Raw genomic sequence first — 72,089 nt, forward strand, 5'->3', positions numbered from 1 at the left:
ATTTTAACTTCCTGTTACTAAAAGAGGCACTGAAGAGATAGAATAAACAGTCCAGAATTACTGACGCCACCCCTCCTTGACCTCAGCAACAGTGTGGTCCAGAGAGCATCTCTGGGTGCTGGGGGAAGGAGAACACAGCAATTTTAATTGAACTTGGTGCTGTCCTGTTAGAGCAGAAACGCGAACAAATTTAGCTGACTCTGGCCCACCAAGGGAGCATTTAAACCAGCCCTAGTGAGAGGGGAGTTGCGGATCCCAGCGGTTTGAACTTGAGTTCCCACAAACCTTGCTACCAAGACCCAAAGTGCTCTTGGTCTCTAAGTAAACTTGAAAGGCAGTGTAGGCCATAAGAAATGCAATTCTTAGGCAAGTCCTAGGGCTGAACTAGGTGCAAAGACACTGGACTAGGGGGCAGGCGACATATTGAGACACCAGCCAAGAGAGTGCTAGCTTCACCCCTCCTCTAACCACAGGCTGCACAGCTCACACCTCCAAAAGACACTCTTTCCTTCTGCCTCAGGAGAGGAGAGGGAAGAGCAGGAGGACTTTGTCTTTCATCTAGGATACCAGCTCAGCCACAGCAGGACAGGACACCAGTCAGACTTGCAATGCCCCTGTTCCAGGCCTTAGCCCCCAGACATTTCTAGACACAGCCTGGGCCAGATTCTGTTGATTCAAGAGCATGGGAAGTTTTTCCATTTGTTTTTGTCATCTACAATTACTTTCATTGGTGTTTTACAGTTTTCATTGTAGAGGTCTTTCATCTCTTTGGTTAAATGTGTTCTGAAGTATCTTATTTTTTGTATTATAATGGGATTTTAAACAAGTGGGAGGACAAAGTTAAGGCATAGAATTTTGTTGGTTTCCTTTTTGCTTGTTCGTTTACGCAGTGTTAAGTTGTTATCAGGTTAAAGTCATGGGTTATAAGATAGTATTTGCAAGTTTCATGGTAACCTCAAACCAAAAAGCATACAATAGACACACAAGAAATAAAAGCAAGAAACTAAATCATATCACAAGGAAAATTATCTTCCCTAGAGGAAGACAGAAAGGAAAGAAAGAAGAAAGAGAAAATCACAAAACGATGAGAAAACAAATAACAACATGGCAAGAGTAAATTCTTACTTATCAATGATAACATTGAATATAAATGGATTAAACTCTCCAATCAAAATATGTAGACTGGCTTAATGGATGAAAAGACAAGACCCATTGATCTGTTGTCACAAGAAACACATTCCACCTATAAAGACATACACAGACTGAAAATAAAGGAATGGAAAAAGATATTTCATGCCAATGGAAACCAAAGAAGAGCAGGGGTCACTATACTTATGTCAGACAAAATAAATTTAAAGACAAAAAGTATAAGGAGAGAAAAGAAGGTCACTATATAATGATAAAAGGGTCAATTCAGCAAAAGGATGTATCAGTTTTAATTATATGCACCTCAATATATATATAAAATATTGTTAGAGCTAAAGAGAAAGATAGGCCCTGATACAATAATAGCTAAAGAGTTCAACAACCCATTATTAGCACTGGACCGATCTTCCTGACAGAAAATCTACAAAGAAACATCAAACTTAATCTTCACTATAGAATAAATGGACCTATTAGAAAGTTATAGAACATTTTATCCAGGAGATGCAGAATACAGATTCTTTTCCTCAGCCATGGATTATTCTCAAGAATAGACCATACGTTAGGTCACACAATATATTTTAAAACATGTTTAAAAATTGAAATAATATTAAGCATCTTCTCTGACCACAATGGAATAAAACTAGAAATCGATAACAAGAGGAATTTTGAAAACAATACAAATACATGAAAATTAAACAATATACTCCAGAATTACCAGTGAGTCAATGAAGAAATTGAGAATGAAATTGAAAAAATTCTTGAAACAAATGATAATGGAAACACAATATACCACAACGTATGACAGATAGCAAAAGCAGTAATAAGAGAGAAGTTTATAGCTATAAGCTGATTGTATTAGTCAGTTTTCACACTGCCATAAAGAACTACCTGAGACTGGGTAAATTATAAACAAAAGAGGTTTAATTGGTTCACAGTTCTGCATGACTAGGGAGGCCTCAGGAAACTTACAATCATGGTGGAAGGCAAAGGGAAAGCAAGGCACGTCTTATATGGCAGCAGGAGAGAGAGAGTGAAGGCGACATGCCATACTTTAAAACCATCAGCTCTTGTGAGAACTCACTCACTATCATGAGAGCAGCAAGGAAGAAATCTGCTTCCATGATCCAATCACCTTCACCAGGTCCCTCCCTTGGCACATGGGGATTACAATTCAAGATGAGATTTGGGTGGGGACACAGAACCAAACCATATCACTCATAATCAAATAAGAGGAAAAAACTTCAAATAAACAATCTAACAATGCATCTTAAAGAATTAGAAAAGCAAGAGCAAACACACCCAAAATTAGTAAAAGAAAAAAATAATAAAGTTCAGAGCTGAAATGAATGAAATTGAAATAAGATAGACAATACAAAAGATCAATGAAACAAAAAGTTGTTTTATTTAAAAAGATAGACAAAATTGAAAAACCTTTAGCCAGACTAACAAATCCAAAAGAGAGAAGATCCAAATAAATAAAATCAGAAATGAAGAAGACTTTTTGACTGATACTACAAAACTCGAAGGATCATCAGTGGCTACTATGAGCAACTATGTGTAAATATATTGGAAAGTCTAGAAGAAATGAACAAATTCCTACATATATACAACCTGCCAAGATTCAATAAGGAAGAAATCCAAAACCTGAACATGTCATTAACAAGTAATGGTATTGAAGTTGTAATAGAAATTCTCCTAGTAAAGATAAGCTCAAGACCTGATGGCTTCACTTCTGAATTCTACCAAACACTTAAAGAATAACTAACACCAATCTCACTCAAACTATTCTGAACAATAGAGGAGGGGGGAGTACTTCCAAACTCATTCTATGATGCCAGTATTAATTTGATACCAAAACCAAAGACACATCAAAAAAAGAAAATTACAGGCCAGTATCTCTGAAGAATATTGATGCAAAAATTCTCAACAACATACAAGCAAATCAAATTCAGCAATACATTAGAAAGATCATTCATCATGACCAAGTAGGATATATTCCTGGGACACAAGAATGTTTCAATATATGCAAATCAATCAATGTGGTATATCATTATCAACAGAATGAAGGATATAAACCATAGGATTATTTCAACTGAGGCTAAAAAAGGATTGGATAAAATTCAACATGCCTTCAGAATAAAAACCCACAAAAAACTGGGGATTGAAGGAACATACCTCGACATAGTAAAAGCCACATAGGATAGACCCACAACTAATATCAAACAGAAAGCCTTTCTCTAAGATCTGGAACATAACAAGGAGGCCCACTGTCCCAACTGTTATTTAACATAGTACTGGAAGTCTTACCTAGAGAAATCAGATAAGAGAATGATATAAATGGCATCTAAACTGGAAAAAAGAATTCCAAATATTCTTGTTTGCAGATGATATGATTTTATATTTGGAAAAACCTAAAGACTTCACAAGAAAACTATGAGAACCGATAAATTCATTAAGGTTGCAGGATATAAAATCAACATATGAAAAATCAGTAGCATTTCTATGTGCCATCAGTGAACATTGTAAAAAAGAAATTTAAAAAGCAATCCCATTTACAATAGCCACACATAAAATGAAATAACAATAATTAACCAAAACAGTGAAAGATATCAATAATAATTATAAAACATTGATGAAAGAAATAGGACATCAACAAAATATAAAAATATTCCATGTTGATGGATCAGAAGACTCAACATTATTAAAATAGCCAAACTACCCAAAGCAATCTACAACTTTAATGCAATCCCTATCAAAATACCAATGACATTCTTAACAGAAATAGAAAAAAAGAACTATCCTAAAATTTATATGGAACCACAAAAGACCCAGAATAACCAAAGCTACTTTAAGCAAAAAGAACAAAACTGGAGAAATCATATTACCTAATTTTAAATTATACCACAGAGCTATAGTAACCACAACAGAATGATACTGGCATAAAAACAGACAGATAGACCAATGGAACAGATTAGAGAATCAGAAAGAAATCCACACACCTACAGTGCACTCATGTTCGACAGAGGTTCTAAGAACATACACTGGGGAAAAGACACTCTTCAGTAAATAATGCTGGGAAAACTGGATAATCCGTATGAAGAAGAATGAAACTAGACACTTATCTCTCACCATATACAAAAATAAAATAAAAATGGATTAAAGTCTTAAATCTAAGACCTCAAACTGTGAAACTACTACAAGAAAACATTGGGGAAAATCTCAAGGACATTGGTCTGGGCAAAAATTACTTGAGTAATACCCAACAAGCTCAGGCTACCAAAGCAAAAATGGACAAATGGGATTACATCAAGTTAAAAAGTTTCTGCACAGCAAAGGAAACAAACAATAAAGAGACAACATAAAAAATAGTAGAAAATACTTGCAAGCTACCTATTTTACAAGGGTTTAAAAACTAAAATCTATAAGGAGCTCAAACAACAATACATGAAAAAATCTAATAATGTGATCAAAAAATGGGCAAACTATCTGAATAGACATTTCTCAAAAGAAGACATACAAATGGAAAATAGACATAAGAAAAGGTATTCAACATCACTGATCATCAGAAAAATGCAAATCAAAACTACAATGAGATGTCAGCTTACCCTAGTTAAAATGGCTTTTATCCAAAAGACAGGCAATAACAAATGCTAATAAGAATGTGAAGAAAAGGAAATGCCTGTACACTTTTCCTGGAAATGTAAAGTAATACAACCAATATGGAGAACAGTTTGGCAGTTTCCCAAAAAGCTAAAAATAGAGCTAATATATGATCATATGGAGATCATAGCAAACCCACTGTTGAGTATATACCAAAAAGAAAGTAAATCAGTATATGGAAGAGATAATCTGCACTCCTATGTTTGTTGCAGCACTGTTGACAATAGCTAAGATTTGGAAGCAACCCAACGGTCCATCAACAGATGAATGAATTAAAAAACTGTAGTACATATACACAGTAGAGTACTATTCAGGCATAAAAAAAAAGAGATCCAGTCATTTTCAACAACATGGGTGGAACTGAAGATCATTATGTTAAATGAAATAGGCCAGGTACAGAAAGGCAAACATTGAGTGTTCTCACTTATTTGTGGGATATAAAAATCCAAACAATGGAACTCATAGAGTAGAAGAATGGTTACCAGAGTCTGAGGAGGGTAGTGCAGGGCTAGCAGGGATGGGGGATGATGAACAGGCACAAAAAAATAGTTGGAAAGAATGAATAAGACCTACGATTTAATAGTACAACAGAATAGGGTCACTACAGTCAATAATAAGTTAATTGTACATTTTCAAATAACTTAAAGAGTGTGATTTAATTGTTTGTAACTCAAAGAATAAATGCTTGAGGGGATGGATACCTCATTCTGCAGGATGTGCTTTGCTTATTTCACATGGCATGCCTGTATCAAAATATCTCATGTACCTTATAAATATATATGCCTACTACATACCCCCCCAAAAAAAAGTAAAAAAAAAAGACTATAAAAAATTGTCACATAAATATCTACATTCCCACCTTGAGAAAGTAGAAAAAAATAAATAAGCCCAAAGCAATCATAAAGCAGAAAATAATAAAGGTAGGAGAAAAAAATCAATGAAATTGAAAAAAGATAATAATGGGAAAAATTGACATAACAAAAAGATTATTTTTAAAGAAATAATAAAATATAAACTTTAAGAAAAATGGACCAAAAAAATTCAAACTAGTGATTTCAAACTAGTGAATAAAACATTGTATTATACCTCATACAACTAGTAGAAGGACAACAACAGAATATTATGAACAACTACATGTTCATAAATACAACAACTTAGAATAAATGAACCAATTCCTCAAAAACCATAAATTAATAAAACTCAAACCAAAATACAATAGAAAACCTGAATAGTTTTATGCCCATCTAAGAAATTGATTTGAAATTTAAAGCTCCTTTTTAATAATAGCCATTCTGACTGGTACGAGATGGTATCTCGATGTGATTTTTTGATTTGCATTTCTCTAATGATTAGTGATGTTGAGCTTTTTCCCATATGTTTGTTGGCTGCATGTATGTCTTCTTTTGAGAAGTGTCTGTTCACGTCCTTTGCCCACTTTTTAATGGGGTTGTTTTTCTCTTGTAAATTTGTTTAAGTTCCTTATAGATGCTGGATATTAGACCTTTTTGAGATGCATAGTTTGCAAATATTTTCTCCCCTTTTGTAGGTTGTCTGTTTACATGTATCCCCAAACCTAAAACAAAAGTTAAAAAAAAGAAAGAAATTTAAAGCCCGTGAAAAAAAGTCTTTTGGCCAAGATGGTTTCCCAGAAGAATTTTACTAAAAATTTAAAGAAGAATTAATACCAGTTTCATACAATCACTTTCAGAAATAGAAGAGGAAGGCACACTTCTCAACACATTTCATAAGGCTCTCGATACTAGAATCAGACAAACACAATTACATCCCCCAAGAAAAAACAAAAAACAACAAACAACCAATCACTACTAGTCAATATTCTTCACAGATACAGAAATTCTCAGCAATATATTAGCAAATGCAATCCAGCAGAGTATAAAAAGATTTATGCATCATGAACAATTGGGATTTATTCTAGTTATGCTAGGTTGGGTTAACATTCAAACACCAACCAATGCCACTTGCTACATGAACAGGCTAAAGAAGAGAAATCATATGATGATATTAATTAACGCAGAAGTACTTTACAAAATCTAACACTCAGTCATCTGAAAACTCTCAGCAAACTAGGCATAAAAGGGAACTTTAACTTGATAAAAAGCATTTACAAAAAAAAGCCCTACAGTTAACATTATACTTAATGGTGAAAGCTTGAATACACTCTTACCACTTTTTCAACAAAATATGGAAGTTTTAGCCTAAAATAAAAGTTTAAAAAAGAAAGAAATTTAAAGCTCCTGAAATACATATATATATATCTATATATATATATATGTATGAATATGTGTATATATATATATGTATGTGTGTATATATAGATGTATGAGCCAAGATGGTTTCCAAGATTTAGACCAAGGCAAGGATATACTCTCAGAAACATGAGAGCATGATTGAAATATGTGAACACTCACAAAATATGGAAGTTTTAGCCACTGCAATAAGACAAGATCGATATAAAAAGAATGCAACTAGAAATAAGTAAAACTGCCCCTGTGTACAGATAATGTGATTTTTCATACAAAAATATAAAGGAGTTTGACATAAAAACTGAAAACCTTAGAGCTAGTAAGTGAGTTTAGTAAGGTCAATTGCTACGACCTTACTAATTAATTGTTTATTTGTTTGTATCTTTACTATATATGTCCATTGTTAGTATATAGAAATTCAATGAACATGTGAAAACCAAAATTAAAATATCATTTAGAATCACTCTAAAGAAAATTAAATAGTAAGACAAAATATTACATAATATTGTTGTAGTAGGATGTGGTGATAAAAAGATAACAGGAATCACCCTGGGGGTATTGAAACTGTTCTGTGTCTTGACGGTATCAGTGTCAATATATTGGTTGTGTTATTTTACTGTAGTTTTGCAAGATGTTACCAATGGGAGTTACTGGGTATATTAGTTTGCTAGGGCTGCCATAACAAAATACCAAACTGGGTGACTTAAACAACCGATATTTATTTTCTCATTGTTCTGTAGACTACAATGCCAAGATCAAAGTGTCAGCAACTTTGGTTTCATCTGAAGCTTCTCTCCATGTCTTTCAGATGATGACCTTCTCCTTCTGTCTCTTCTGTCTTTGTCTTTCCTCTGCATCTGTGTCTTTATCTCCTCTATAAGGACATGAGTCAGACTGGATTGTGGCCAGCCCTATGATTCATCACCTTAATTGCCTATTTAAAGGCTCTCTCTCCAAATACATTCACATTCTGAAGTGTGGAGGTCAGTACTTCAACATATGAAGTTTGGGGAGACATAATTCTGCCCATAACACTGGGTGAAGGGTACATGCTTTTTAATGAATTATTTCCTATATCATTTATTATGACTGCATGTGAATCTATAATCATCTTAAAATTATAAAGAATGGAACCATTTTTATCATCCTCACTGTCTTAAGAAAATAACTGAAACCCACAACATTACTGTTACTTGTAGGCATTGCAAGGTAGCAACAGAACTGGGCCAAAAATGAATTCGTTCTTTGCAATTGAGATATTTAATAAGCACCTAATAAGTATCTATTGTGTCAAGTGACACAATAGTTTTTAAAATATAGTTTTTAGTAAAATTTAAGTAGTTGTAATGGTTATTTTTATGCATCAGCTTGCTGGTTCATGGGTTTCCAGTTATTTAGTCAAACATTATTCTTAGTGTGTCTATAAGGGTGTTTTTAAGATGAGATAAACCTATAAATTGGTAAATGTATATGACTCTGAGTAGAGCAGACTGCTCTTCCTTATGTGGGAAGAGCTTATCCAATCAGTTGAAGGCCAGAATAGAACAAAAAGACTTACAATTCACTGAATAAAAGAGAATTCTTCCTGCCTGTTGGCCTTTGGCTTGGAACTACATTACCTCTCTCCTGGGTCTTCGGTTTGCCAACGCATTCTGCAGATCTTGGGACTTTGCATTCTCCATAATCATATGAGTCAATTTCTTACAATAATTTTTTATGTATTATATACATTTGCTAGATTTATAAAACAATCTATGTATCTATATAAAGACATACACGTATGTGTCTGTATTTATAATATAATATATATCCTATTGGTTCTATGTATCTAAATAATTCTCAGTAATACATACAGCACCCATAATGTTCTCTTCAAATCTGAGATATCCAGTGCTCCAGGGGCTATCCATGTATGCTGAAGCACATCTAGGCAGTTGAGCAATGTAAACATCTATAACAATGCTGTACATTTCCCAGAAGTGTTGGCTACCAGAGACAACTCGTTCTGCTCTTGCAGGCTCTGGGCACCTGAGGCCAACCTTTCTCTTGGCCTTGATGTCACTTGATAAGGTGTGCAGAACTTCCCCATAATGGGGCAATATACTTGCTATTTCCTGGAGTGCCTTTCTTCCTGGGTGGAGTGAACATGATCGAAAACAGGTGATTCCAAGCTAATTTTTCCCAGTCAGAATCTGGTTTGAACGAACTCCCTGAGAAAGGAATATAGTAAGTGTCTTCATGATGTATCAGCAGTACCTAGCATAAAGCATAGCATGTGTTTACATAGTTACTGGCTATATATATATATGTGTGTATATATGTATATATATATAAAACACTTGCTTGCCATCCATAGCCTGTTTTTGGATTACCTACTTCTACACAAGATTCAGTGTAACTCAAGAGCTTATTCCAATTGTAAATTTGTTTCTACAGAGGAAATAATGTGCTCATTCATTCAAATATATACACATATATGTATATGTGCAATGGTTCATTCTAGGTACTGGTGTCTATATACACACACACATATACATATGTATATACATACACATACGCGTATGTGTATATATCTATATACATACCTATATACATACATACGTGTATGTGTATATATCTATATACATACCTATATACATACACATATGCATATGTGTATATATCTATATACATGCACATACACATATGTGTATATATCTATATACATACACATACACATATGTGTATATATGTACATATGTATACAGACATATACATGTGTATATGTACATATGCTTATATATGTACATATGTGTATATACGTATATGTATATATGTGTATATACGTATATGTATATATGTGTATATGTATATATGTGTATATGTAGGTATGTACATACATATGTGTATATATTCACATATGTGTATATGTATGTATATATATGTATATGTGTGTATATGTGTGTGTGTGTGTGTGATATATATATATATAGCCACCAGTACCTAGAATAAAGCATGGCACGTATACATATATGTGTATGTATTTGAATGTATGTATTGGAATGAATGAGCACATTTTTTCCTCTGTAGAAAGAAATTTACAATTGGAATAAGCTCTTGAGTTACAATGAAGATTGTGTAGAAGTAGGTAATCCAAAAACAGGCTATGGATGGCAAGCGTTTCTTTTGCCATAGATGATGTTGTCAATAGGAGGTTCTAGAAGGATCTGTGATTGTACCTACACTTGAAGCCTTTCTTCTTGAGACACAGATATATGTTGGCTATGAAAACAGGACAATTGTCAGCCTCAAATAACTTTGATTCCATGTGACATGGCTGCCTTGATATTTATTAGATATTATTCTCCCTCAACTAAAGGGATCTTTTTCAAGTTAAGTTTTGCAGAAATGAGTTAGCAATATTCTCCAAAGATCTATGAGGAGCTAGGTAGAGACAACTGCAGACACCCATGATGGCATGACACTATAAAACCAAGCACTGCATATGAGCACCCAAGTGGCATTTGCACAGCACACTAACCCTTTCACGGTGGAGGGGTTGGGGTGGGGCTCAAAATTCCTTTTTCGAGTGAGCCTCTGAATAACCATGGGTAATGTCTTAACATCATCCCTCCAGCATTCTTCAAGTAGGAGGCACGCTAACTAGCTTGTTGGAGTTGTGACTGCTCTCTCTACTATTCAAGTACACAAGGCAGGGCAGCAGAGTTATTTGATTGGGCCGAGGGAATTGGTCTCTTTAGTATACATTTAATGAACCCAATCAACAATATCATTTAGGAGTCTCTGGAGGTAGACAAATAGTTGAGTAGATGATTCTTTGCTTTTCCCTTAGCAATCAAAATTGCCATCCTTCAAAGATTCCTGGCAGTAGGATGAGTGAATATTGATATTATTGTTTCTACAATGTCACTGTATTATTAATAAACTCTTCCTGTGCACTGGTCCTGGGCCAGGCATAAAGTCTATGAGTTGTTCTGATAGAGACACAAATTGGAGGTGAACGGGAGAGATGGGCATTTGCTTAGAAAGTGTGATTGTCCAGGGTTGAATCAGTAAATACTAGAGCAACTGATTAGGCTTCAGAAGACAGGAGTTATTGCAAAAGTAACTGTGGGAATAATCTCTCTCACCTCATGTTGTCTTCATTTTTCTCTTCTGTCAAAAAGGAATAATTCCTATAATTGCCTCCTACTTGATTGTTCTACTTTAAATTTCACTGTTCCAGCTGTAAGCTTAATCCACTTTCTGTGACTTCTATCAGACCACCAACAACAACAACAAATGGCAAATGATTTCAAACATATGATTACTAGAAATAATACCAGGCAGCTATAATACAGATTTTTATTTTGTCATATATAATACAGATTTTTATTTTAAAAAAGTATGCATTTGAAGTCCTCTCCCGTACTCTCTCAATTGCAATTTTCCCCTCATCTTTTCCATAGCTTGCTTCTGAAGTTAGCATGCATCATTTCCATGTATGTTTAAAAATTGTACTCCATATACAAGTTGGAAAAATCTATATATTATCATTTTGCAGGTTTTAAAGTTACAGAGATGGTCATTTTCTCCACATGTTCATCTGCATTTTCCTTTCTCTAATTTTTTTTCTTGACATTTGCATTTTTATCTTTCTAAAATGCTAGTCTTAGTATGTAAATCCATGGATAAAAGTATTCAATGTCTTCTTTCTCAAACATAAAGTTTCTCAAGAGCAGCAAAAAGTCCCTTGAATGGCCCCCTCCTTCTTGTCCACAGTTCACCCCTTGCTCCAAACCTGGGAGAAATAGTGAATTTGCCATGGTGTCTGAGACTTATCTTCTTTTATCCAGACCCCTCCTCTTCTTTCTCCTTTATTAGCTGCCTAACCCCCTTTGCCCTTCAAACACCCTTAGCAAGCTCATCTCTACAATTCTCCTTGACTTGCTCTGAGTCATGGAATCCTCCTTACTTTTGTCCAAGCCCTTGACTCACTGGACAATAATCATCAGATTTTGCCAACAAACTGTAAGCTTTATAAGGACAGATATCATGTGAATTCTATCTGCATTCTTTGACACTGGGGCAAAGAAAGTTTTGAAAAATATTTTGTAACTGGATAAATGGTCTTCCTTGCTCCACATATATGATTAAGCCAAAGAATAAAGGAAGCATGGAAATGGGATTGCTTTAAAGGGCACAGAGTTCAATACAAACACAAGGTCATGCTAATATTGCCGGTGGCCAAAATAATAATAATATTGTTGAAATAGTGTGTCTTTACTGCATTGTTTGGAAATTACTCCATACCTTTTTACCCTCTGCAACTCATAGTATTACATAAATATCCCAAGGATGAGTAGCATGTCTGCAGGGATGCTTCTTAGCTGCTCTGCAATATCACTCATGAACTCTCTAACTGTGAGGGTAATCCTGGGTATAGTTGGCACTATTGTCTTGTATTTTAAACTGAAACAGTATCTGATATCATGCAATTCTGATTATATACAAATATATGCAATGATGATCAATTATTATGTCTTTCTTCTGATTGGTTATAAATCCTGTGGTATTCTTATGCTATTTGCATTAACTACAAAAAAACCCCAAAATCTACAAAATCACATTATCATATGACTGATAAATTACAGTGGGATATTAACTATTTATTAAATATATACAATATAATAAAAATAAATATATACAATGAAAACTGATGTTACAATGTGTGCATACAATGTGAAATTATTAAATTAAGCTAATTAACATATCCATCACCTCAAATACTTTATAATTTTTGTGATGAGAACATTATAAGTTTATTCTTAGTAATATTGAAAGGTACAGAACTCAATTATGTTGTGCAATATTCTAAAAAGAAAAATAAAACTTATTCCTCCGGTCTAACTGAGGCTTTGTAGCCTTTAATTATCATCTCCCCATTCTTTCTATCTGCAGCCTCTGGTAACCACCATTCTAGTCTCTGCCCCTATGAATTCAATTGTTTTCGATTCCACATATAAGTGAAAACATGCAGTGTTTGTCTTTACGTGTTTGTCTTATTTCACTTAACATAATATTCTCCAGTTTCATCCATGTTGTTGCAAATGACAGAATTTCTCCCTTTCTTAAGGCCAAATAATATTTTATTGTGTATGTATATAATATTTTCTTTACTTATTCATTGCTGATGCACACGTACGTTGATTCCATAATTTGGCTATTGTTACTACTGCTGCAATAAACATGGAAATGCAAAGATTTCTTTGACATAGTGGTTTCAAATCCTTCAGGTGCAAACTCAGATATGGGATTGCTGGATCATATGGTAATTCTGTTTTTAGTTTTTAGAGGAACCTTTCTACTGTCTTCCAAAATGGCTGTACTAATTTCCATTAGCACCAACAGGGTACATGGGTGCCCTTTTCTCCACATCCTCACCAACACTTGTTATCTTTTGACTTTTTGATATTAGCCATTCTAGGAGCTATAAGGTTATCACATTGTGTTTTAATTTACATCTTTCTAATTATTAGAGATGTTGAGAATTTTTTTGTATCTCTCTTAGCCACTTGTATGTCTTCTTTTAAGAAATGTCTATTCAAGTCCCTTCCTTCTTAATTGAATTATTTTCTCTCTGCAGAGTTGTATTAGTTCTTTATATATTTTGGATATTAATCCTTCATCATATGTGTGACTTGCAAAGCGTTTTCCTCCATCTGTAGGTCGTATTTTTACTCTTGTTTCCTTTGATGTGAAGAAGCTTTTTATTTTGATATGTTCCCATTGTCTATGTTTGTTTTTGTTGTCTGTGGATTTAAGGTCAAATAAAAGATATAATTCTCCAGACCAATGTTGTGTGTTTTTTTCCTGATATTTCCTTTAGCAGTTTTATAGTTTCAGGTCTTATGTTTAAGTCTTTAATTCATTTTGAGTTGATTTTTGCATATGGTGACAGATAAGGATTCACCATTACTTTTTTTGCATGTAGATACTCAGTTTTCCCAACATTATGTATTTAAGAGACTGAATTATGAGAGAACTAATTTTACAGCTTGCCTATGTTTGAATCATGGCAGTTTTTAATGAGTCCCTCTGCCAGCCATCTCCCTTCCTCCTGAAAGACACATCTTTTTTTTCCCGGTGGTTATGCTTCATTCCATATGTGCTTTAATTTCATTTCTTTAATGATTATGACTTTGAAATATGTGTGTTCTGTTTATTGTGACACTTCTGCACAGATTATTTCTTCCTTTAAATTGCTCCTTTTTCTTTTGCTTGTATCCCTCTCCAAGTTTTGATCTATTTAACAAAAAAAACTTGTGCCAGTGGTGAGGCTCTCATCTCTCAGCTTCAAACCTGCACTTTTATTCTCTGTTGCATGATGTTGCAGCTGAAACTCAAGACTACAATTCTCTTTTGCCAGTGGCTTCCTGTTTGGCTCTGATAATAAAGGTTATGGGGACAGCCCGCTTCCAAATGTTCCTGAGAAGATCACACCATCCTTACCTCTTCGCTTTGGGGCCTGTATTTCATAACATAAATAGTGGTTCAATTCAATTAGCAGTTTTTCCAACATTTGTGGAACTAATGTAATTGTACCCCCTCAGAGACCACTCCCCATCATCTCAGGTCTTATGTATATGGGACTTTTTGAAGACATCAGCCCCAACTTAGCCCATTTTTAGAAAGCTGAGCTTCAGTGGTGCAGGACCTTTACTCCAAGCTTCTAAAGTTAAATAATCTCAGCTTCTCCACTTTGTTTAGTCAGATTATCCCCTGTCTAGACCTTGCTTGATAGAGAAATTGGTAATAGTAGTAGTCCTAGAGAATAGTTCCTCAAAGATAAGATTCAGGAATTGGTTTAATGTTGAGCTAGGCAAACTATTTCTGTAAAGAGCATGCCATAAGGTTACTATCCTAATTACTATTGACTACTGATTAGAAAAGAAATAGCCACTAGGCAAAGAACCAGAGTGGTCAGACTTGGCCCAAAGCCTATCTTTAGTGAAACCTGGTTAATAGAAAGAGATCCAGACTGAAATCTGGAGTCAGCCACTCCAGGCCTGGCTCTACTGTAAACAAGGTAGCTTCTTTGCCTATGGGGACATTACATACCAGCACTCTTCAAATTCCTCCTCTCAAAAACAAGCCATTGAGATTGGTTACTTCAAAGCTCTTCTCAATCTCTGTAATTCTATAAATGTAAGAATATTACATTTAACTTTATTATATTTCCTTGAGTAAAATTTGACATAAAAAATAGTTGTAGCAATTGATTGCTAGAATGACAGCATAAAGAGTTCCTCTGACTTGCTCTTTAGCCAAACTGGTAAAAATATTTAAAAAATACCTACTTATAGTCTCTGGAAATGGCCCTGAGAGTAAACAGAAAATGAAACAAATGCCTATTCAAAAGAATCTACTAAAATTCTATACGAACAGAAAGAGTCTGCGGTATTTGATCCAAGACAAGAAAAAGTTTGAAAACTCACAAATATGTGAAAATTGTAAAACAGACTCCTAAATAACTCTGAGAAAAAAAAGAAATCAAAATGAAAATAAAAAAGGAAACACCTTGAAGTAAAAAAAAATGATGACCCAACTTTCTAAACTTAGGAAATGCAGCTAAATCAGCCTTCAGGGGAAATTTATAGCTTAAAATGTCTATAGTAAAAAAGATGAAAGATCTCGAATCAGTTATCTGACATTCTATCTTAAGACACTGGAAAACCTCATTGTCTTACAGCTAAGCATAGAAGGAACATACCTCAAATAACAAAGGGCATATATGACAAATCCACTGCCAACATCATAAGCAATGGGGAAAAGCTAAAAGCATTCCTTCTAAAAACTGTAACAAGACAATGATGCCGACTTTCGCCACTTCTATTCAACACACTACTGAAAGTCCTAGCAAAAGCAATCAGGCAAGAGAAAGATATAAAGATAAAGGGCATCTAAATTGGGAAAGAGAAAGTAAAACTATCTCTGTTTGCCAGTGATAAGATTGTATACCTAGAAAACTATAGACTCCTCCAAAAGACTCCTAGATCTGATATGTGAATTCAGTAAAGTCTCAGATTACAAAATCAACGTACAAAAATCAGTATCACTTCTATACACCAACATTGACCAAGCTGAGAATAAAATCAAAACTTTATTCCTTTCACAACAGCTGCAAAAAAAGAAAATTTCTAAAAATATACTTAACCAAGGGTAAAGAAACTCTACAAAGAGAAGTACAAAACATTGTTGAAATAAATCTGAGACAACACAAATAAATGAAAATATATCCCATGTTTATGGGTTGGAGGAATCGGTATCATGAAAATGACCATATTGCCCAAAGCAATCTGTAGATTCAATTCAATTCTTACTGAAATATCAATGTCATTTTTCAAAGAATTAGAAAACAATTCTACTATTCATAAGAAACCAAAAAAGAGCCCAAATAAAGCAACACTTAACAAAACAAATCTAGAGGCATCAAATTATCCAACTTCAAAGTATAATACAAGACTATTGTAACCAACACACCATGGTACTTGTATAAAAGCAGATATGTAGACCAATGGAGTAGAATAGAGAACCAAGAAATAAACCCAAATACTTAAAACCAACTGATTTTTGACAAAACATACAAAAACTTAAATTGAGGAAAGGACACCATATTCAATAAATGATCCTGAGAAAACTGGATAGCCATATGTAAAAGAATGAAATTGGATCCCTATCTCTTGCTATAAACAAAAAAACAACTCAAGATGGATCAAAGACTTAAATCTAAGACTGGAATCCTTAAACATTCTGGAAGAAAACTTAGAAAAAAACTATCTGGACATTGGCCTATGCAAAGAATTTATGACAAACACTCCAAAAGCAAATGGAACAAAAACAAAAATAAATAAATGGGATGTATTTAAACTAAAAAGCTTCTTCACCACAAAATAAATAATCATCAGAGTAAACAGACAGCTTACAGAATGGGAAAAAATGATGTTTGGAAACTATGCATCTGACAAAAGACTTATACCTGCAAGGAACTGCAAGAATCTTCAAGGAACTCAAACAAATCAGCAAGAAAAAAAAAATCCCATTAGAAAGCAGACAAACTACATGACAAGAAAGCACTCCAAAGAAGATATCCAAATGGCCAGCAAACAAGATGTTCAACATCACTAATCATCCAGGAAATGCAAATTAAAGCCCCAATGAGATACCACCTTACTCCAGCCAGAATGGGTATTATTAAAAAATCAAAAACAATAGATGTGGCATGGATGTGGTCAAAAGAGAATGCTTATACACTGTTGTTGGTAGGGTAAATTAGTACAGCCTTTATGGAAAACGGTATGAAGATTTCTCAACCAAAAGTATCTCTACTATTTGATCTAGTAATCCCACTACTGGCTATCTACCCAAAGGAAAATAAGTCATTATATCAAAAGACAACTGTACATGTACATTTATCATAGCACTATTCACAACTGCAAAGATGTGAAACAAACTTAAATACTCATCAACCAATGAATGGATAAAATAATGTGCTATGTTAATCAAAACAGTGTGATGCTAGCAAAAACATAGACATATAGAGCAATGGATAAAACTGAGAACCTAGAAATAAACTTTTACAATTTATTTTGACAAAAGTGCCAGGAATATTCATTGAGGAAAATAATATTTTTCTCAAGAAACGGTCCGGAAACAACTGAGTAGCCATATACAAATGAGTGAAATTGGACTTTTACTTTACATTATATAAAAATAAGCTCAAGTGAATTAAAGAACAAAATATTAGAGCTAAAGCTATACAACTATTTGAAAAAATTATTAGGGTTAATCAACATGACCTTCATTGGGCAATGAATCCTTAGATATTAATACAAAAGAAGAAGAAAGAAAAAAATAAATTGAACATAATCAAATTATAAACTTCGTGTTGTAAAGGATATTATCAAGGAAGATAAATCACAACACAGAATTTTTAAAAATTGCAAAATCACATATTTGATAAAAAAAATCTAGAATATGTGGAAAACTCATACAACTGGTTGATCAAAAGATAATTCAACTTAAAAACATGAAAAAGATCTAAATAAATATTTCTCCCAAGAAGAAACAAATGGCAAATAAATACAGAAAAAGATGTTTGACATTTCAGGGAAGTACAAATAAAACCCACAAAGGAATACCACTTCACACTCACTAATGTGGCTGGAATCAAAAGGTCAGATAATTACCACTCTTGGCAAGGATGTGGACAAAGCAAAACTCTTATTGCTGGTGGAAACATGAAATGGTGCAGTCATTTTTGCAAACTGTTGGCAATGCCTCAAAAAATTAAGTATCATTTCTATATGAGCTAGCAATTCCACTCCCAGAGAACTCTCCTCCCAAGAAAAGTAAAAACACATGTCCACACAAAAACTTTTACATAAACTGTAACACATTATGAGTAATTGCCACAAGTTGGAAGTAATACAAATGTCCACTAAGGAATAGATTTTAAAAACATGGTATGTTCATGCAATGGAATATTATATGGCTATAAAATGATGAAGTACTGATCCATGTGACCGTTGGATACACCTTGAAAATGTTGTGCTACATGAAAGAAGCCAGACACAGAAAGTCACCTATTGTATCTGTACCATTATGTGAAATGTCCAGAATAGACAACTTTAGAGCAAAGGAAAGTACATTGGTGGTTGTTGAGTGGTAATATGGGTGGGGAGGGGGTGTAAAGGGAGTGTAGCAAAAGGGTACATTTTGAGGTGATGGAAAATGTTTTAAATTTGACTGTGGTGATGGTTGCACATCTCTGTAAATATGCTGAAAAATCATTGGATTATATACTTTAAATAGGTGAATTGTATGGCATGTGAAATACATCATAATAACAGTATTTAAAAAATAGCTGTGTGGGGATCTAGGCAGGGACCTGAGTGAATGGACTTATCTTAAATCACTGCACATTCATTTAGCTGATGTCGCTAGTGTACACTTTGAATTCAAGTGACTTTTGCAGTTCATAAGAATCAAAGAGGGAAGGGGTTTAGAGTATCTAGGAGGTGTCGATTTGATCCACTAAAGCGGTATTTGATCTGGGTGGTGACTGATAGAGACAGAGGTTGGGCAAAGGAATGCCTCCTTTTTAACTTGCAACGCTTCAAATAGCTAATAGTATGGGCTTCTTGGGTTCTGTTGCATGAAATAAGGGACGTTGGTCCATTTAACTGGGCTGCAGACATCTGCAGGCTCAGGCACTCTTGGCTGAGGCCTGGCCAGAGGCTTTGTGACCTGCTGGAGGGCACACTGGTTGATGTTCCCATCTTTTCCTCATATTGAGAAAACTGCCAGTGCCTTTGCCCTCACACCGGCTGAACTTTATCTGTAGTTGCCCCTCGTCATGTTTTAATAGACTGCAGTATTTGTGAGATCTTGTGAGCTGAGTCTTATTTCTCCCCAAGCATTAGATAAGCAAGACTGTCTACTTTGCTTCTCTTTCTTATTTTTGTTTCCACTACCCTGGACATTTCCATTAACTCTGACTTATAAGACATTAACTGCTTTCCTCCAGGCTTAAATTTTCCTATAACCTAGGAATATTTGGGCAGTGGTTCCATGCTGGAAATCTAATTGATGCATAAAATGCACCCTGAGTTCTTTTAACCAATTTCCGAGATATAAAGCAGTCTAGGAGTAGGGGCCAATAGGCCGAAGGACAGGGACTTGGCCTTAGTGATGGCCTCTGAAGTGCTCAGGAGAATCACTGGCTCATGCTAGGCGCTTAATGAATCATGAATATGGTCACCAACAGAACTGAGATAGTATCTAATACTTGACAAGAAAAGGACGGGGGATGTTCAGAGGCAAGCAGAGCAAATGTTAGCAGGATGCTGGAGCTCCACATCACAGCTGCACCATTTCATCTCTAGGTAAATGACTGTGGGACCTTTGGATGTAATTACCAAACAATTTCCATGCTAAACCGCTCGCTGTCTTTACTTTTTCTAAAACATTGGACTTACCTGTAGCTGCAGGGATCCATATATGAGACATTCTACTTTGTGTTATGTCTTAACGTGAATTTCTTCTCCTGTTGTGGAGTCTTGGATTGTATAGCTATGGTCATTTAGAAAATCAATCCATCAATGCATAAGAATGCTGACTTTTTTTAAACCAAAATTGCTTTTATATATTCTCATTTTCAGACAACAAAGTTGTAGCACATATAGATTCTTTAACTTGCCCAACACTACACAGTCCTCAGTGGCAGGACCACAATCACAACTTAGGCATCGTACTCCACAGTGTATCCTTCTACTCACCTTGCTGTTGGTGTCAAGCAGGATGAATAAGTTATGCTGCAGTACCAATTAGGCTCAAAATCTCAGTGGATTAAAGCAAAAAGTCTTTCTTGCTCATATTATACGTGAATTTTAGGGCACGCAGGGGCCTGCTCCACAATTGCCTCACACAAGGCCTCTACCATCTTTAACTAAATGAGAAAGGGATGTGGGAAATTGAACACTGGCTTTAATGCTACCCAGATATGCCAAATATCATGTCAGCTCACGTTTCAGTAACCCAAGCAGGTCACATGGTCATGCCCACCTTCAAGGCAGTGGCAAATATAATTCACCATGTCTCTGGATGAGACTAACTGGAATAATGGTGAAGAACCCTACTGACTTCAACACTAGGCTTAAAACATACACATACGCATATACAAAAATATTTGCATGCATCCATAAGCACACAAACAAACCCATTCCAAAGCCCTGTGTATATTGTGCCAACACAGAGAAGCAAGCCGAAAAGTGATATTTCCTTCCTTCCTTCCTTCCTTCCTTCCTTCCTTCCTTCCTTCCTTCCTTCCTTCCTTCCTTCCTCCTTCCCTTCCTTTCTTCTTTCCTTCCTTCCTTCTTTCCTAACAAATCGATTTTTACTGAGAATCAATTTTGTGATAATGACGCTAAGGAGTACATGGTAAATTACTGATTCAACATGCCTTTTTTTTCTAAACATCAATTTGGTTATGTAGCAGTAAAATCCCAATCGTATGATGTAGAGTTAACTCTAACATCAAATTTTGATAGTCAAATTAGACTGTGGCCTGTCAGCCAAATCCTACTAAGGAGCATTATAAATGTATTTTTCCATTTGATCTACAGATATTCAAATATACTAAAATAACTGGATACATTTGTCCAATTTTCATCCAAATAGAATCGTTAGAATGATCTTCCTCTAGGTCATTTAGAAAGCAATGTAATTATATGCAAAGTCCATGATATATCATCTTCATGTAAACCAGGTGTCAATTGCTTGATGACTCCAAGTTTTCAGGCTGTCCTTTAACTTTTTGTTTTAATTTTTTTTTATTTTTTTATTTTTTAATTTTTTTAAATTTTTTTTAATTTTTTTTTGGGGGGGGAGGGGGGACAGAGTTTCACTCTCTCGCCCAGGCTGGAGTGCAATGATGCAATCTCAGTGTACTGCAACCTCCGCCTCCAGGGTTCAAGTGATTCTTTTGCCTCTGCCTCCCGAGTAGCTGGGATTACAGGTGCACGCCACCACGCCTGGCTAATTTTTGTATTTTTAGTAGAGAAGGGGTTTCACCATGTTGCCCAGGCTGGTTGTGGGAGTCCACCCTCCTTGGACTCCCAAAGTGCCGGGAGTACAGGTGTGAACCACCACACCTGGCCCCTTTAACATTTTTAGAGTGTCTCACCTTAGGTGCTGTGAAAAATCCAGCACACCGCTGAATATTTCACGGGATCTGCAGAGAAGAGATAAATTCTTACATTCCTCCAGGGAACTTCTTTTTCCAAATTTCTACTTTAGATATTTTTTTCTTTCTTTTGTTTCATTGTATGCATGAGAGGTCTGTAATCCTTAAGATAGTAACTGACTCATTTTCCACAATCCATCTCAACGTCTGCTTTTTAACACTCAGGAACGTTCTAGAGTTTTATTGAAAATTTATGTTAAAAATAAGGATTGAGGATAATCTGGGGCACATAAAAAAGCAGCATTATTTTGTATTTGTTGGATTATTTTTTTCATTTTTATTTTTGGCACTGGAGAGCAGAGCTCTATCAGGAAACAGAATGCATAGCTAAATCGTGGACCTCAGTGTTCTTGAGAACTTTTTGATCATTCTAATTTCTACGAATTCCTGTGCACTAGCTATCCCTACATGCACAGCACTGATTGACACCTAATGTCATTGGATTTCTTCTTCCTTTTATTCCTCTCCATCTAGCTATTATCTTTAACTCACCCCTGTCCCTTCCCAAACCCTGTCTGTGACATAAAGAAATCAAGCCCCATCTCAGTTTCAGTGTCTCCACCTAGACCATATGCTAAATAACCCTGACTTCCATTCATTACATGGCTTCTCAGGGCATTTTCCTAAACAAGATCCCAAATACTTTGTAAAGGAATTAGCTCTTGCCTAGCAGATAGAAGGGGGATACAGTCAACTTTGACTTTATATAGGTTTTAAATAGTTGAATGGTGATTGAAGATAATGAAACTAAGACTTAGAGCAAAGTTTTCAAAATTTTTTGAGAAACTCTGAAACATAAAAGAATATATCATATTGTGTAGAAATGAAACAAAATTTAAGTTTTGCAATACATAATGAACTCTGCTTTTTTTTTTTTTTTTTTTTGACAGAGTCTCACTCTGTCGTCCAGGCTGGAGTGCGGTGGCACAATCTCAGCTCACTGCAACCTCTACCTCCCCGGTTCAAGCGATTCTCTTGCCTTAGCCTCCTGAGTAGATGGGACTACAGGCACCTGCCACCACACCCGGCTAATTTTTTGTACATTTTTTTTTTAGTAGAGAAGGGGGGATGGTCTAGATCTCCTGACCTCACAATCCACCTGCCTCAGCCTCCCAAAGTGCTGGGATTGTAGGCGTGAGCCACTGTGCCCTGCCGATATTTTCTATTATATTTCAGTTTTCATATATTTCTTTGAAGATTAAATTGATTCTACAACCCCTAATGAGTTATGATCTGCAGTTTGGGAAACACAGGCTTTAGGTGGCTCAGTAAATTCTCTAAAATTCTAAAGCTACTCTGTGTTGAACACAGAATTCCAAACCTAGTTTGTCCAAATTTAAAGCTTATCCAATAACTATTAATAACATTAAAAAAAATGTCTTCTCCAGAGGATGAACAATGTATTCATGAATCTGTAGGAGTTCTCAGGAAAGCAGTTCACAGAAAATTAAAGGGCTTTCACCTTTTACCCAGAATTGCTCATGCTGGCCTGGGAGATGACTGGATTCTCGTTGAAACGGGAATGCACAGTCAGACAGCTGGCTTTGAAGATGTTTTGCACAACTGCTGTTTTAAAGCATTTTTATGAAGCTTAACATTGTCATTAGAACTGTGATCCTTGCACTGTGGTGATATTGTAGCTCATTAGGGCCACACAAGTTTTAATAAAAAGGGAAAGAACTACATAGTTTACTTAATGTGCCAAGTGTAATGCTATGTCAAGTACACTGAGCATTTTTTTTCTTTTTCTCCACTAGAACTATACCAATCTTGAATCAAGTTCACACACACACATACACACAAGTACTTCACAGCCCCTGAAATATTAAATATAGACATATTTTATCCTAAATCGCCAAAAGCCAAATGGAAAAGTTGTGCCAAAAAAATTAAAATTGGTAAGAAGAAGTAAATCAGAAGGAGAATAAGGCGAAAGTATCTAGAAGGAAAATAATAAATAGAAAAATAGAAATAGCTTCCGTGTCTTGCCCACACTACGAGTGCTTCCAGAGCCTGGCTCCCACATTGATGGAGGAAGCACTCACTTATGGAGATGAATTAGGAGAAGGACTCCAGCTTCATCCAGACATCTCTCAATGCACTATCACTGTAATACGAAGAGCCACCTTCAGTGGCTTCCTCTCTTAGGTTGGACGTTGCCTGACTGAGAGATAGGATGGTGCTGAAGTCACAACAAATGGTCTCCATTGTATCAGTTGACTCGAGGCAGCATAAGTACCAATTGGCAAGAGTGGGGTAGCAGATGGTATAAGTGAGAGGATATGAAGTAAATCATATATATTCCATAATCGTTCTAATGTCAAAAGTAGCCTTTTCTGTTTCCATTGTTTCTCTTCACAATAAAACAAGAGAAACAGACCATCTCACATGACTCCTCAACTAATGTTTGAATTTATTCTTCCACATTATTCCCAAACAAGTATTAAACTATATGTGATGAACAACCCACAGTGTTTAAAAAATCAATCTCTTGTGGATTGATACTTTTATGAAATAAAAAAGCCTAGATATTTTGTTCATGTCAACTTTTATAAATTTTCTAAATTATTTTCTTATGTTCTCTACTTAGACTGACAAGAAAAAGGCAGAGCACTGATGTAACTTATGTTTGAATACCCCAGTGTTACTATAAAGAGCAACTACCTTGAGACAATTGATTGAATTTTCTAAGCATTTTCTGACAGTGAAAACAGTGAGTCAGTTGTTGGGTGATGGAGATACAAAGGTGATAGGATAGTTATTCTGGGATCTATGTGTGGAGAGGCTCTCAGCCCAGCTCAGAAAGCAGAAGTCTTCCAGAAGACAGAGTCCAAAGCAGAGCCTTGAAGGGAGAATTTGAACAAGTACTCAGAGAACTAAGAGGAGTTTGGCATACAGAAGCTTCAAGTGTTCTTGCTCACGTATGTGCTCTCTCTTCCTTTTCTATCTGATACAGATCTATGTTGGTCTTTCTCTTGCTTCTCCTCATCAGTTCTAGTTAACTTGTGGAGACTAATATCAGTTAGGAACTCTGTTGTCATCAATGGACAGAAGGAAAGAAAGAAAGAAGAAGGAAAAGAAGAAAGGAGGGAGGGAAGGAAGAGAGGGAAGGAGGGAGGAAGAGAGGAAGGGAAATAGGAAAGGAAGAAGGAAGGGAAGGAAGGGGAATATGAAAAGAAAGAATAAGAAAGGAAAGGAAAGGAAAAAGGAAGATAGAAAGGAAGGGGAAAGAGAAGGAAAGAGGGAGGGAGGGAGGAAGAAAGGGAAGGAAAGAATCAAGTTATCTTGAAAAAAAAAGGTAAAGAGAATTGTTTCAAATCTCAAAGAAAGGTCAATGGTTTCCATTCCCAGAGTCTCCAGCTAGCTTCTCATTGATGTCACTGGGTAGGTTCTTCTATTCAAACCCCTGAGGCAGAGCACTGTGAGCTGTCCATGCAACCAGAGCCTCTCACATTCTACTCCTGCAGCCATGTCTCCAGGGACTTCCCCCTAAATCACGTGGCTGCTAATTAGGAAGAGTAAAAATTTGAACACATCAGGGTACATTCTGCAAAAAAGAATACATTCAGGAGTAGGAGGCAGATGGAGGACAGGTCTGTGGATGTCAGTTGGCCTCACACAATATGCTAGCCCCCTTACACATAGCAAGGTGACAAATATTTAAAGCGTGCTTTGAGTACTTTTGTGGGATTAAACAAACTCATTTAAAAATATATACTTGGCATACATAATTTCAGGTCCACCCAATATCTCAGTACTGTATTTGGAAAAAAAAAAAAGTCTGAATATTCCATTAAAAAAAAGAAGAAAAATTGAAAAATGAAAACTCTTCAATGAATTGCCGGTGTCTCTTAGAATCAAGTTAAAAGTTATAATATGAACCAAAAGGTCCCACAGGACCCAGTCCTTGCCCGCACATCCAGACCCTCCCATTACACTATCTCCCATGCCTCTAGTTCAAAATGTTATCCAAATGTCAGAGGTTCACTCTAGGTCCCATTGCTCACTGCACAGAAAGCCAATCACTGAGACAATGAGTATTGCCAAGAAAGAAGGCTGTTTATTCTCATGACAGTGGCCAGAGAGATGAGAACCAAGTCTCAAATCTGTCTCTCACACTGACTAAAATTGAGGGTTTATATAGCGGGGAAGTAATGAGGCTACACAGGAAAATGGGACTTAGGGAGGGGTGAGGAAGCAATCATGAGGAATGAGGGGTGGCATCTCACTGTCTGCATGTGGTGACCTGATAAGATTTAATAAGTTTCAGTTCCTTACCTGAGGGTTGGTTTCCTGAGGAAGGAACTCAAGTAAGACAAACGTTAAGTTTCAAGTTTTAAGACAGGGAGGGTAAATTTCTACATTCGTACAAAACTCCATAAATATAATTTCTATGAGTCAACTGGGCTGGTTTCAAGAAAATCCCCACTATGCTGACCTCACCCTCCCTCGTGGCTGACCAAATTCACCTCCTTCCCTGCCCTGGATCTTTGAACATGTATCTTTCCCTGCTTAGCCCACACCTTGCTGCATCCATTGCCCAATCAGCTCCATGCCTTCACTGCACCTACTTCATATTTGGGGTCTCAGATTCAATGTCACTTCTATAAATAGTGCCTCCCTATCTTCAGCCTACTTTAAGTATTCAGAGTAAATATCAACAGTGCATCCCCTTGTTTTACTTCCTTCTTTTTTAAAGCAGTGATGAAGATTATTATAACTTGGTATGGTGATTTCTGACTTCCCTAGTAGAAGGAAAGCTGTATGAGAATAGAAAACATTTCTCTTTTGTCATCCTGGGCACAGTGCAGTGCTTCTGCCTATTAGGTATTTAATAAATATTTACAAATGAACTTTTGAATTTTTCCACTATTATTAATAATAAGTGAAATTTCCTGGGTACTTACTACGTGGTAATTTAGAGCCAAATGACCATGAAAAAAGTAAGGCAGGAATAGGTTAGGTGACTTGCCCAAGGTAACACAGCTTAGCAAGCAGCAGAGCTGGGATCTGAGTCTGGACAGTAGAACCCTGGCATGCCATCCATGTGTTCCTACCATGTTCTGCTAACTCTCAGTAATTAACTGCAATGAAAACGTAAGGCCGTCTAAAAACTAGTGCTATTTATCCTTGCCTCCCACCTTGGAATTAAGTCTCTTTGACTCCCACACTGTTCCAATAACTTAAATTTTCCACAGCCTTTACTGAGAGGGGAAGGGTTGCAGGGGGTGGGATAAGAAAATTGGAAACTTATGTCTTGGAATGCCTTGGGCAATGAATTCACCTATGCATACAGCAGTCTATAATTATCTGGGATCCCAGAGCTTTCAATCTAGGATGACATCCATGAGAAAGCCAGCTCTGTGACACTCCATTTTGGGGAGAAGGGAGGCCAAGTTTGTGCCATTTCTAGTTCTGACAGTATGGACACCTAAAGATATGGTGGGTCTTTCGTCTCTCAATACCACCTGATATTATCATGACTAGATTTTAGGTTAAGAACAAAATGCCCACTTGATCTCATTGGAAAAAATAGTCCACAAGTAGCTCTGGTAGCCCCAGATCAGATGCTAAAGCTGGACTTCTTAAATCAATAAATCATTATGGAAACTAGAGAGAGACCCATGGCTGTGACAGAGGTAGCAGAGTATAAATATATATAGGGAAGGAATTTTCAAAAATTCTCTCATCTGCAGGAAATATAATTTACCTTAGAAAAAAGAAAGTTCAGATTGGGCAACATGGCAAAACCCCACTTCTACAAAAAGATACAAAAAAAAATTTGTTGGGTGTGGTGTTGCATAGCCATAGTCCCAGCTACTCCGGAAGCTGAGGTGGGAGGATCACTGAGTCTGGGAAGTCAAGGCTGCAGTGAGCCATATCACACCATTGCACTCCAGCTTGGACGACAGAGTGAGATCCTGTCTCAAAAGAAAAACAAGAAATAAGAAAGGTTTTGTTTAGGAAATATCTTGGTAAGCTGACTGGGAAGAAAGGGAGAAGCCTGAAAGTGTGAATGTTGACAGGAACCAAGTAAGAATAGAGAAAGCCCGAGGACTCTTCTGAGCAACCATGGCAGCCTTGGCTCTGCTCTGTAGCGAGGCAGAGGGGCCTGAGAGACAAGGCCAAGCAAGAAGCATCTGTAAGTTGCGGGAGGGATGGGAATTTGAAGCTGGGGATATCGTCCATCAGAAGAAGTAAGCAAAAAAAGTCTAAGTGGAAGACTGGCCAAGGAACATTTTAAACCAGAGGATGTTTAACATTCAATTTGGAGGGGTTTTGTGTGGCTGTGATGTGACTCCTGCCACTCCTCCACTCCACCTCATCTCATTTCACTTCCAGTGGAATCTACTGCACACATAGAAGCTATAGTGAGGGCTTGTTTTTACTTTTGTTTTATCTTGTATGAAATATGAAAAGAGATATTTTCCTGCCTGGAGTGAGGTGGCGCAGGGAAGAAACAGCCCATACAAGAGAGCAAGACGTAAAGAAATTTAATCCCCAGAAAGTAGGGAGCTTCAGGCTCAGGAGACCATATTAGGTTGTCAACTGGGATTCTAAGAAATCTTGGAGAAGAGTTTAGACTTCTTCAGGACTTGAGATTGATCCACCTGATCTTATGTAGGTCCCAAATCACTGGGATACACCCAAACTGATCTCTGCCTCTAAAAAACATATTAATATTAAAGGTGGTTTTATGTTTGTTTACATTTAATTGTCCTATTTGCCTGAAGGTACTAAAGATATTTTTTTCACAAAAAGGATTTTCAGGGCTTGGGAGGGACGCACTGTATTACTGCACTTTGATGTTCATGTGAAATGCTGAACCTTGGTGAAATCAGTAAAACTCTGTTATAAATGAAAGTGTTAACTCAGCCATTCTCTACCAATATGCTGACTACTGGAGAATATTTTTAATTATACACATTTAGTTTTTATTCCTGTGTGTTTCTTCTGCTCATAATTTATTAGCTTAAAATACGCCTTAAAATAGAACATCAGTGTGTAAGTAAGACTCAAATTATGTTACTTATCCATAATAGCTAGCATTTATAGTGTACTTACTATCTTCCTGGCACTGTGCTAGTCCCTTTACACACCTTATCTGATTTAAACCTTAAATAGTCCATCTCAGTTTCCAGTTTATGGCTGAGTACTCTGCAGCTCAGTATTTTGAAGCAATTGGCAGAGTGGCACAGCTGTTCAAAGAGAGAAATAAATTTGGATCTAAGTACCTCTGTCCCTAGACCCCATTTACTATTCACTAACTACATCTCAAGATGATCTAAAAATGAATTTAAAAATATGAAAACCTAAAAGCAAAACTTGGATAACTGGTCTTGAAAAAGAAAGATAAGGCTTAGTCTCATTCAGTAACCTAAGAGGACTGGTGTCTGGGAGGTCCTCCAGATATCCAAGAGGCTAAGGTTTTTTTTTTTCTTTTTTCTTTTTTTTTTTTTACCAACACAACTTAAAGCTAAATACACTGAGAAAGAAAAGCAACTTGAATTTTTTTTCTTTTTGGGGAAAATTAGGAAGTTGGAAAATATTTCTAATTCAAGTAATTTTTTAATTACCTCTACCTTCCATCCTTGTGGCAAACTTGGATAAACTTTACCATAGGCTGTTTCCATTTCAGAATACATTATGTTCTATTGTAGTAGCATGGGACTTTATATACCATGTTTTGTTAGAAGGAAAAAGAATGGAAGAAAGAAAATGAAGGAAGGAATGAATGAAGGAAGGAAGAATCAGAAAGATAATACTAAAGACAAAACACTCTTTTAATATTAATATTAAACAGTGGAATTAGCAAAGAAAGTGTTAGGCTGCCATCATGTATTCATTATAAAAAATACAAATTTCGGGCTGGGCATGGTGGTTCATGCCTATAATCCCAGAACTTTGGGTGGCTGAGGCAGGTGGATCACGACATCAGGAGATCAAGACCATCCTGGCTAACACGGTGAAACCTCGTCTGTACTAAAAATACAAAAACAAAATTAGCTGGGTGTGGTGGCAGGTGCCTGTAGTCCCAGCTACTCGGGAGGCTGAGACGTGAACCTGGGAGGTGGAGCTTGCAGTGAGCTGAGATCGCGCCACTGCACTCTAGCCTGGGTGACAGAGCAAGACTCCATCTCAAAAAAACATATAAATTTTGGAAAATATCCAAATTATTAGGACATATTTTTTTTCAAAACTCAAATTTGGGAAACTTCTATTTGCTTTTCTAGCATAAATGCTGAGCACGTTTGTTTATTTGTGTGTGTGTATACACATACATATATATGAATTTAAGTAAACTAACAATATATAACATCATGTAGTATACTACAGGAGATATATAGTGGCCACAAAGTTGATAATAACCACAATGCCAACTTAAGGTCTGGAAGGGCATACACTTATGCATTACTTAGCCATATGATGCAACCTGGCCTGTGGATTTGCAAGAGACAAGGCCACCTCAGCAGACACAACCTTTATAAACCGTAAAACAAGGCTTACCCTTAGAAGAACGGCTTAAATTTCCTTTATTAAAAAAATAGCTGGTAACTAACATGGACTGAATAGAGGTATATTCTGTATAGTCCGTGTTGGAGGAATATTCTCCAAACTTGAAGAACAGTTTCTGGACAGAGATCCTCCTGGTCAGTCGATCATCAGATCCCTGTCTTTACCTGGCGCATGCAGCTTGCCTGCTCCCGCTCTCCACCTTATAAGAACACTGTGAAAATAAATTGCTGGAGCATCATGTGGCATCTAAGACACATCTTCCATGCTAATTGGACTGAAGGGGAGAAATTGCCCCTAGGGAGGCTGATTAACCAGGGCCATCAGAAATCTTCAAACGCATCACCATGATTGAATAAAATGCATTTGCAGAATAATTTAGTTAGCATACCTCTTTTCAAAATTATACAAAGAACTGAAATGAATCATTTAAACTACAGCCATCTGACCTTTATTTCCAAATCATTGTTTTTCAGAATTGGCAAAGACATTAGGAAGCATTTAGATAACTTCCCCCTAGAGGCAGCAGAGATTGTTTCTATGGCATCTGACCAGGCCACCTTCTCTCAGCCTGAAGAGTCTAGAGGCAGAGTGCTTTATGCATGGAGGCAGACCAGAGCATTATTAGATAGTCCCAATTATTAGAAAGAATATACTTATTACATATTGTCTGTCTCCCTAAAATTCCCATCCGTGAATTTTTGTCCTGGAGAAACAAAGGGAGGTCTACCTTCTTTTTATTTTTTTTCTCTCACATGACAAAACTCCTTAAGCTTTTTTTTTTCTTTTGTTAAAAATATCTTCAGCAATATCCCTTCTGTATTTTCTGGGATAACTTCTGAATACCTGAAATTGTGTGTATTATTCAGGGTTCTCTAGAGGGACAGAAATAATAGGATGACTGTGTATATGAAGGGGAGTTTATTAAGGAGAATTGACTCACACAACCACAAGGTGAAGTCCCACAATAGGCCATCTGCAAGCTGAGGAGCAAGAAAGACAGTCCAAGTCCCCAAACCTCAGAAGTAGGGAAGCTGACAGTGCAGTCCTCAGTCTGTGGCCAAATGCCTGAGAGCCCCGTGGAAAACCATTAGTGTAAGTCCAAGAGTCCAAAAGCTGAAGAACTTGGAGTCTGATGTTCGAAGGCAGGAAGCATCCAGCATGGGAGAAAGATGAAGCCTGGAAGACTCAGCAAGTCCGCTCTTTCCACTTTTTTCTGCCTCCTTTATTCTAGTTCTGCTGGCAGCTGCTTAGATGGTGCCCACGCAGATTGAGGGTGGGTCTGCCTCTCCCAGTCCAATGACTCAGATGTTAATCTCCTTTGGCAACACCCTCACAGACACACCCAGGAACAATACTTTGCATCCTTCAATCCAGTTGGGTTGACACTCAATATTAAACATCACACTGTGTGATAAGCATCATTGTTATAATAAGATTTTTAGACTCATGAGAGGTGTCAAAGCAAGAACCTGTATCTGAAATAGACTTAAGGGGGCAGAATTAGGAGGTCCTTCCACATCTCTGGCTTTCCTCTGTAGCTGGTTAATAATAAAATACTGACCTTTAATTTCCCTCACCATCTTTAACTCTGTCTCATTGTAAAATACCCCTACTGCTTTCTTAATCTATTAGTAAAATGTATGTTTATAGAAGAATTTGGAAGTGTTCATGAGAAAAAATAGTAATGTATTGCATAGTAAAATGTATTGCACAAGTAAAGAAAGAACATGTAGATATTTCAGCATATAGCTTTTTAGCTCTATACGTATGTATTTTATGTTTTGTTTTTAAAAACTGGGTCATATGAAACATATTTCCAAACCTCTTTTGAAAAGCTGTACATATTTTACCTATGACACCTATTCTGCCCTATCCTGCTTTCCCATTATTGGGATTATTTTTTTGAGTTTCAAGATTCAAGTGGGCCAATGTGTAAGTTGTGGTGAGGAAAGATAATATTTTGAAGGGTTTGGTAAATGGATTTTGATCACCTTGTCTTCTTGACTCACAGTATGTTTTTATAATCTTTTAACATATTCTCTCTCTCTTTCTCTCTCCTTTGCATTTTCGTATCAAATGGTTCAATCATTGAAGTTATCTTCTTTCATGGTCTGTTGTAGTCACTTGATTAAAAAGTTGTTCTTTAAAGGGAACTTTAAAAGCTCTTAAAACTTTGATAAAAGTTCAATTGAAAAGTTACCTAAGAACTTTAGGTGGTTGTTCTTTTAAATCTGGCTCAAATCTAACCCTCTCAAAACAGGTTGCAATTTTTCTTACTATTTCCTAGTTGCAAAAACAAACTTTGCAATCAATTTCTTATTTTGCTAATGGCTTATTCTCAGTTGAGCAGGTTTTTCCCTAAGGATTGATCTTTCTGAAGTAAAGGAGGCTGGGGCTGATTGAGAAGAGAATAAACAAAATAAGTGAGCAAATTTTACAGCATGTTAGAAGACACAAGTGCTAAGGTAAGAAATAGCAAAAATATCAAAAAAGAAGGTGTGCTGGAGACGAAATCATTTGAAAATTTATACAGGATGGTCAGGGAAAGTCTCTTTAAGAAGGTGATGTCTGAGCAAAGATTTGAAAGTTGAGAAAAAAGTAGCTTTGTGAATATCTCCAGAAAGAACATTCTAGGCAGAGGAAAGCACAGGTGCAAAGATCCTGAGGCACTGAGATATTCGGCCCACCTGCCCAGGAGCACCAGGGAGGTGAATGTAACTGCAATGGGATGAGCCAGAGAGAGAGATAGCAGGACACGTTTTTGGAGTACCAGGACACCAACTATATAGGAACATGTAGGCCATCATAAGGAATTTTGTTTTACTGTGAGTGACAAGAGGATCTATTTCAGTATTTTGCACAAAAGAGTGACACTCTGTAACTTCTATTTTAAAAGAATCATTTTGACTGCTATGTTATGGTGTAACTAGGATAGGAGAGCTTATGCCAATTAAGATGCTTCATGGTAGTCCAGATGAGAGACGATTGTGGGTTAGAACAACGGGGATAGCAAAGGAGATGATGAATTGTGGATGAGATTTGGATATATTTTAAAAAGAGAACAAACAGAATACCTGATGGATTGCAGGTGGAGTGTGAAGGAAAAGGAGCTGTGTGGACAGAGTAGAGACAAAAAACAGAGTTGAGTCCCTTCTGGCTCACCTGACCTGTTCTGATGCATGTAAAAATCTTGATAAACTGAGTTACCAAGGTTTAAAATCAAACCCAAAGCATAGAAATTAAAGAATATCAAACTCAGAGTGGATTATACAGATTATTCATGTCTCTTTATTTTATAGATAGAAAAACTAAAGCTTAGAGAGTCAAACCCAATTCCCCTGAATCCTTTTTGTTCCTTTCGGTTCTTAGTTTTTTAATGTAAACCTGTATTAAGTGGAATATCCACACAATGACAGACACAGATTATAAATGTAAAGTGAAGTGATGTCCACACAGGTGCACACCCATGTCATCAGCACAGAAATCAAGAATGTCAACATTATATGGAAGATCTTTTCATTCAAAATTATTTTCAACATTGATATGGTTTTGCTGTGTCCCCACCCAAATCTCATCTTGAATTTCCACATGTTGTGACAGGGACCTGGTGGGACGTAATTGATCATGGGGACAGGTCTTTCCTGTGTTGTTCACATGATAGTGAATAAGTCTCATGAGATCTGATAGTTTTATAAGGGGGAGTCTCCTTGCATAAGCTCTTTTTTGGCCTGCTGCCATCTATGTAAGAAGTCACTTGCTCCTCTTTGCCTTCCACCATGATTGTGAGGCTTCCCCAGCCACATGGAACTGTAAGTCCATTAAAGCTTTTTCCTGTATAAATTATCCAGTCTTGGGTGTGTCTTTATTATCAGTGTGAAAACAAACTAATACAACTATATTTAGAAGTTTTCTAAATGTGGTCGATACATTTATTTTCATTGAAATAAATTGCTCTATTGTATCAATATACAATTTATTAATCCAGGATACTGTTGACACACATTTGAGTTGCTCTCTCTCTCTCTGCCCCCTTTTTTCTGTCTATTATGGTTAGTATATAGATATTTTATAAATATTTAGTATATAAATATTTTCACACATGTTTGGTGAAGTATTTTTTATTCTCTGCATGGACTTATATGATGATATCAATAGAGCTTCATCTTTTCCAATAGTACAATGGCTCCACAAATACATTCTTATATGGTGATTTTGGTTTAACATATGGTCCTCAGAAAATTTGTTATCAGCTCTATTTCATGAGAAAAAAAGTATTTTCCTCTCAAAGATGTGATTTCTGCCAACTCTCTTGTTCTTACTGATTCTCTAAAAGGTGATGGAATGCTGTTCTTATATAAGGATCATGGGCAGCTAAAGAGCATTGAGAAAGATATGAGTCCCACAATGAGTGATTTAGCTACTCAGGCTGGTATATAAAGAACATGGAAGAACAAATGCTATGAATCCAAAGGGAGATGTTGGTTAGAAATAACAAGTTTAATATGATAATAAAAATTATACAATAATAACAATATTAATATAAACCATAATTTTATTGAGATAGGTAGCATAGCATAGTGTTTAATAGAAAGGATCTGGACCAAAACTGCTTGGTTAGAATCTCAGCTCTGCCAGTTTCTGGCTATATAACCTTGTTTTGCCTTATTATTCTCAACAGTCAAGTGGGAAGCATAACATACCTATTTGAGAGGATGTAGATTTAATCAGGTAACATGTGAACGACTGAGAATCTGTGCTTGAAACATAGTAAACACAATGCATGTATTAAACATTATTGTTATCACTTATTATCATTATATTTGAGTATGTACCTATATTATTCTTAATGTTCTTTCTCTCAAGATAGCTATAACTATGCTTAAACTTACAGCATCTTTTTTCTGATGTCATTTAATTTTCTACTCTTCGGTGCTAATTTGTTTTTTTTTTTTTTTAATGTGCACTTTGTATCGTATGTCACTAAATGGCCCTTTTGAGTGCCTGTATTTACTGAGAACTATATCTTGTCTGAGTGCATCAAGGACAAATCTCAGTGAAAATGTTTTACAACCCATTTTAGATATTCAGTTATGAAGGCCTACTTAAGTTAAATAACTTACCCAAGGCTTAACAGCATATTAAATAACATATTAAGTAGTGGGTGTGTTCTTTTCTGGAAGCCCTGTGGTATTTTACTATTTTTGCTGCCTCCTGTGGCTTAATGGATAAAATTCAATCTTCAGTGGGTTTGACTAATTTGAGCTGGTTTTAATGGAAATTTATCTGGGGTTATTTGGCTACTGATGTTTTGAATCATTACTTCTGTACTACAACAATAACAAAGCTTGCCACAAATGTCAGACCAAATTTGATTTCTAATTTTTGTCATTTTGAGATATCATAGCTGGTAGAGGATTGGCTGGAGAAAAAAAAAAAAAGCAAAATTAGAACAAAAGGATCCATATAATGGATTGGATGTTTTTGTCTCTTCTGAACAGGACTTTTAAACTGTATTGAAACTCATTTCAGCTATAATTTTAAGATTGTTAATAGTAAATTAAAAGGATCCAACTCTGGTAGAGATTGAGTAAGCATACACCAATATGTCTCTCCCACTAAATGCAACTAAGAACGTGGGCAGGCTGCATGCACAAGGGACCTAAGGACTTTAACAAGCAAATGATAGCAAGAATATTGGGGAAGAAAACCAGATTTGCACTACTACTAAATTGGCAGTAATTCCCCCCACATACCCATTTTTATTTTCCTTTGGTTATTCTTAGCTTGGACTCATAAAATAGCACAATATTCAGACGTGAGCACCGGGTTTAGACAGAAAGAACTTCAAAGGAATCCCTCTGTTTCTCATACAAGTGATGGGAAAGGGAGCATTTATGGGGCAGATATAATAGAAGAAAATTCCTTAATTTTGTTGTTGCTATCATTATTCTCTACTAATCCTGCCCCCTAGCAATGTCACAGTGGCACAGAAGCAGAAGCAATGGGGAAGACACCCAAAATTTCAGGAAATAAGTATTTGTGGTCTCAAAAGTATGAGGAAATACTCATATTTTCCTTTCTTCCTCTTCTTGCCATGTGGCCCCAGAGAAAGGTACAGTCACAGGAAGTTCATGATAGAACACAGAAATAAAGCCCTGGTTTTGTTGTCAGATCAGAAAGAAGTTGGGCACAGTGATTCACGCCTGTAATTCCAATACTTTGGGAAACCAAGATGGGAGGATTGCTTGAGACCAGGGGGTGGAGGTTGCAGTGAGCTATGATCGCACCACTGCTCTCCAGCCTGGGTGACAGACCAAGATGCTATCAAAAAAAAAAAAAAAACAAAACCAAAAAACAACAAAAAACCTAAGAGAATCCCTTGGGTTCAAGAAAATGTCAGGACAATTACAGAGAGAAGGGATCTCTCTGAATATAAGAAAATAATCCCATAGAGTATACATAAACTTCTGAGCTCATCCCAAATCAGTGCACGCATGGATTTAAACAGCATATCAAATACCTTGAGAACCAAATTAAAGCACTGGCCTTCACCCACATCCCATGCTGGCCGTTGAGTAGTGAACTCAGGAAAGATCTTAAAGCACAGCAAAACCTTTAAAAACTGATTGACATTGGATCCACGGCCCTCAGATGTGTAAAACTTGGTTGGTGAACACACTGTGGTCACTTGTCTCCTAAAACATAAAGGTCAACATTCTATTTTTTTTTTTTTTTTGAGATGGAGTCTCACTCTGTCACCCAGGCTGGAGTGCAGTGGCGCGATCTCAGCTCACTGCAAGCTCCGCCTCCCAGGTTCACTTCATTCTCCTGCCTCAGCCTCCCAAGTAGCTGGGACTACAGGCGCCGGCCATCAAGCTGGGCTAAATTATTTTTTTGTATGTTTTAGTAGAGATGGGGTTTCACCGTGTTAGCCAGGATGGTCTTCGATCTCCTGAACTCGTGATCCGCCCTCCTCGGCCTCCCAAAGTCAACATTCTTAACAAGACTCTGAGATTCATAACATAGTACCCAACATGTCCAGATATAATCTATAGCTTCTCAACATATGAAGGAGCATGAAAATCATGACATTTTATAAGCAGACAGAAAATCAATTGATGTCACTCCTGAGATAATAGAGATGTTGGTATTATCAGACATGGATTTTTAAAGCAGCTATTATTAACATGATCCAAGAACTAGGGAAAAATACTTTTGATACAAAAGAAAAGATAGATCTCAGAAAAAAAGATAAAAAATCTTAGACGGGCGGATCACAAGGTCAGGAGATTGAGACCATCCTGGCTAACACGGTGAAACCCTGTCTCTACTAAAAATACAAAAAATTAACCAGGCGTGGTGGTGGGCGCCTGTAGTCCCAGCTACTAGGGAGGCTGAGGCAGGAGAATGGCGCAAACCCGGGAAGTGGAGCTTGCAGTGAGTGGAGATCGCGCCACTGCACTCCAGCCTGGGCGACAGAGCGAGACTCCGTCTCAAAAAAAAAAAAAAAAAAAAAAAAAACTTTTTAAAATGAAAGACTTATAAATAAAAAACATAATACCAAAATTACCACACCAAAAAAAGGCACTAGGTGAGCTTGATAATAGATGGAGATAGCAGAGAAAAAACTTAAGCATGATGAGGATGCATCAATAGGATTTATCTAATCTGGAAAACGTAAAAAAAAATAAAAATAAAAAATAATGAAAAAATTAAAAGGGACTCCAAGACCTGTAATATGAAATGAAAGATTTAACATTCATATCATAGACTATCAGAATGAAAGAAGGAAGGTCATATACAGGAAAAATAAAAGAATAATCGATGAAAAACAATTGGGGAAATATATAAGTTAAATGATTCAAGAACCGCAATGAACCCTAAACAAGACAAGTTCAAAAATATGCATGCTCTGATTCATCATAATCAAACTGCTAATGACATAATAAAAAAAGAGAGGAGAAATGTATTGGAAAAAAGCTAAGAAAAGCAAACATCACTTATAAGGGAACAATAATTCAAATTGTTATGGATTTCTCAACAAAAATCAGGAAGGGCAGAAAACAGTGAAATATAATTTATAAAGTGCTGAAAGTAAAGAACTGTCAACTGAGAATCCACCAGACCATTCTGCAGAAATGAAGGTACAGTTAATATATTCTTGGATAAAGGCAAACCGATAAAATTTTTCAGCAGCAGACCTTCTCTAACAGAAATGGTAAAGGAAGTAATTGAAATAGAAGGGAAATTATATTCAGTGGATACTTGGAACTTCCAGAATGAAGCAAAGAGTGATTAAAATGTGAAATAAATATTTAAATATAAGTAGGCTAGTTTTCTCTACTTGAGTTTTTTAAAAAATATGTAAGCAAAAATTATACCATTGTCTGATGGAGTTTTCAATGTATGTAGACAATACAAATGGCAAATACACCATAAAGAGAGAAGAATAAAACAATCTTTGTAATGGTAATGTTTCTTCATTCATCTACATTTCACTTGAAGTGATAAAATATTAATTCCAAATAGATTATAAAACACTAAATATTTAAATTATAATTTTAAGAGCAACCACTTAGAAAGCACACAAAGAGATACAGTAAAAAAGTAATAGTTAAATAAAAAAATGTTAAATAATGTTATAATAATACAAAATAAGACAGATGAAAATAAGAAAAAGAAACAGAGGAAACAAAGAGAAAGCAAATAATACCATATTTAACATCTTTTGAACAAAAGGGCAGGCATATTACTGCCTATTTTAAAAGATGTGGGTACACTAAGCTCAGATTTTCTCAACTATAAATAACCACTTCTTATACCTAAGTCATCTTGTCTCATTCATATTTCCCTGTAGGAATTCGGGCTTGGGAAGCTGATGCAAAAAATGCTGAGTATATAGATACTGCTATTTCTGTGAGACATAAATTGTCCTTTGTCTCAGACTCAAGAATTTAGTGTACTCCATCAACATCCATGGAACCCTGATAGGTTAACTGTTAGCTTGCATGTAGAACAAAATCTCAGACACAGAGGACGTGGAGTTGCAACATTAGTGTTAAGCAAATTATACTTCAGAGTAAGGAAAAGTATAGGGATAAAAAGACAAATTACATAATAATAGAAATTCAGCAAACAGGCATGCTCATCCCAAATGGCAATAAGAAGGCTTCAAAATGCATAAAGCAAAAGCTAAAAGAAAAATGGACAAATCCACAAATATAGCTGGAGGCATCAATCTTCTTTCACTAATAGAGCAAGTAAACAGAATATGAAAAAGGATCTGTAAGAACTGAAAAACACTATCAAACAAATGAAATGTAATTGACATTTATAAAACACTCCATAGAATTATAGCAAAACACAAGTTATTTCCAAGTGTACATAAAATCTTCACAAACATAAACTTTATTCTTGGCTATAAAACTATCCTTAATAAGCTTAAAATATTTGAAATAATAGTTCAAGTATGTTGCCTGATTATAATAAAATTAAGCTAGAAATTAATAACAGAAAGAACAATGGTAACTCTCCAAATATTTGAAAATAAAACAATACATCAGTCAAGGAGGAAGTCTGAAAGGAGATTAGAAAATATTTCGAATTGAACAAAAATGAAAATGTAACTTACAGATTGGGTATTCCTTACCCAAAATGCTTGGAACCAAAACTGTTTTGGATTTCAGTGTTTGTTTGTTTGTTTGTTTGTTTGAAATATTTGCATTATACTTTCCCAGTTGATAATCTTCAATCCAAAAGCCTGAAATCTAAATTGTTCCAATATGCGTTTTCTTTCAGCATCATGTTGATGCTCAAAATGCTTTGCATTTTAGAGCATTTCAGATTTTAGATTTTTTTAATTAGGTATAATCAACCTGTACTAACATTTCTGTGATGATACTAAAACAGTTGTTAGAGGGCTATTTATAGTATATATTATTATATTAAAAATGAATAAGCATATAACTTTCCACCTTAGGAAATTAGAGAAAGAAGAGCAAAATGAACCCAAAGCATATAGAAGTAAGAAATAAATGAAATAATAGAAATAGGAACAAAATAATAAAAATAAAAATAAATATCAATAAAACAAAACAAAAATGGAAAGACACAAATTACAATTTTGGGAATAAAAATAGGAAAATTAAATGACTTTGAAATGACATTCCACTCTACCCTAAATAGGAAAATTTATATGAAATGAACCAATTCCTTGAAAGACTCAAACAACTATGAATTAATAAATAAAAATAGAAAAACTAAATAGTCCTATACATATTAAAAAAATTAAATATCTAGTTAACATTTTTCATGTAAAGAAAACTCTAGGTCTAGATGGTTTCACTGAAAAATTCTACCAATATTGAAATAATATATAAAAACAGTCCTTCACAATCTCTCCCAGAAAATCAGAGGAAGTAACATTCTCTAAATCATTTTAAAAGGTCACAGATTTTTGATACCAAAACCAGACAAGACAGTCTAAGAAAACGATAGAGCAACACCCATCATGAACATAGATAAATTCACAACTAAATATTGAAAAATGGAATGCACAATTTATACAATACATGGTACCTAAATGCGGTTTACCCAAGGATTGCAAAGTTAGTGCATTATTCAAAACCACTCAGTATAAAATATCATGTTATAATAGACAAATAAGTAAAACAGTGTGGTCATATTAATTCATTCAGAAAATGTATTTGACAGTGTTCAACTCATAGTTGTGATTTAAAACAAGCAAAATAAAATAAAAAACTTCTTATCAAACTAGGAATATGAAGAACCCATCTCCACCTGGAAAATGATGTCAACAAAAATCTAAAACATTTTACTGAATGATAGCAGATGGAATGTTTGCCTCCTAAGATGGAGGAAAATGATAGGATTTCAACTCTTACTATTTCTATTCACCATAATACAAAATAGTAAGTGACAACAGGCAAAAAGGAACTAGTAATTAAAAGAAGAAACACAACTGTCCCTATTTACAAACAATGTGATTGTCTAGGTGGAAAATTGTAAGGAGTCTACAAAAAGAGATGCTAGAACTAATAAATGAGTTTTACAAGGTCTCAAGATGTAAGCTAAACAGAAAACTCAATCTTTATTTCTATATATTAGCAAAGAAAACCTGGAAATACAAAATTTTAAAAACAATATTTAGAATAGCTTAAAAGTAAAAAACTTTGTCATAAATCTAACAAAAAATATAAAGAACTTATGTGCTAAAAACTACAAAATGCTGATGAGATAAATCAAATAATTTATAAATAAATAGAGAGTTATATTGTATTCATAGATTCGAAGAAAAAATACACTTAGGATGTCAATTACTTCCGAACGGATCTGTAATTTTAATACAAATACAATGAGAATTTCAGCAGGATGTTTTTATAGTTACAGATGAGTTGATTATAAAATTTATTTGAAAACCGAAAGGACTGGAATAGCCAAAACAATTTTGGAAAAAATAAATGAATAAATCTTGAGGAGTTGCATTTTCTGCTTTTTAAGACGTACTATATAACCAGGGTAATGGATACAGCATGGTATTGGTGTAGAGATAGGCACATACATCAGCGGGAGAGAAGGGAGAACACAGAAGTAGATCCACACAAATAAGCCTAACTGATTTTTGACAAAGGTGCTAAAGAAATTTAATGAACAGAGCACAGTCTTTTCAATAAATGTATCGAAACAATTGGATATTCGTATGCAAAACTGAACCCTGCCCTAAACCTATAACTTATTCAAAAATAATTCAATAAAGATCTCTATGTAAAATGTAGAGATATACAACTTTTAGAATAAAGTATTTGAGGTAGGCACAGGAAACGTCTGTGACCTTGAGTAGGCAAATAATTCTTAGCTATGATACCATAGCAAAGAATTTATCAAAAATGTTTTTAAATTGATCGTGAAAGACGCTATTAAGGGTATAAAAATACAAGGTACAGATTTGAAAACATTCTTTCTAAATCTTATATCTGAGAAACGACTAGTATCTAGAATATATAAAAAAGTCTTCATACTGAACAGTAGAAAAAGAAAAAAATAAATTGTTCATAAAGATCAGACATTTTATCAAAGTATATATACTGATAGCAAATAAGCACATACAAAGAAATTCAACATCGCCAGCCATTAGAAAACTGAAAAATTAGAAGTTATGCAAGATAAAAATATGATATGTCACTACATATCTATTGAAATAACTAAAAAAAAAAACAAAAAGCTGATAATAAAACAAGTACTGGCTCTGAGGCTGTAGAATTCTCAGAACTAGAATTCTACATCCAGCTAGAATTCTCATATATTGCTGGTGGGAATGCAAAATTGTACAGCCTCTCTGGACAGTAGTTTGGAAATTTTTATAATAAAGTTAAACATATATTTACTATATAACAACAACACTATTCTTAAGAATTTTCCTATTAAAATAAAACCTTCTGTTTACCCAAGAAAGTGCATGTGACTATTTATAGCACTTCCTTCATAATCTCTGAAGACTACAAACCAACCAAATGTGCACCAACAGTTGAATGGGTGAACAAGCTGTGGGACACTCACAGTGATATACTATTCTGCAATAAATCAAACAATTGATTAGTGCAAAATATGGATCTCAATGAAACTGTCCAGTGTGAAAGAAAAGTTTCAAAAGATCAACTACTGTGTGAGTCCATATACATGGTAATCTTAGAAAGGTAAAACTATGGATAAGATGATGAGTAGCTGCCAGCATTAGGACTTGGGGGAAGGTGGCAACAAAGTGGACTACAAAGAGTTCTGGGGGAGGTAGAACCACCACAATTGTGGAGGTGGTTACACAAATCTATACATTTGTTAAAACTCATGGAACTACACAGCGAAAAAAAAACAACAACATGTCGATTTCATTGTATCTTTTATTTAAAAGTTTATAATGGAAAGATTAAAACCCCACAAAACTGAGTTATAGTAGATATAGTAGACAAAGAGGCAAAAGTATATCCATTAGTGAAAAACTTATTTTTAGCTAGTGATCATACCATCTTGTGTGGAAATTTGAGTCTCTGTAGAGCACAGTGTCAGGGTATCTGGAGATTGCCAAAGGTGTAATTTTCCAGTGCTATAATATAGTTTTAGCTGCTTCTAAGAGGGCCTGAAGGCCTAAGGTAAATTGAAAATGGCAGTCCTAACTATAAAGATATTGGCACACTGAATACACCTGTGAAAGCACCCATAATTCTTACTGCAGAGACCCTATTGTATATAAAATAATAACAGCAAAGGCTCTGGAGAAACTACCATCTTCCTTACTAGCTGATGATCTTGAACCATTATGCAAAATCCCTGAGCCTCAGGGTCTTCATCTTTAAAAAGGAACTGGTAGTAACAGACTCACTGAACTGTTTGGAAGAGAACATTTAATGTAAAGTGGTTAGAACAGTGCCTGAAGCACAGTAAGAAAGCAATGCATGTTAGCTATAGTGGTAAGCTGAATAATAGCTTGTCACATCCTAATCTCCAGCACCTATGACTATGCCACTATTCCTGACAAAAGGAGTTTACAGATGTTAGGGACTTTGAGACTATCCTGGATTATCTGGATGTTCCCATGGAATGACAAGGGGCCCTCCATATAAGCAAAAGAGGGAAGCAGGAGAGTCAGTGTCAGACACGGAGAGAATCTGGAAGCTACTTTGCTTTTGACTTTGATGATGATGGAAGGGGCCATAAACAAAGGGATGCAGGAGGCCTCTAAAAGCTGAAAAAGCAGGAAGTGGAATCTCCCTGAGATCCCTGTTGACACCTTGATTTTAGCCCACTGAGATCCATTTCAGACATTTGAGTATCAGAAAAACATTTAAATAGTACATTTATTTTCATAAAAATATTGTAAATTTTAATAATAATTATTTTAGAACAGTAAATTTGTGTTGTTTTTAGCCACTAAGTCTGTGGTAATTTATTGCAGTCCCAATCAGAAACTTATATAATTGTTCAAAGCAAATAAGTTATTTTTAGTTCCATTCAACTTACAGCTCTGCAATTCTACCACTTTCTAATAAGTCTTTCAAATTTCCTATTATCTTTATTAGAGAAAATAGCTGTTTTGAGATCATCCATAAATGCATTTGTGTGGTGGACAGAAATTCAGACTCTGGAGTTGGCCAAGCCTGGATCCAAATCCTGCCTCCAATACCTGCCATCCCTGAGATCTGACATCTGGCCTCACCTAGAGTGTGCTGTTTCCTCACAACCAACATGGGAGTAAATGACTGCCTGTCTCATAAGGTGGTTGTTGAGAAGGGAGATATTGCCACAAATCATTTAGCACAGAATCTGGCTCTTAATTAGTGCTCATTGAAGAAGAATTAAAATTAGTGGTTCTCCAATATCTTCACTATACAAATAAGTAAACCAAGGACCAGGGAAAAAAAGTGGCTAGACTAAGTCAAACAGCCAATTTCTAATCTATGCAGGACTAGAATCCATACCATTTTGCTACAACACATAGACACAGTGAGGGGGACAACACACACCAGGGCCTGTTGGGGGGTGAAGGGTGAGGGGAGGGAACTTAGAGGACGGATCAATAGGTGCAGCAAACCACCATGGCACACATATACCTATGTAACAAACCTGCACATTCTATACATGTATCCTGTTTACTTTTTTTTATACTAAAAAAAAGAAAATGTCTTGGGAGGTGTGATGTCTTACCTTCTTTATACTTGCAAAAATAAAGCTCTCCTATTTTCTTCCCTTTTAAATATTTTGCTCTAACGTCACATGAGTCAAATGTGAAATAAGAACATACTATACCCTCAGGTTTACTCCCATATTGGTTGGGAGGAAAAAGCACACTCTAAGTGAGGCCAGATGTCAGGTGTCAGGGACCACAGGTATTGGAGGTGGAATTTGAATCCAGGCTTGGCCAAATCCAGCACATGAGTTTCTGTTCACCACACAAATGCATTTATGGATGATCTCAAACAGTTTCACGTGGAGTTGATTTTTATTTGAGATTTTAAAAAATATTTTGAAAAGAATAGGCTATCACACAATAAAACAGATTGGAAAAGATAAATGTGAACTTCCAAGGAGAGTCCAGAACAACAATTTTTTATGAGAAGAACTTTAGAATCCGTAGCTTTCCAGCCTAAACCTCCCCTATCTCCTCAACACTTCCTAAAGAAAAAATAAAATAAAGATATTGAGAAACAACTACAGGAGGAGTTGCAGGTGACTTAAAGCAATGGAGACATGGAGAGGGGCTCAGTCAAAAGGAGGCTACTAGGGTCTGTTTAAGAAAATGGAGAGACAGGAAAATGACAGAGATAATATGGGTTTCATTTCAGAGCACCACAATAAAGCAAGTTACATAAATTTTTTTGTTTTCCCAATCCAAATTTATACCATAATGTGTAATGTTTACAGTATAGTGTATTCCATTAAGTGTGGAGCAGCATTATGTCTAAAAACCAGTTTATATACCTTAAAAGTATTACAAAAAAATGCAGTTGAAAATTGTGCTGCCACAAACAAGGAAATACTGACGGATTTTGTCACCACCAGGCCTTCCCTGCAAGAGTTCCTGAAAGAAGTACTAAATATGGAAAGGAAAAACCAGTACCAGCAACTGCAAAAACACACCAAAATATAAAGACCAATGACACTATGAAGAAACTGCATCAACCAGTGTGCAAAATAACCAAATAGCATCATGATGACAGAATCAAATTAATACATAACAATACTAACCTTAAATGTAAATGGGCTAAATGCCCCAATTAAAAGACACAGACTGGCAAATTGGATAAGGAGTCAAGACCCATCAGTGTGCTGTAGTCAGGAGACCCATCTTATGTATAAAGACACACACAGACTCAAAATTAAGGGATGGAGGAAAATTTACCAAGCAAATGGAAAGCAAAAAATAAAAATAAAAAAATAATAAAAAAATAATCCAGGGGTTGCAAACCTAGCCTCTGACAAAACAGACATTAAACCAACAAAGATCAAAAAAAAAAAAAAAAGAAGGGCATTCCATAAAGGTAAAGGGAACAATTCAACCAGAAGAGCTAACTATTCTAAGTAGACATGCACCCAATAGAGGAGTATGCAGATTCATAAAACAAGTTCTTAGAGACCTCCAAAGAGACTTAGACTCCCACACAATAATAGTGGGAGAGTTTGTCACCCTACTGTCAGTATTAGACTGATCTATGAGACAGAAAATTAACAAGCATATTCAGGACTTGAACTCAGCTCTGGATCAAGTGGAACTAGTAGAAGTCTACAGAATTATCTACCCCAAATCAACATAATATACATTCTTCTCAGCTCCACATGGCACTTATTCTAAAATCGATCACATAATTGGAAGTAAAATACTCCTCAGCAAATGCAAAAGAACTGAAATCATATCAAACCATCTCTCAGACCACAGTACAATCAAATTGAAACTTAGGATTAAGAAACTCACACAAAACCACACAACTTCATGGAAATTGAACAATCTGCTCCTGAATGACTCCTGGGTAAATAATAAAATTGAGGCAGAAACCAAGAAGTTCTTTGAAACTAATGAGAACAACGAGGCAACGTACGAGAATTTCTAAGACCTTTTCACTGAGGAGACAGTAGCCAGAATAGGGAGCTGACCCAGTTAGACCAGGATCCACGGCTGTTTGCCACCTCGTGGACATTGGTGATAATTACAAGTCACTTCCAATGACTTAGAGATGCTCCTTTTGACAGCCTCTCTAACCAATAACTTTAGCTCCTTGATTGTGTTTTCTGCCTGTGAGTAGAGTTCTAAGGATAGGAGGAGAGACTGGCAGCTGTAAGTGCACTACAGTATCCTTTCTTTGGAAGAAAAAAAAATCTATAATCAGTTGCCAATTACTTACCTAGCAGTTACAATGTGTGAAGTGTTCTCAAAGAGTATTTAGGTATTTAGGAGTACTACCCCATGGATCACTATCACTAAAACCTGCATTTGTCATGCCTTTAAATGAAAACGTTGCCTGTGAATTTTTACTTCAGAAACTGTTTCATAGTCTCCAGTGAAGCCATGGCCTTCAGGGTCTAGATAAAGGCATGGCTTGTTTTACTGCACTTCACTTTATTGTACCTCAAAGATATTGCTTTTTTTTTCTCACAAAGTGAAGGTTTGTGACAACCACCTAAATTTAGCAATTCTGTTGGTGCCGTTTTTTTCCAACGGCGTGTACTCACTTGGCGTCTGTCACATTTGGATAATTCTGGCAATATTTCAAACTTTTTCATTATTATTCTATCTATTATGGTGATCTATAATCAGTAATCTTTGAAATTATTATTGTAATTATTTTGGGACACCGTGAACCACATGCCAATAAGATAGTGAGCTTAATTGATAAATGTTGCATGTGTCCTTATTGTTCTACTAACCAGCCGTCTTCTCATCTCTCTCCCTCTGCTCAGTCCTCCCTGTAACCTGAGACACAATAATAGGGAAATTAGGCCAATTAATTACCCTACAATGGCCTATAGTGTTCAAGTGAAAGGAAGAGTGGCACATTACTCACTTTAAATCAAAAGCTAGAAATGATTAAGCTTAGTGAGGAAGACATGTCAAAAGCTGAGATAAACTGAAAGTTAGGTCTCTTGTGCCAAACACCTAAGTGGTGAATGCGGAGAAAAAGTTATTGAACAAAATTAAAAGTGCCACTTCCCTAAACATACAACTGATAAGAAAGCCAAATAGCCATATTGCTGAAACAGAGATAGATTTAGTGGTCTGGATAGAAGATCAAACTACCTACATTTTCTCAAGTCAAAGCCTAATCCAGAGCAAAGCCCTAGTTCTCTTCAATTCTTTGAACACTAGGAGAGGCGAGGAAGCTGCAGAAGAAAAGTTGAAACTGGCAGAGGTTGGTTCATGAGATATAAGGAAATAAATTGTCTTCACAACATAAAAGTGCAAGAGGAAGCAGAAAATGCTGATGGAAAATCTGCAGCAAGTTACCAGGTGATTAGCTAAGATAATTAACAAAGGTGGCTGCATTAAACAACAGATTTTCCATGTAGATAAAACAGCTTTTTATTGGAAGAAGATGCCATCTAAGACTTTCATAGCTAGAAAGGATAAGTAAATTCCTGGATTCAAAGCTTCAAAAGGACAAGTTGACTCTCGTGTTCATGGTTAATGCAGCTGGTGAAGCAAAAGATCATTTACCATTCCAAAATTCTAGGGCCCTTAAGAATTATGCTACATTTCTTCTGCTTATGCTCTATATATGGAATGGCAAAGCCCTTGGCAACTACAGCTCTTATCAGTCAGCAGCCATCAAAATTGAGTTAAGACTCTGCCAGCCAAAGGGTTAGGACTCCATGAAGACTCAGATGATCATTAACATATTTTAATTTTAGTAATACTTTTATTTATTTATTTTTCATATATCTCTTTCCTCTGTACCTTTCTTCATGCCTTTCCCTCTGCTCACAGTGGCCTTCTCCAACCCCACTCTCTCTCAATGCCTAACCATCCTTTAAAACTTATCTCAGACATCAATTTCTCTGCATTCCATGATGCACTGTTGCTCTTACCAAATTGTAATCTTCTGATATGTGATTGTTCTATTCACTAGATGATTAACTCCTTGAGGGCGAGGGCCGTGCATTACTCATCTCTGTATCTCCAGTTCCTAGAGCATTTCTTTTTTGTTGTTGTTTGTTTGTACTGGTGCATAATAATTGTACATTTTTATGTGGTGCATATGATATTTTGATACATGCATACAATGCTTAATGATTAAATCAGGATAATCGAGATGTCTGTCACCACAAACACTTATCAGCTCTTTGTGTTAAGAAGATTTCAAATCATTATGAGATTCATGGGGAAGGGTAAACTTGACCAAATATTTGATGATAGTGAGGAATTATCATTTTATTTATTTATTTTCTTTTTTTAAACTTTATATTTTATTTAAATAGGTTTTAGGCAGCAGGTGGTGTTTGGTTACATGAATAAATCTTTCGGTGGCGATTTCTGAGATTTTGGTGCATGCATCAACTAAGCAGTGTACACTGTACCCAGTGTGTAGTCTTTTATCCCTCACCCCCTTCCTGCTTTTTCTCTTGAGTCCCCAAAGTCCAATGTATCATTCCTATGCCTTTGCATCCTCATAGTTTAATTCCCACTTATGAGTAAGAACATATGATGTTTGGTTTTTCATTCCTCAGTTACTTCACTTAGAACAATAGTCTCCAGTTCCATCCAGGTTGCTGTAAATGCCACTATTTCACTCCTTTTTATGGCTGAGTAGTATTCCATGGTGTATATATATATACTGCGTTTTCTTTATTCACTCACTGATTGAAAGATACTTGCACATGCATGTTTATAGCAACACAATTTTCAACAGCAGTTTTTAGTAATACTTTCAAATTAAGGTGTATATGCTGCTTTTTAGACATAATGCTGCTCCACGCTTAATGGACTACAGTATGGTGTAAACATCACTTAAATTTGCATTAGGAAAACAAAACTTTCATGTAACTTGCTTTATTGTGGTGCTCTGAAACAAAATCCACAATATTTCTGTCATTTGCCTGTCTTTCAGTTTCCTTAAATAGACACTAACAACCCCCTTTTGACTGAGCTCCTCTCAATGTCTCCATTTTCCTCTTTCTGATATTCCTGTATGTGTGTCCATCACTCTAGCTGTAATGAAGGATTTGTAATTACCTGATACAGACTGAACATTGTGACCCTAAATGCATATTTTGAAACCTTAATCCTCAACATGACGGTATTTAGAGATGGGTCTTTTAGGAGGTAATTAGGTCCTGCGGGTGAGCCCTCGTGATAGCATTAATGCCCTTAGGAGAGACCTGAGAGAGCATGTTTCTCTCTTTTCGCCTCTCTTCTCCATGCGAAAGTGTCTAACTACAAGCCAGAAATTGGACACTCATCAGAAATCAAAACAGCCAGCACCTTGAATCTTGGACTTCTCAGCCCTTAGAACTGTGAGGAATACGTTTCTTCTGTTTAAGCCACCCAGTATCTCTAGTATGTTGTTACAGCAGCTGAGCTAAGAAATTTACTGTATGTGCCTTGCTCTCCCACGCTTCCTTTTCTTTGCATGTGCTAGTCCCTCTTCATGGGATGCTCTTTCTCCCACTTTTTAAAATGTTACTTTGCATTTGACCCAATATGCCCTTCCCATGTAGTCAACAGACATAATAAACCAAAAAATGAGATAGCTCAAATTTGCTTTTTCAGACTAGGTTTTCAAAACTCAGTATATATTTTATAGTTATGTCACATTACAATTCAATTAAAAATTCGGTTTCTCAGTCACATCAACCACATTTCAAATGGTCAAGAACCACATATGTCAGAAGGCTACTATAGTGGGCAGCACAATGCCATGGGATCCTGAACATTCTCACCTTGATACAAGTTATGACCTATGAAGAGATGATAACACTGCCATAAAGAAAGTAGCAATATTTGTTTCAGTGTTTAAAGAATTATATAATTTGGGTTAAGCATTTACTGGGCACCTTGGTAGACTGAGAGGGCCTCCAGAGTTAGGACAATATATTTTTCCTTTTAAAATCCCTTACTTTTATTTCAAGCCATTTTCTATGAATTTTTCCACTTAGCTTAAATTTTGCTTTTTGAGAGGAGGCATGAAGTAGACCTTGACCTCACAGTCTGACTTAAAAGATTCCTTCCATGCCCTTACACCACTTTGTGTTATCACTTGACCCATTGCCCTGTGCTCTAATCTCCTGTGTGCTTGACAGCCTCTCTCATTTGATGGTGTGCTCTTCGAGGAAAGTGACTATACCTTTCTTTTCTGTATCCCCAATGCTGCTGTCATTCCTGGCATAGAGTTTTGCTAATGGCCATATATTGAACGAATGAATGACTTTTTTAAAATAAGCCTTAATCAAGTATCAGTCATTAAAAGGTGTCCAGTAGAATGTGATTTGAGGACCACTGAGAAAAAATACTTCCTCCCTGCCCCCATCTGAAACTCTATCTGATTCTACCTATCCTATTTATTAAGAACACACGTTTGACACTTTATTTCAAAATATGTCTTTAAGGCATTTTTGCCTCACCCATTAAAATTACAACTTCTTTTGGATGGGGTGCTCTTTGATACATTAGTCATTATTGGCACACGCACTTATAAACAGTGACAGCCAGAGGAGAGTAATTTCCTTTGAGAACAGAACAACCTAGGAGAGAAAGATTTTAATATGACAAGAACGGATTAGCAAAAGACAGAAAAAATAGGAGAGTGGTAAAAAACAAGCATTTCTAACATCTCACCTATGCCTAGTATTAGATCTACCCTTTGCTCAAGGACCTAAAATAGATGTTTCGTTAAAAATATAGACATTGATTCAGTTAGATCTGAATTCACATCCAAGTTCTGCCATTTCTTCACTCTGTGACTGAGAGAAAGTTATTTATAGACTCTGAGTTTCATCTTTCCTAGCAGAAAAAGGGGGACACAACAAATCGTGTAGGGACAGTGAGGGCCACGACACATGCATACTGTTTGTCATATGCCATACTAGAGTCCCAACAAAAACTCAATTAATATTATCATATATATCCCTTCTGTTCTATGCTCAAGGCTGTCCATGGTCTGGCAGCAATCTATTTATCAGATATTTTGTCCAACTTCTTGCCAACAGTAGGTGCCACATTAGTTCCCTAAATGTGTTCCACATGTGTGACCACTGTAACTTTTCACATGCCATTCCTATGTCCAAAGTGATGATCAGATAACTCCCAAGCCTCCCAGGTTACATGGATTATGGGTGGATTTTTAGAGGAAGCATAAGGGTTGGGATGTGTGTTGTGTTAGGTAACAGGAACATAACCATATTATTTGAATTTTGGAAACCAAATATTTTGCCAACTAAAATGTCTGCCTAAAATACACGCAGAGGAAGTTGGGCATGTTTCGCACTTACTGGATGTCTTCTGTGTACTAGGCTCAGAGCTGCTTTGTCTTTCATTCATATTGTTAAAAAACAAAGCTTCGCCTGAATTAAATTTAAAGGAGCTTAATTGAGCAATGAATAATTCATGAATTGGGCAGTTCCCAGAATCACGGCTGATTCGGAGAGACTCCAGGGGTGCCTCATGGTCAGAACAAATTTATAGACAAAAAAAAGAAAGTGATGTACAGAAATCAGAAGTGAGGTACAGAAACAGCTGGATTGGTTACAGGTTGGCGGTTGTCTTATTTGAACACAGTTTGAACATTCAGCAGTGTTTGAGTGGTTGAAGTACGGCTGCTGGGATTGGCCAAGACTCAGCTATTGTTACATGTGCATACTCCTAAGCTAGATTTTTAATCTTTTCTACCTGTTAAGTTAGGTTACAGTTCACCCAGAAGGACTCAAATATAGAAGCACAGAGTCCTTCTCTGGCCATATTTAGTTTGCTTTAACAGTATCCTTACTGGGAGGAGAGTTAGCAGTTAAAGATTATACCAGGTTTTTCTAAAATACCTGTCAATCTCATCTGATTTATGCTCTGAATGCAGTTAAAGAGTTATGTCCCACCTCAGCACAGGAATATTGCTTTACCCAAAAGACACAGACTACATTCCAAGAAACTCTGACATCAGCTGGTTGGAAGAGAGTGTCTCAGAAGTTGAAGTACTACTGCCAGATATAAGGCTGAAGCGTAGAATTCCTGCAGGGACCTTGCTTTTTTATTAAGAAATCTGCTGATGGAGTTCAGTTTGGCCTGAGCTTGAGCTCAGAGCTCATAATACCCTGTTCCACCTCGAAATCAAATACAAGTCAATCGAAAATTATTTTTGGCCTGCACTGTGTGCAGTTGCTAGGGAGGCATGATGGGGATGCAGTTGAGTCAAATAACGTGTCTTCCAAGCTGCCTCTATTTTTCCAACACAACTGAAAAAGGGCACTTCCAAGCGTAACATCTAATTATTCCCTTTTCTGGTGTTCACCTCCTTGAGATTGTCTACCACACTCATCATTCTAGGACAGCAGGCACATCTTTTCCCATCATCAGTTACATTAATTAGAAGAAATGTCCACTCTCAACTATGTATTTCAACTTCTACAGGAGTTTAGCTACCACTGAAAAAAAGCATATCTAGGATTTACTAATGAACTTACTAGCTTCTGAGTCCTTCCTCTGTTAGTATAACAAGAAAAAAATAATATCCTCAATTGATAGGTGAAAACAATAAAGCTTGGGAAGTTTAAGTGATAAGACATATATCTAGAAAAGGTCAGATCTCATGTTCAAACCCTTACAAAGAAACAAATAAGACAGCTGAGGAAGTCATCAATCCAAAGTACACAATCTCTGTCTCTCCCAGAATGTACTGAGTTTGTATGAAAATACTGAGGCATGCATTTCTAATACTTAAGACATGGACACACATGCATACACACACACACACACACACACACACACACACACACACACAGAGAACATACTTGAAAGTCCTGTATCTGGTACATTATGGCAATATTAGATTTACTTCTAGAAACCAACCTGAGTTCCCAGTGTGGATAAATGCCATACTCTAATGTTTCCCTAGAATTCTATTTTCACCTCAATCAAAAGCAACACCTATATTTAAATTATTATTTATTTTAGTGTAAATCTATGGAGGCTGTTACTTTTTGAGGGCCTGCATTGTGATTCATTCATGTGAAGTTTCCTTCAGCAAATCATACAGGATTTGGCATATAGGTTGTGCTCAAGAAGTACAAGTTAAAAAAAAAAGCCAAAGTTGAATAAATGTTAGAGACATTAACTGCAAGAATAAGTAGGTTATTAAGGACTTGTGGAGATTTTAAATGCACCCAGTGTCATTTTTTAATTATTAATTCATCCATTCACTTAAACATATATTAAGTTTATTTCCTCCACCAAGTCTCATAGTGAATTCTGGTTACAGCAATGAATGAGTGAGGCTCTTGAGGACAGAAATATGTGCTCAAAGAATGTATAAGCTAACAATTTTATCTGCTAGAAAATTACATATTAATTTAAACAAATTTCTATTTAAAAAAATAGGAAAAAATATTATCCTCAATTGAGAGATGAGAACAATAAAGCCCAGGGAGTTTAAGTAATAAATCATATATGTAAAATCGAACAGATCTGGTATTCAAACCCCAGACTGTCTCACCTGAACTCGTCCATTTTTTATACTGCGCCATGTTGCCTTCCATAAACAGGAAGTGTTGGGTGGGTAAAGGGAACTGAACTGTATGATGGTGAAAAACATCTCCTTTCTATAATAAAGTCCATAATAGCTGGCACCAACTTGGTCTCAGGTGTGATACATTAGGAATCTACTTATCTACCACTCGGAGCAGCTCCCCCTTCCAGTGGTCAATTTAGGCGCCAAGGCAGTTAAAAATAGGTTCTCTAGACATTTTCCTTTGCACTAGTTCCAAAAGCTGACCGCATCACCTCGCCTCACCTCCAATTAGTTCTCAATACAAAAGCACTTTGGCCACCAGCCATTTCTAGAACCAGGGAAGCAGACTTCTGACCCAGCCTGAATATAATTCCAAAAACAATACCGTAAACAGAATGATGTGGAGTGGAGAACGTGGGTCAGATGGAGAGAGGCTCTCTGACAGCATCATCCACGGTTCATTTGCCATTAATAACAAGGCAGCTTGCTTTCCTGGGACTGCTCCAACTTGCTAATAGGTGTTCTCTGGGGATGAACGGAGCCACTACAGAAGCATCTGTAGGCCTGTGTATTGTTTCTAACAATCCAGAGCCCCACAGAGTTCTATCCTCTGGACTCCTCCATCCAAATGGACGAATTCCCTCTTCCCGGCACTTATGCTTTCAGCGCTCCCCACAAATGAGGGCATTTAATATGTCATAGTAGTTCTCTTCCATTTTGCACTTCAACGCTCCCTTTATTAGAGGCACAAGCCATTGATTTAATTAAAAGGTTAACACCAGAGCAATCTAATCTTTCCTCCCCACCCTTCTCTTCTGATTTATCCAGGGTTGCAGCTTACATTAGAAATCACAAAAAAGGGAAAAATGCATCAGGCCAGTTTTATAACTAGATAAATCAAAGCACAGCTGGGAAGGGCTTAGGGTAGTGAATAGAACATGCATTTTGAGTTGGGATTTTTAGATATTTAACTCAGCGAGAATCTCATCATGATGTTATTTTGGGCGTGTTCCTTCTCTCCAGGGCTGTTTTCTGATCTGTTAAATGACTGGTGTTTTCTGAACTTGACAGATTATGAGAATCACATGAAATATTTATCAGAAATACAGATTTCCAGGACCCATATCAGATGGAAAATCCGAATCTTCAAAGAGGACGAGGTCACCCCTAGACATTGTTTATGCTTGCAAGTTCAGCATACTCTATGCAAGTGGACCCTATGGGCTTGTCCAGCTCTGACGTCTTGTCCACCTCTGACTGTGACCTCAAAGCACTCTTATATATAAGTAGTAGACAGAAAAATAATCAAGGGCTCTGAATTTTTCTCAAAACTCTTCGGAGATACCATAATACAACAGGGCACTTAGCCAGGTCATAGTAAGTGTTAGACCACATCAAGAAAGCAAATGAACTAATTTTACGTCTTGGCCAGACTTCTCTTTGCATGTCTCTGCTGTTTCTGTTGCCCTCCTTCATTCTGAAGGTATTCTTCAGCCCAGTTCTGGCCTTTGTTTTATCCAGACTGCCCATTATGTCTGCTCAAAAGCACTAGAACCTCATCCATTGGTCCTCTCCTGTCACTTACAATACTATTCTCAACCCTGTCTTGCTAGACAGTATGGGAGAAACCATGATATTAATGTGCTAATGAGTAGTTTTGGCATAAGCTTATTTCTTTAGGCAGACTATTTGCAATTTAACTAGAGATATCACCAAAACTTGAAAGAATTATGTTAAAAATGTCAGAATTTTGAACACTGTATACAGTCTAATGTGGATGTATTTGGGGTCAATGTGTGACTTCCAACACACTAAATCACATCATACCATCATTGAAAAAAGAGCATTAACTGCACTTTATTTTTTAAAACTTTGATATGCTAGAAGATTTACCTCCAAGCCTTAAAATCTTTCTGCTTCATTCACATAAAAATTTTAAAAATTTAATCAAAAATCCATTTAGCTATTTCCAATATGACTTACCAAGTTATTCTTTTCTCCCACTTAGGAGGATCTCTACACTTAACTTTTACTGACAATGAAGCCTGATTTCTCCCATTGCAGACCTAAGAATAAATTAGAGGCTTATCAAATATGTGCATCTTTGAGAAGTTTAGAAAAGAAATATGATATGCCAAAACCACACCACAGGTAACTGCATTTGAAAATAATACAGTGTACTTTTTAAATATAAAGCTGAGTGAATATACTTGATTTCTGAAAATAATATTTTCCATATTGAACCAAATGCTTGAAGATTTTCCTGTATGAAAAATAGAAAACAATTGAAGGGTCATGTTACAGAATGAGGCAAAATTTACAACAAAATATTTTCACCAGGATTTATCTCACCAAGTTTACATAAAACCTGAATAGAGCTGGGTGCAGTAGCTCATGCGTGTAATCTCGGCACTTTGGGAGGCTGAGGCAAGAGGATCCTTTGAAGCCAGGAGTTTGAGATCAGCCTGGGCAATAAAGCAAGGCCCCCTATTTACAAAAAGAAAAAAGAAAATATTTTGTAGTCCCAGCTACTCCAAAGGTTGAGGCGGGAGGATCACTTGAGCCCAGGAATTCAAGGCTACAGTGAGTTATGATCACACCACTGCACTACAGCCTGGTGACAGAGCAAGGCCCTGTCTCTAAAAAAATATTAATCAATAAAAAATTAAAAGATTAAAATCCTGAATAGAATGGCCAAACACTGCCCTTTGGTTCTCTAGTGAAATGCACAGTGGTTTAGGATGCAGGTTCTGCATGCAGACTTCATGGGTTGGAATGGAGGTCTTACCACCTTTAAACTGGAAGTTACTGGGCACGTTAATTAATTCCCCATGCCTTATTTTCTACATGTATAAAAATAGTATAAAAGTACCACCTACTCAATAGGATTTCTGTAAAGAGTAAATGAGATCATGCATGCAACAGCTTAGAACTAGTAACTGGGTACCAGTTATTAGTTAATGTTAGTGGCAAGTGCTTTGATTTTTACCCAACATGCTTCTTACCTAGAGGAGCAATTAACTGGGAATGATACTGTGCCAATGCAAGCTCTTAATCTCTGTTTATCACTTTGGTCCAAATCCTGATGAGGATTCTTATCACATGCCAGATCCTAAAGGAAGTCTCAGGGATCCTTTTCACCCCCAAGTTTTAGACCTGGCCAGAGTCATCTTGTTCGGCGCCACCTGCTCCAGGATCCCTTTTCTTTCAGCCTCAGTTCAGGCTGGCAGGATCCTTCCTGGTCTTCCCTCGCCGGCCATCAGCAAGGCGAGAGAAGTCCTGAGAGAAGAGCAAGAAAATGTTCTTCTCATTCACCACAGTTTGTGTCAATCAAAAGGATGGACAGACATATTCAATGGTGATTTGATTGTGACAGTTTGTTCTCCATATGTCTACTTTTATGTATTCCTTAATGATTTTAGAGTGAACAAACAAATGTGTCCCTTGACTAGTCAACAGCTATTTATTGAGAGCCAATTTTGTGGCAAGCACCATCCTAGGGACTAAAGATTTGCTGCTGAAGGACAAATGGGATTCTCAGTCACATGGCACTCACAGTCAAGAGAAAAAATATGTATGCCTCAAAAATATACCAATGATTAAATAATTACAACTGTGGTGAGTGTTACCAAAAAAGTAAATGGATTCTAATATAGTCAAGGACGTTGGGAATAGAATATAAATGGGACATGTGAAAGATACGTTGCCATCAGACAAATTTAGTCGTTCTGTTCTGAATAGTATATGAAAAGTCCATATGAAAGAGGATATCAAAATCAAAATTATGATGTGTAAAAAGAATTAGGGATGAAATAAAAAAATACCAGACAGAGAAGCAGGGTCAGCTCATATGAGGCTTGGGAGGTCATGTTAAGGATTTGTATTTTTCATGACAGTAATAGAAAAGCATTGACAAGTTTGTACTAGGTGAATTAAAAGTTCAGAATTGTGTTTTCATAGATCACTATGGATACAATACACAGAAGTACCTGGCAAGGAAAGCTACATGTAAATTATTATGTTGGGACAGGCTAAGGAGTATAAGAGGAGACAAAAAATAAACAATGGTGTTTGGAAATATATAAGACTTAGAATTGAGAAAATGTTTTTGGAAAAGAGAGAGTGGAGGAGATTCTGGATTGGAAAATTCAATAGGGCATGTTTTTTTTTTTTTTCCCACAGTAGGCAACACCAAAGTAAGATATCTGTGACATGCTGAGTTTCAGGTCTCCCTGCAGCATCTAAATGGAGACATTGGAAAGGCAGCTGAATATGTCTGTCTGGATCTTGAAGGAGAGGTCTTGGCTTTGAATATAATTTTTATCATTGAAACCATGAGAGTATAAGAATTCACTGAGAGAAAGACTATACAGTAAAAAAAAAAAAAAAAAAAACTTAAAATAAAGCCTTGAAAAACTCCAAACATGAAAGTCTAAGCAGCAGAAAATAAATGATAAAAAGAAGCTGTCAGTAAATCAGGAGTAAATGAATAGTCCATAGAATCCAAGAAAAAAGAATGCTAAAAAAATAATGAGAGCATGTCAAATGCTTATGAGAGCTAAGGATGCAGAGGATTAGATGTGTTCAGTGATATTACTGTCCTGGAGGCATTGATGACTTCATAGGGAAAGCCATTTTTTTTTATGACTTGCCAAAAGTTGACCTGTGAATGGGAAATAAAGACGTCTAGATGCTAAATATGGGGAGTTTTTTAATGTTCTTCTATGAAGGACAGGAGAAAGGGTATCACAGTTGGATGGGGACTTGAAGATAAGGTAATATATGTTTCAGACTCTAAAGGTTTAGCCATTGTAATGTGAAATTGACATAGGGTAACTACAGTAAGCACCCATGTCTCATTCAGAAAGGAGAAGAATGAAGTACGCAGTAGCACAGGCCCACAGAAACCTGCCCTCTCACTGAGTGGCTTGGGAAGGACTTTTGTCCTGGGTCAGAGAAGATTTTTTTGACTAAACCTGATTTAAAATCTGAAAGAGAGGATCTAGGAAAAAGGGGGAAAAAAGGGGCTAATCCATATGTCAGAGTTCCTGAGAAAGTGAAATGAACCAGAAAATAAGTGAAGGGATTATTTTTAAATTTGGGAAAAATATATCCTCAAATCCTTCATTTCACCAGGAGAGGAGAAGATAAGGGTACATAAAAATCATTGCAAACATTTTCAGATTCTTCTCTGTAGCTTGCTTATCCCTACCTCCACTGTTGTAGTTTGAGTAAGTGTGGTTCATATAACTTTGTCTCTTTGTTTTACTGGTTTTTGAAGCATCTATGTCCATATCCAAAGTAGAGACAACTGCACATGGCCCTGAGATCTGAGTTTGACTTTGATGCCCTCGCTAAATATACTTTGAGTTGTCTCACTTGATAAAATTTGAATATTTCTTCTTGAGAACAGTAGAAAGATGAAGTTTCTGGAAGTACCACCCTAGTAGCCTTCCTCTGTATTTTTATCCTTTACACCAGATAGCCTGTGTAATAATCAAGATAGGTTAAGTGACTGCTACAAAACAGATAACCCACAGTTTATTTCTTGCTTTTGTTATTTGCCTAATTCAGGAAGACAGGGGAAGCTGGTGGGTGTTTCCAGGCTGATGGATCATTTATTGTCTTGGAGCTGCACCATCCAGACCTACAACCTTCCTATACAGTGGCAGAGAAAGAAAGCTGAAAAGTCATATGCCAGCTTTTGGGCACTTCAGCCCAGAAGGAAAACTTGCTATTTCCTCCCATAGTTCCCTGGATAATTACAGAAGGGCTGGGGAGTGTGGTGTAACACGTGGGGTGCTGGGTGAGCACACTGTCTTTGCCACAATCCACTCTTCTGTTCACTGAACTTTTCTGTACTCCCTTCTTTTCACACATGTAACATGCTCATTCCTCAACAAGTGGAACAACCCTCAGTTTCCATTCATCTGAGGCATAAAGCTCAAAATCTGACATCTCAGGGTGATGTTTTGTAGTTTCTTCTTTAGATTGAAAGAGGCTTGTCTTAGAAAAGATGCGTATAATCCAAAAAGACAAATCATTTATGCCCCCAATACTCAAATTATAATGTGGGGCAGACAGAGAATAACTACAACAAGCACCCATATGTCATTCAGAAAGGAGAGAGATGAAGCAGGGAGCTGCACTGGTCCACAGACACCTGCATCTTCGCTGAGTGGATTGGGAGGGCCTCCTGTCCTGGGTCAGAGAAGATTTTTCTGACTAAACTTAATTATGACTATGCAGCATATTTTTCCCCAAGGCTCCTGGGTTCCACCCTATGTAGTATGCTTGCTTTTCTATTTTCCTCTTTGGACATATTTGAAGTCAGTACTGAGAACTATATACTCCTTCTTGGGTGCTATACAGCTCTTACAGAAAGTTGAAAGCTTAAGACATGTTTTTAGCCTCAAAGAGTTTATCATTTAACTCAAGTTCCAAATTTCTTTACAATTCCTCCAAAAAATGAGCAGCTTTTTTGTCTATTTAATGCCAATTAATTTAATGTCAATGCCTTCTTGAGACATTCTATTCTTTTTGACTATTCTCACAGTTCCTGAAAAGCTAGTATTATCTGATCTGTTATATATTTGTTTCTTATTCCCCATTCTTTTCTATTCCCTTTTCATTGGAAGGGGCTCTCTTGAGACTAAAGCTATAGTCTTAATTATCTTTGCCTTCTGCAGCATCTTGTTTAGCAATAGGTGTGAATGCCATACCTATCCGATCTCTATCAAAAAGCTAAGTTAAATTAGTCCCTGTATCTCAAAGCTCTCTCAATTTTATTCACTAGAGTTAAAAATTTCAGGGATATCTGTTCTTCCAATATTATAAGGCTGGATCTTTCAAATCACTCTACTCTTTTTCGTTTCTGAGTGACAGCTGACTAATTCCTTCCCAAGCTTATGAATTGTAATACCCTTTCAAATGCACCCTGTAAACATTAACTCCCCTCTGGTATTTATTAGCTCATGTATGGATCATTTAAAATGTCTCAACTTCTCTCTAGCAAGAAATCTCTCCCGTGGTAATGCAGCTTTCATTTTCCTGCCAGGTTAAAATCTGGAAAGCACAGGTCTGACCTCATGTATTTAATTTTTTATTTTACTTAAAAATATCTTCATATAGAATAAGAAGAACATTCATATACTGAGCATCCATTCTCTGCCAGACATGGTTTCATGTGTTAACTCATGTAAATCTACCCAGCAGTATAATGGGTATTAGACACACAAGGAGGCAACTCTTTCCAAGTTAGACAGCAATAACTAGCAGAGTTAGTCTTTTTTTTTTTTTTCTATTTTTCAGACGTAGTCTCACTCTGTCACCCAGGCTGGAGTGCAGTGGCATGATCTCGGCTCACTGCAACCTCTGCCCTCTGAGTTCAAGCGATTCTCCTGCCTCAGTCTCCGGAGTAGCTGGGATTACAGGCGCCTGCCACCGCACACGGCTAATTCTTTTGTATTTTTAGTAGAGACGAGGTTTCACCATCTTGGACAGGCTGTCTTGAACTCCTGATCTCGTGATCCACCCGCCTCAGCCTCCCAAAGTGCTAGGATTACAGGCATGAGCCACCGTGCCCAGCCCAGAGCTAGCCGTTTGTATATGGGCTGCCTTGATGCCAAACCATTACATCTCATTCCTTTCTATTCTTACCTGTGAAGGAGTTAAAACAATGGATGCAATCTGTAAACTGAAAGCAATTAAACCAGCTTCAGTCCTATGAATAGTTCAGATTTTACACTCTCCAGATAAGGTTTGTCTGAAAGGAAATGGCTGAGCCCCAGGAAACTTGATGTCCTTAAGAAGTCACTGCAACTAAACACATCTTCTAGATATATTTAGAATGTCAAATTGCAGGCCTTTGTGGGGAAGGGAGTCATGGTTAGTATTTTGTTCTGTTTTTTCTTCCTTAATAGAAATTTGCAAAGGATAAGTGTGAGTGAATTTAGGGAAACCTCCAAGTGCAAAAATGACAAGAACACCACACCTCAAACTACAATTTGGTGACCACATTATCAAAAGACTAATTGAAGGAAGTAATAAAAACAACACTGTTTGTTTGGGGGTTGGGGCGTGAAGAGCAAGACAGATGGAGGCTCTTTTGTTTTGTTTTTAATGCAGTAATTTTGTCTCACTCCTTTTTTTATTTCTTAATTCACACTGTGATACGTTTAGATTTTTTTTTAACAGGCAATGCTGTTGTTTGGAACACTCAGTTCACACTCTTTCTTTTCCAGTTCTTTCACAGATTAAGAAAAAAAAGATTGCTTAAAACTGAAATAATATATCTTAGATCTTAATGTATCCCACTTGTCCTGAGAATTTTAATCTCTTACTGGCTATCCTTCTTTTAAAAATAACCCAAATGCAAATTAAAAGTAATCAACCAATCTGTGCTCACAATGTCTTAAATACAGTATGCACATGTGACATTTATAAAAGGAACAAATAAGATGATATGAACAATATTTTTCTTAGTAAGTATACCACGTTGGCCATTCAGCCTTTTGGTAGCTGGTGACAATTGACCCTTTCTGATTTGTTTTGAAAAACATTTTTCTGTTTATAAAATAATGTATAATAATCATAGATAATATGGAAAATTCAAACTAGAAAAATCCCATCACTTAAGGACAAATGCTTACATATTTTATGTGTATATATTTTGCACAAGTGTGCACATATACTGCATAGATCAGTTATGCTTTATTTTGATTTTCTTCTTAATATAGAGAAGGATTTGTAACATCTTTGTAAATATTGTTAATGACTGTCATATTCTACTCTACCATGTCTTAATTTACTTAATCAAACTGCTATTTTTGAGCATTTGTCTGTCTTTAAAATTATTTTCATGTAAATACAACTTTGGCATGGATATGTTTCTAGTGTATTTTCCTTAGAATTGATCCTTGAAATTGGTATTGCTGGGTCAAAGTTAAGTGATGTTTTCAGGACTCCAAATACACATTGTGGAATTGCTTTTTAAAATGATCATACCATTTGAAATTTTCAACAGTGAATGACTAGCAGTAACCTTACTACAGCAAATGCTGAAATTGAGAGCAAATAAACCTGTTGTGTATTTAGCACTTCATTAACTGCTAGTATTTTTTAAAGGACTTACAGGTGTACATTATTTCATTCAGGAAGCCCTGCAAAAAAAGGTGACGAAGCTATTTTTAGACCCTTCTTTCAGATGGGGCATTTGAGGCCAATAGCAGGCAGATAAATTATCTAAGGACACTCAGTGGAGTTGCCAAGACTTCAGATCACATTTCTGAAACTTTCAGGTTGGTTATTTTCCCTCAGCCCCATCTGGCCCTGTCTGTATGAGGAATCCCTCTATCCACTATGCAGACAGATTCTTCCTCCTCTGTAGCACTAAGACAGGCCCATGACCTCCAGTTAGCTACCATGTTTTTCTGTCAAAGGCATTCATTGTGATGAAATCTACTAAATCCTTTTAGCATTATGTACAGAGCTATGCTAATATCAAATACCACTAAGAGCTGAGGTTGTCCTTTAAATTATTGAACTAACTCGCACATGTTATAGACGAAGGAAATTGAGGAAGCGATATGCAACATACTAGATCAGCAAGTAAAGCTCCTCATGTTCACCACTGTTAGTAAATCTAGAGTGCACATGAAGGAGGCAAAGCCAAACCCACATATGCCTGGCACACAACAGAAAGTCAACCGTATTGGGTTTCCCATTTTTCTTCTCTTATATTCTGTCTTCCTTGGCCACACATTGTTGCTGTGAGATTCTTCACCAGAAGCATGCGATGAAATCTCACTTCTACCTCTCAGTTCTCACAAGAGGTTATCTAATTTGTAAACTGATTTCATATCATTAACTGGTGGTAATTAGAATGTCAACATTGTAATTCATTTAGTCATCATCAGTGGCTTTCTTTTGCTCTGTGATCTTCATTGCTACGTTTTTAAGTTATCATTTTAAAGATGGACTTAATAGCACTAAATGAAAAAATTTTTAAAGAAAAATCCCACAATGCTTCTATACTAGCATATTTATTTAGGCATTTGTTTATTCTATTATATTATTTTCCATGTACATATAGAACAGGTACATTTTTATTACATTTTGAATTCAGATTGTATGCTGTTTCTCTTAGCATGTCATACAATTTTTAAGTTTACATTTTATTCACAATTAAGAATGACAGCAGTTGTGTAAGATTTCATTGCACATACATACAAAATTTATTGGCCAACCCGTGATATTGAATAGAGGCTATTTATATTTTTTACCTTCCTCTTTCTTTCTTTCTCTCTCTTTCTTTCTTTCTTTTTTCTTTCTTTCTCTTTCTTTCTTTTCTTCCTTTCTTCTTTCTTTCCCTCTTTCTTTTACTCTTTCTTTTTTCTTTATTCTTTTTCTTTCTCTCTTTCTTCTACTTTCTCTTTTCTTTCTTCTTTCTCTCTCTTTCTTCTTTTTCTTTCTCTTTCTTTTACTCTTTCTCTTTTCTTTCTTCATTTCTCTCTCTCTTTCTCTCTCTCTCTCTCTTTCTCTCTCTCTCTCTTTCCTTCCTTCCTTTCTTCCTCGACATGGAGTCTTGCTCTGTTGCCCAGGGTGGAGTGCAGTGGCTCACTGCAATCTCAGCTCACTGCAACCTCCACCTCCTTGGTTCAAGCGATCCTCATGCCTCAGCCTCCCACATACCTGGATTACAGGCGCCTACCACCACACTCAGCTAATTTTTGTATTTTTAGTAGAGACGGGGTTTCACCATGTTGGCCAGGTTGGTCTCGAACTTCAAGCCTCAAGTGATTTGCCTACCTCAGATTCCCAAAGTTCTGGGATTACAAGCATAAGCCACCACAGTCAGCCAATGCTTTTTACTTTTAAAAACAAAATTGCAATGAATATCCTTGTGCATTTTTAAGATTCTATTGTTAACAAAACTTCCTTATGATAAACTCTATATTTAGAAAAATATCCCTATAATCACTTCACAAAAGTGACATAGGGTAACAAAGCATTAAAATTTTGGCAAATCTTGACATGCACGTAATAATTTCCTCCCCAGAAGACACTGATATCTCTACAAGTGGTTTTTTAAACTAATTAATTGAACTTTCAAATAATAATTGTATGTATTTGTGGAGTACAAAGTGAGATTTTGCTGCAAAAGATCATACCATACTCCATAATCATATCCAACTATTATGATACAGATATCTGAAGTTCTAGATTATAATTCATTCATTTTTTGTAGGTTTTAAAGTTGTGAGCTTTCTAGCAAAAGAAAGACAACTTATTCTCGTACCAATGAAATAAGCCCCTGTGCAGAGGTATGGTTTGGGGGAGATAGGACAGGATGTGGTTCATCTCCTTAGAACATTTTCAAGGGAGGAAGATGAGCCAATTTCGGCCTCATTTTTTTCAGGTCTGAATTGCAAAGTGAGAAAAGGTCAGACCAATCTGGAGCTTTAAGTTAGGTCAGAGCTACAGAGCCATCCTGGTTCTCTGTTTCCCCACTCAGTGACTCTTCTGAGTCACTTCCCTAGTCTGGGAGTGACTCAGAAGAGAAAGCCACCCCAATCCACAGATTGCCCTAACCTCTCACATTTGAGCACAGTGGGACTGGAGGATGCCTGATAAATATGTAAATAAATGCTTTTATAAAACAACGGTCATTCTCTTTTTAGAGATGCTACAATCCAGAGAAAACCTCGAATCTTGCCAATTTGTTTACAACAACGTGTATAGTCCATTATACCCTGTAGCAGGTTTTGAAGGAGACTTTCCTGTGTATATGGTAACACTCAGTATAATCCTTTAACACATCAATGCTCAGCCTATTTAGAACTCTTTAAGTGCATTAACTATTGTGAGGCTTCAGTGACAGTAGTGTTTAATCTGTTCTTTTGTTAAAGAATTTGTCCTGGCGGGCACGGTGGCTCACGCTTGTAAACCCAGCACTTTGGGAGGCCGAGGCGGGCGGATCACGAGGTCAGGAGATCGAGACCATGGTGAAACCCTGTCTCTACTAAAAATACAAAAAAATTAGCTGGGCATGGTGGCGGGTGCCTGTAGTCCCAGCTACTCGGAGAGGCTGAGGCAGGAGAATGGCTTGAACCCGGGAGGTGGAGCTTGCAGTGAGCCGAGATCGCGCCACTGCACTCCAGCCTGGGTGACAGAGCGAGACTCCGTCTCCAAAAAAAAAAAAAAAAAAGAATTTGTCCTAAGCCATTTCATGTCAAAAGAATGTTTTATCTAGTTGTAAGCTAAGTGGAAAGGTCTGTACATTGATCTTTGGAGTTTAACATCTTTCCAAAGAAGTGACTTGATTTTTTGCAAATTCAGTCATATTTTGCCAGTATTGCTACTTGGATTGCTTTAGAAATTTAATGAATTGGTCATGGTTGGAACTGCTTTGCTTGTAAGTCACTCCCTGAGCTAGCCAAATATTGGGTCTTGCTCTCTTCTAGGTTACACTTATGCTTAAGTGTATTTGAAAGGGAATGAATCAAAAATATGATGGCAAATAGTTAGAAGTTATGACACTTAAAAATATCATCATATTTTTTATTTCTACACTTTAATAGTAATGTCTATGGTCTTGTTTAAGCCTTAATATGAAAACCACCCCATTTCAGATTAACATTTTGTCTTCCGCACGCAATCCTTCCTTCTGACCCATGTAACATACAGACAACATGGACATATTCACTAATTATTCTTCTCATTGAGTCCATAGGCTTCCCATACACATAACATTCATTCTAGTTTATTGGAAGGTTTCAATTTTCCCCAGCACATGGCACACAGATTCACAAATTTGGGCCTTTGCCTTCCCTGGAATTTCCTCCTTTGCTTCCATGCCAGATGAACTGTTATTTGTCAGCTCTGGATTCACCAAATCTTGTTGCTCTAGCTTAGTCATCTTGGTGCCTGCTTCACCATCCACATGTGGGAACATCATAAGGACAGGAAGCATGTATTGTTCATTTTCTAGCCAGAGAAACTGTATAACTTGTTCTTGTTTGACTCTTCCTATCCACAGGCTAACCTCCACAGCAAAAGGTTTAGAACTACAACAATACAGAATCCTCGGGATTCTGTAATTCAGTATCAGCATCAGAGACATCAATGGAAATTGCTCAAGGAGAAAGTAAGTACAATGCCTTTGTCCATGTCCTCATAATCTACTGCTATACAGAAATAACTCAAGTGAACAGAAGAGGATGTACCTGCATGCCATAATTGCAAGTCTTGCTGATAGTAGTCGACTAACCTGAATTCTTAAATCAGTCCAAGTGGAGAAATGTGATTTTCTGTGAATCAAACAGAAGTTACTAAAGTCTTTGATTTCCTTTTTGTTATAACACATTATTAAATGATGTTATCATCTTCCCATATTTGCCTCTAACCCATTTGATCCGGGAATGCTTTATTTTCTGTTTAATGGCAGAACAAATGTCAGTACAGAGTTATGCAAATGGTTTGAAAATGGTGAGCTGAAATCATTAAATTCCCCCATATAAAAAGTTTGATTAAAATTAAATTGGATACATATTTTATTTATACATACTCTTTTCCCAAAATCTAATTGAATCCTATTCAATCCCATAAATCTGAAATTGCACACTGGTAATTCCTAGACTCATGCTGAATTTAGTTCTCACTTATACCCATTGAAAATCTGCTAGACAACCAGGATATGGATTTTCAAATCAATTAATCAGATGTTCTGACAAACAAGAAAAAGATGAAAATAACATTTTATATGTAATCCCAAGAGTATAGCAAAAAGATTTCTAAGAAACCAACTGAAGTTTCTCTATCTTCATTACTGCTATAAACAAATGCTTTCTGGGGTTATACACAGGAGATGATTCTTTCCTAAACTAGAAATAATATCATACGAAAGAAAGAATGCTATTCATAGGAAGTGGGGATAGAGTCAGCAAGTTATAAATATAGAATTTCCTTGATAAATATTTGTCTAGTAAATTTAGCACCAAACTTTGAAATTCAGCACCTACAATTCTGAGCTTCCTCCATCTCTAATCATTTAACAAAAATCAGAGCTACAACATTTTGCTTTTTTTCTAAAGTCTTCTTTTAATAAATAAGTGTTTCATCTTTTTCCCCTGGTAAATTTTTATGGCTTTATTTTGCCTATTCCTTTTGGTTGTATTGACAAAATATTGTCTTTACTGTGAGGCATTGCAATTTAGTTTCTGAAACTTGCTATTAATTTTTCAGAAAATACATCATCATTGTCCACTAGAAATGAGTTGCCAGGCACATTGTGAAACATGTAGAAAATGTGCACTGGCCACATTCTAAATGTCTTGTTTCCCCAAGGGAGTGTGATTTTTTTGTTTGTTTGTTTGCTTTTACTTTTTTTAGAGACAAGTTCTCCCTCTGTCTTGAGGCTGAAGGGCAGTGGCGTAATCATAGCTAACTTCAGCCTAGAGCTCCTGTGCTCAAGTGATCCTCCCACCTCAGCCTCCAGAGTAGCTGGGACTACAGGTGTGTGCCACGTCACCTGGCTGATTTTTTTTTTGTTATTATTTTGTATAGACAAGGTCTTGCTATATCGCCCAGGCTAGTCTCAAACTCCTGGTTTCAAGTGATGCCGCCACCTCTGCTTCTCAAGGTGTTGTGATTACAGGCATGAGCTACCATGCCCTGCCCATAATCATCATCAATAGAGACAACGACTATCATCTTGCCACACTCACAAAACTTTGCTATGAGAGAGGCAACAAAATATTCCTGACGAAGACTTGGTGGGTGTTAAGGTGTCATATTTAGTGCCACCTAATTATCAGTAACAGTAACTATTTAATGAGTGCTGCAGGCACTAGGCATTGCATTTCATTTACCTCACCTCTGATTTTCACAACACTTTGTGATTTGCTGCCATCCCATTTTACAGATACAAATAATTTATATAATTTGCCTTCTATATCATATATGTCAAGTGAGGTGAAAAGCATGTGCCTGCCGGGCGCGGTGGCTCACGCTTGTAATCCCTGCACTTCAGGAGGCCGAGGTGGGAGGATCACGAGGTCAGGAGATTGAGACCATGGTGAAACCCCGTCTCTACTAAAAATACAAAAAATTAGCCGGGCGTGGTGGCGGGCGCCTGTAGTCCCAGCTACTCGGAGAGGCTGAGGCAGGAGAATGGCATGAACCCGGGAGGCAGAGCTTGTAGTGAGCCGAGATCGCGCCACTGCACTCCAGCCTGGGCCACAGAGCAAGACTCCATCTCAAAAAAAAAAAAAAAAAAAAAAAAAAAAGCATGTGCCCAATACTCTGAATACGAAATCTCAAATCCATAAGCTGTTGCTTCTTTGAGTAAAGTGTTAGAAACACCTAAAGTAAAAACAAATGTTGAATGGAGAAGCAACACATTATCTCACTGTAATTACTAACACATCTAGGAGAATTTATCTGATTAGATATGACCTGACTGACTTTTGGAGCCAAACAACTATAAAATATAAGACCACCAGCCACTCCCCTCCTTAAAACAAACAAATTCTCCAATATGGGTTTCTTTCTTCAACAATATATACAATATCAAACCCTTCACACTTACATAGTCTGGCTCTTAGCTGAATCACCTATCCACTTGGTGGTCACAGTAATTCTAGTTGTCTTCCTTCTAGTCATTCTGTTTCCATCCTGAAGTCAACTAACTGCACAAGCACACCATCCTCCTCCTGTCTCTCAGCCTACCACCTAAGTCGTTTTTTCTAGGAATCTTTCCCGACCCCAAGTTGAGATGGAGTCCTCTTCAAGGTGTGATCACATTCCTAGTGCGCTGGAGTTGTTCTTGTCATGTAATGTAAGTTGTGTGACAGGAACAAAACTTACTAAATCATGAGTTTTCATGAGCCCTCATAGTTGTTCTCCTTCTGTTTGTCCACTTTCTGTGCTTTCGTTGTGTTGATCCAGGTATTGGGTGAGTTGGAGACCTAGATAAACTGAAGAGATTTTTGTTCAGAGAGAGAGAGACAGAGAGACAGATTGATAAATATTAAGAAAATAGGACAAAATGTTTAAAAAATGCTAAAAGTGGCCAGGCACGGTGGCTCACGCCTGTAATCCCAGCATTTTGGGAGACCAAGGCAGGCGGATCACGAGGTCAGGAGATCGAGACCATCCTGGCTAACACGGTGAAACCCCATCTGTACTAAAAATACAAAAAATTAGCCAGGCGTGGTGGTGGGTGTCTGTAGTCCCAGCTACTCAGGAGGCTATGGCAAGAGAACGGCATGAACCTGGGAGGTGGAGGTTGCAGTGAGCCGAGATCGCGCCACTGCAATCCAGCCTGGCAACAGAGGGAGACTCCGTCTCGGGAAAAAAAAAAAAAAAAAAAAAAGCTAAAAGTAAAATGACAATGGGAGTTCTTTATACTATTTTTGCAACTTTTCTGTAAGTTTGAAAATATGTCACAATACTAAAATATAAGTATTCACAAAAACATGCAGTGATACTGAGCTGTCAGAAGTTTTTGGAAGGTAATAAAGACTGATCAATAATCAGTAATCCTAAGATATCAGAGAAATGATAAGCACTGCATGATATTTATTCTATATTTTTAAGGGAAGTGAGATGGGTAATAATTTGAAGTCTCAAATGCAACTTGGTGAGCAGAAATGGTTTCAACCCACTTTAATAGGCATCACTAAATCTACGTATACAGCCTGTATTTTCTTTCTTTCTTTTTTTTTTTTTTGAGACGGAGTCTTGCTCTGTCACCCAGGCTGGAGTGCAGTGGCCCGATCTCGGCTCACTGCAAGCTCCGCCTCCCGGGTTCACGCCATTCTCCTGCCTCAGCCTCTCCGAGTAGCTGGGACTACAGGCGCCCGCCACCACGCCCGGCTAATTTTTTTGTATTTTTAGTAGAGACGGGGTTTCACTGTGGTCTCGATCTCCTGACCTCGTGATCCGCCCGCCTCGGCCTCCCAAAGTGCTGGGATTACAAGCGTGAGCCACCGCGCCCGGCCACAGCCTGTATTTTCTAAGATTTCAGAGATAATGTTGTTAGTCTTATCCCACAGTGTCTGGCACATCAAAAGGTCTTGATAAAAATAAAAAAAATAATAATCCTGAATGGATGAATGAACCATCATGCCACCTATTGTATAGTCCTTCTATACGTTGTATCCTATTCTAGTAGGATACACTTACTAGACTCTATCAGAGGTCAACAAACCTTTTCTGCAGAGTCAAATAGTAAATAATTTAGGCTTTGTGGGTCAGATCTTTTTTTTTTTTTTTTTCGGAGACAGCCTCATTCTATCGCCTAGGCTGGAGTGCAGCGGTGCCATCTCGATCTAGGCTGACTGCAACCTCCACCTCCCGCAACCTCTGCCTCCTGGGTTCAAGCGATTCTCTGCAGATCACATAGTTTCTGTGGTAACTTCTGAACTTCACAATTGTGGTGCAAAAGCAGCTGTAGATTAGATAACACAAACAAATTAGCATGGTAGTGTTAAAAAAAACATA

The 72,089-nt window shown here is 36.6% G+C and overlaps 1 long non-coding RNA gene across 1 annotated transcript; it reads right to left on the reverse strand.

Annotated features, from left to right (window-relative positions):
- Window positions 1-14,199: 14,199 nt before the first annotated feature.
- Window positions 14,200-55,066, reverse strand: LOC131382434 (uncharacterized). Its single transcript, XR_009211926.1, has 3 exons — window positions 54,970-55,066; window positions 15,171-15,249; window positions 14,200-14,354 (listed from the first exon to the last, which is right to left on the reverse strand). It is a non-coding gene; the product is annotated as an uncharacterized LOC131382434 (long non-coding RNA).
- Between the last annotated feature and the right edge of the window lie 17,023 nt (window positions 55,067-72,089).

The sequence above is a fragment of the Hylobates moloch genome, unplaced genomic scaffold (genome assembly GCF_009828535.3).
Source record: "Hylobates moloch isolate HMO894 unplaced genomic scaffold, HMol_V3 SCAFFOLD_24, whole genome shotgun sequence".
NCBI classification, from domain to species: Eukaryota; Metazoa; Chordata; class Mammalia; order Primates; family Hylobatidae; genus Hylobates; species Hylobates moloch.